General features: G+C 35.7%; 4 protein-coding genes across 7 annotated transcripts; 2 read left to right on the top strand and 2 right to left on the bottom strand.

Moving 5' to 3' along the window:
- Positions 1 to 14220: 14220 nt before the first annotated feature.
- On the top strand, positions 14221 to 50245 carry LOC108759589 (transcription factor hamlet). 3 transcript variants are annotated; one of them, XM_018505092.1, is made up of 3 exons: positions 14221 to 15375; positions 37553 to 39013; positions 50000 to 50245. In XM_018505092.1, exon 2 carries the CDS (start codon positions 37603 to 37605, stop codon positions 38986 to 38988), a length of 1386 nt encoding a protein of 461 aa, XP_018360594.1. In that variant the 5' UTR covers positions 14221 to 15375; positions 37553 to 37602; the 3' UTR covers positions 38989 to 39013; positions 50000 to 50245. The 3 variants fall into 3 exon arrangements, with proteins under 3 accessions (XP_018360594.1, XP_018360593.1, XP_018360595.1); XM_018505091.1 differs by lacking the exon at positions 50000 to 50245 and having other exon boundaries at positions 37553 to 39740; XM_018505093.1 differs by lacking the exons at positions 14221 to 15375; positions 50000 to 50245 and adding an exon at positions 21043 to 21250 and having other exon boundaries at positions 37553 to 39740.
- Positions 50246 to 52809: 2564 nt separating this feature from the next.
- On the bottom strand, positions 52810 to 56780 carry LOC108759588 (polypeptide N-acetylgalactosaminyltransferase 1). Its single transcript, XM_018505089.1, has 12 exons — positions 56704 to 56780; positions 56475 to 56613; positions 55567 to 55948; positions 55388 to 55497; positions 55148 to 55328; positions 54884 to 55053; positions 54625 to 54792; positions 54445 to 54544; positions 53921 to 54330; positions 53657 to 53799; positions 53227 to 53493; positions 52810 to 53145 (listed from the first exon to the last, which is right to left on the bottom strand). Exons 3-12 carry the CDS (start codon positions 55716 to 55718, stop codon positions 53014 to 53016), a joined length of 1833 nt encoding a protein of 610 aa, XP_018360591.1. The 5' UTR covers positions 55719 to 55948; positions 56475 to 56613; positions 56704 to 56780; the 3' UTR covers positions 52810 to 53013.
- A 175-nt stretch (positions 56781 to 56955) lies between these two features.
- Positions 56956 to 62649, top strand: Sec31 (COPII coat complex component secretory 31). 2 transcript variants are annotated; one of them, XM_018505087.1, is made up of 15 exons: positions 56956 to 57027; positions 57312 to 57514; positions 57584 to 57903; positions 58008 to 58111; positions 58195 to 58440; positions 58508 to 58786; positions 58878 to 59249; positions 59329 to 59443; positions 59523 to 59828; positions 59915 to 61044; positions 61182 to 61271; positions 61713 to 61781; positions 61904 to 62140; positions 62262 to 62333; positions 62394 to 62649. In XM_018505087.1, the coding sequence occupies exons 2-15, from the start codon at positions 57312 to 57314 to the stop codon at positions 62580 to 62582; spliced, it is 3732 nt and encodes a 1243-aa protein (XP_018360589.1). In that variant the 5' UTR covers positions 56956 to 57027; the 3' UTR covers positions 62583 to 62649. The 2 variants fall into 2 exon arrangements, with proteins under 2 accessions (XP_018360589.1, XP_018360590.1); XM_018505088.1 differs by lacking the exon at positions 61182 to 61271.
- Positions 62650 to 63361: 712 nt separating this feature from the next.
- On the bottom strand, positions 63362 to 66497 carry IntS10 (integrator complex subunit 10). Its single transcript, XM_018505076.1, has 8 exons — positions 66273 to 66497; positions 65993 to 66060; positions 65616 to 65859; positions 65041 to 65545; positions 64658 to 64971; positions 64374 to 64538; positions 64060 to 64318; positions 63362 to 63983 (listed from the first exon to the last, which is right to left on the bottom strand). Exons 1-8 carry the CDS (start codon positions 66423 to 66425, stop codon positions 63799 to 63801), a joined length of 1893 nt encoding a protein of 630 aa, XP_018360578.1. The 5' UTR covers positions 66426 to 66497; the 3' UTR covers positions 63362 to 63798.
- Positions 66498 to 72089: the final 5592 nt, after the last annotated feature.

The raw sequence follows: 72089 nt of genomic DNA, 5'->3' as shown, positions 1-72089 counted from the left end.
ACGTCTGTAAGCCCCACTCTGACGAGCCGAGCGGCGCGCTCCGCTCCCGTGCTGCTCACGCTGCGCCCGTTGAAAGACTTGCGTGAAATGCACGCGTGCACGCCCGTCCGTGAGCGTGCACGCTACACACGCGTACGCGTGATTAGCGCCGTCGGCGTCGTCGGCTGGCTGTCCGTGGAAACGCGGCGCGAATAGGCGATGGGACTCGCGAAGAGCGGAGTAAAAGTGGAGCGCTCGCTATTTTTCTCTCTCTTTTTTTTTGTTTCCTCTCGGTTAAAATTCTCTCGCATCGTTATACGGCAAGTATCTAGAAATTTAACTAGATACAGATCTGAAAATAATTTTGTTGGTATCATCAAAATAATTATGTAGAACGCCCAAGCTGATTGTTAGAAGTCACAACTTTTTACAGCATTGTTCATCTTGAGAGTTTCCTGTATAATTATTTTAATGATCCGACAAAATTATTTTCAGATCCGTATCTACCCAAATTTTTAGATATTTCAGCAAAATCGTTCTTTCCGTGATTATTAAATATTCTGATAATGTGTTAAAAATTTTTAATAGAAAAGTAGCGCATTTTGGTATGAATTAATAAGACAAGATTTGTTACGTCTTTTAGCGTACGTTGAAGATTTCATTGCTGTATCGCGTTTCATTGTAAAAACCAACAATCGTAAAGAAAATTGCTTAGAATATTCTGAAGACTCTCTGTAACTTTCTTTTTCTATTCTTAATTTTTTCCCAAAGAGTTTACGCAGGAAAGGGAAGTGCCGTGCTGTTTTACGGTATCATTGGATTGATTCTTCGAAACGGAAAGATGATCAACGGTGGATAGAAAATTGCCACTGGCTTTCGTCAAAGACAGCCGAACAGAGCGCCGGAGAGTGAATGAAACGAGTGAAAGTGAATAAGTCGAAGCGGAGATTGTGATTATATACGTGGGTAATGCCGATACACGATAGACGCGCTTCATTGATGAAGTGACGGGATGAGATATGAGGCAATATCGACATCGAAAGCATCGCGTGCAATTTCATAAAGATTGATTCAGCTCGCAAAAAGAATCATTAACGAACTTTGACGATGCTATCAGTTAATTAAATTTCTATATATTATATTGAAATTTCTATTCTAACTGTGGAACTAATTAATATAATATAGGAAAATTATTCTACCTGTAATAACAATTGAAAAAAATTGCGCAAAGTTGTAAATATACATATTTTCAATATATTACAAAATTAATGTAACTATACTGTATGTCAATATAATCAATTAGTAGAGCAAAGTAAATTCGTGAGAATCCTGAATTTTTTAATGAATTTTTCGCTTAATAAATGTACTACTTATATTTTGCAAATATTCCACGTCGATTATTTCTGAATTATAATAGATATCTTAATATTTTGTAGAATTTCCTAATAAAAATAAAATGATTGTAAATTCGTGAAAATCTGATTATATCTGTAATAATAATTACAAAAAATTACGCAAAGTTGTGTATATACATACATATTTCCAATATATTACAAGATGCAATTATATAATATTTATGTAAATTATATTATACGAAATAATGATTACAAACTTGTGAAAATCTTATTTAGATAGACGCATCTGCTTATCGAGTTAAGGTCTGTCGAAATATTTCTACGTAAATCGACTGAGACGATGACTTCCCTCGCAGGTGCGATAATGGGTCATCACTTTCGCACTGGCACACTTGGATTCCCCCGTAGGTTTACTATCCCTGTATAGAATTTTGTGCGCATCTTCTGCACCGTGAGATCACTCGCTGTTTTCACGGCTCGCTCGTCGCGAAGATATTTTACAGCAAGCGTTCATTCGCCTCCCTATTGGAAATCACTCACTAACGCTACTCTCTAAATCTGAATCAGTGGATAAATCACTGAATCGGGTAATCATTGAACACTGGGAATCAAGGAAATTCAATTGAAGAAGAAAAGAAGTTTGAGCGCATTATATAATTAGAATACCAATATTTACACATTGGTTTCAATCTTGCAATACCATATATTTGTACATTAAATTTATGCATTAAAACAAGATTAATTAGATCAAATAATAAAGCTAGGATATAGATTCCACGTTTGATTCACCGTTATTATCAGTGGCATAATTAGGACTGTGATGTCAGTGATTATCTACTGATTTAGATTAAGAGAGTAACGTTATCTTACTAATGTTAATGTAGCGCAAATATACTTAATAATTACTGCGTTATGACTTCAAGCAAACATCGTCTGATGACGTTTTTCTATTTTGTCTTCTATTCCGAGTCTTGCAAGTTATCTTCTGCAATTTGTATGCAAATTTGCAACGGTCTCGACGTAAAAATGAGACTGTTGATATGTACATGATTGATAATCGCCGGTTGCAATGTTACACAACAAAGAGAAAAGAAAAATAAATTTGAGTAGGTTTTATCTTTAGTAAGTTTTTTAAACTCGATTTTTAACTGGTAAAAAAACACTTGTTGCATCTAACACTGATATTATTATTATAATTATAAAAATATGCACGATTTGCGATTCGTTCGGCGTATCGACGCGCGTTAACGGCGTGTTACGCGCCATAACGTTAGAAAGATCCGAACAAAACGGCGATCATTCATTCGAAGTGCGTGAGACATATTTTATGGGAACGTCGTTTCGATTTTACTCACGTGCCTTAATGAAGCTATTTACAGTCATAATTTCAATTTGATTTAGTTGCGAATCGGGGGCGAGGCTAATTATGCGACTCGCGTACGTCCGTCGTGCATTAAAACGGCGATAAAACCCTTTCCTTACGCCCACAGCGTTGCGCGGTGAAACGGGAGAAGGAGATGCAGAACTATGAGAACGTAAAACCGTATCTCACGTGTCTCCCACCTCCCACAATCGCATCGCGGGCCCCGCATCCATCCGTCGGTGCATTTACCGCCCATTGAGAAACACCATAGACGGTGCTGCGCCTTCCCGCCACCCCTCTACACCCCTCGTTTCAATCACCCGCGGGTATCTCGTTGCGGTTAGACGACCGCGAATTCTCGAAATTCGCGCAACCATTCGCAACTAGCACGTATTCAGCTGTATATTTAGTAACGTGATCATCGCCCTTCCCAAAAATTCCTGCAAGCGCGCACCTTCTTCGTAGAATTAATCTCTGCCTTGACTTTGCACATCACGCTTTCCCTCCCGCGCTACATATTCCCAGAGTTTGTCGGCAGCCTTTTATGATTTCCTTATATAGGGAAGCTGTATACTTTACTCATGCGAGGCTCGCGCGATGATTTACTGATTTACGGAAGTTCTCGTTTTACGCTATGTATATATCGAATCACGGCGTACAAGTATATTAAATAATGAAATTTAATCATTCCAAAAAGGAAATATTGTACTTTTAACTCTCTATTGGCCATGTAAAATTTCGCGTCTTCTGTCGTCAATTTCAGTACAGATTGTTATATTATTATTTTGTATTTTAAACTGTATATAAATCTGAAAAAAATCGTTGTACGTTTATGAAAGCTTTAGCAACGAATTTTTGCTATCATAGAAGTCAGATTGTACTTTACTATCTTTTATACATTTAAATTTATTACCAGAATTCACAGAATTCAACCAATTTAAATTTATCTACCAGAATTCACAAAACTCAAAAAAATTGACTTCAAAGTCCAACTTGGCCGACAAAAAGTTAAATGAAATAAAAACCTATTTTATATCATAGAATTAAACAGGTATTTTATCTGTTTAACAACGCATCCGTTTCATTGTGTCGAAAGTTGCAACAGCGGCAGGGATTCGTTTCTCAGGTGAAGACAACGAAGAAGACGCGCGCGAGAAACCCACCTCCCGGTGGGACGCATCCCGGTGTACCCCGTAAACAGTTCCGATGTTCTCTTGGTCCCCCCATAAATGGCGCGACCCAGCAGTTCGTATCAGAGTCAGGCATCTCGGGCACCGTGTATCTACCGATGTGTTCTTACACGTGTGGGAAGAATGTGGAATATCGCGAATGGAATGAAGCAACCCAGGACACACACCGGCGCTCACGTGCACACGCGCGCGAGCACTCGTATGTGTGCACTGCTGCGCTGCTGCGCTGCTGCACTAGGCGCGGATGCGCTCCGGCAGGCGTGTAAGTGCATAATCACCGGGAACAAAACGCCGCGAATTACCGCCTCTATCTTCGTAAATGGGGAGCCTCTATCTCCCTAAGCTCGCCTTTGCTCGCGCATTAACCCCTTGCACTCCCGAGCTCGCCGTAAATATTCTCGATTTTCGTAAACATTGCATTGCGTATGCGCGTAGAAAGACCAACAAACATTATATAATTAAAAAATTAAAATAGACTTCAGTTTGGATAATACACGGCAGTATAACGAAATTATGTGATCAAATATATATTTAAAATATTTTTGTTTATAAATATTTTTATATTTATAGATAAAATATTTTTACGTCTTTTGTGCAAAATGGTATAGATTCTAAAATAACGATAATACCAATACCCTCGTAATCTTTTTCAAATACTATTATATGCTTCAAATTTGTTTATTTTCGATCAATGGGTAATTATGTAATAATATTACCAATATCAATGTATATAGCATAAACATACGTTGACCGTATCGTAGGTGTGTTAGGAAAAATATGCTGAAATATGTGAAAATTATCAGATAATTACTCCGCTTTGCTTGGGAGTGTAACTTGCTAAAGCGTGGCAATTAGCCACGAGCATCACCGTAAACAATACACGTGCCCACGATCCGTTGGTGTTCACAATACATCAATGAGAAAAACAATGCATGATTTAGCAAATAATTACAGAGGTGATAATTATATTCGTGCATTTATATACGTCGTGAATAAACAATCTAATTGTACCTTATAGTGTTTCCATTATAAGGCTTTCTCTTTTTTATATTTGGATTATTCTTCATGTATTAACTACAACAATTATTACGTTTTAACACGTTTAAATAAAATAAAATTATTAGCTTTTATTTAATTATTCTTTGATAAATGATGGCACAGTCTCTTAGGGAACAAAAAAGAATTCTATTTAGTATTTTGACAAAGCAATCATAGATAATCGGTAGTAGTTATACAGAACACGCTTGTACATGGTACAAATTAGTCGATCGGAACGGCAAGTCGACATTAACATTACCAGAGTTTGACGTCATTCAAAATACCGAATCGCCTGCAAGTCAGATATCGCAATAATTACGGTCAATTTGTAATCATCGAGAAGGATCGAAACATGCTGAGCAAAGAGAGGAAGGGATAGTCTCCGATGAGGAGAGAAATCTGATCATTGGCCTAGTTGTGATTATAAAATGAAGAATGAGTTACATGAGATGGTAGATAATTCGGGAAAAAATGTCCCTTTCTGATAATATGATGCGCTCAATAGATAGGCTATTTTTATTATTTAAAATATTATATAGAATGGATTTTATTCCAAATATTTATAATAATAACAGTATAAATATTTTATAATAATAAACTAATATAAATTAAAATAATAAATATTTCAATTGTAATTTATTGGCATAAAACATTATCACTATTGTTTATTTAAGCAGTTATTTTAAAATTATACTCTTTGATATAGGAATCCGATTTGAAATCGATCGCGTCCCATAATTATTTTGTTAAATAATTCTTCTGTCAAATCAAAATAATTTTTTATTTTACGAGTTGCTAATATCAATTAATGCTCATATTATTTTATGATTTACACATGAGAGATGTTTAATATTAAATATTAATATAAAAATTCAACGTGATCTCTCATTCGTAAATACATTATGTATCAAATATCAATATCAACACAGTATCATTTTCTATTTGGACATCCAGAGAGAGCAGGAAATGAATCTATAGCTGACCTACTCGTAGTTACAAAAGGGAAGAGACCGGGAAGAAGAAAAAAAAATTATTTAACTGATCGCTATCGATCAGTAGATTAAACGTGCGTGAGATGGGTGAGTACACGAAAGTATCTAGCTGATTCCAATTGCGTCATTCTAGAAATTTCCAAGGATCTCCCCAAACTGACCATTACATGCCGGAGATACTGAATGATCTAAATGACAAATCATAATTCGCAAATACTTAGTAATTGTTTCTGATCGATAGCGATAACAACGGAAAAAAATTCAATTATAATGTTATAATGAAAAAATATTAATTTTCTCTCTCTCTCTCTCTCTCTATATATATATATATAAATTCTATATTATATATATATATATTAATTCTTTAATTATTTAAAAATCAAATATCCTTGATTATAACATATAGATTTATAACAATGTTTACACAGTTTGCAAACACTTAATAACCGTTCCAATAATCTGTAGCAATAATAACGAAAAAAAAATTTGTAATGTTGTAATGAAAGAATAGTTAGTCTTTAATTAAATACCGATCACAACATATAAATTTATAACAAAGTTTATCTTTTTCAATACAAACTAATTAAAATACAAAGATTAACTTGGCCAACATTGTAAAAGCATTGAGTGACACAATAATGTCACTCCGTAAAGGGAAGATTCCTTTGTATCTTCTAGAACGAAGACCTAGAAAGAAGACCTACCTCATTATGTAGGCTGAGACAATGCGTTTTATATGTAAATCAACAATGGAATTCCGTTCGATGTACTTCCTGCGTCAAAGAGTGGTAGTCGATGTTTTGTCGAGAGTGCAACGTTCAAAGTCGAAGCTCGTAACAAGTCCAAAAGTATCCTCGCACACCTGGCAATAAATGTCCATCAACGAAACAGTGAACATTCTTTAATGATTCACTAGTCGGGATCTCACTTACGCTCATTTGTTAGATTCGATAACCATGTTAGAGCGATATTAATGCGCGTTTCGAGATTATTAAATAGTTATCATGGTTATCTCATAAAAGAATCTCAATCAAGTTTTTATCACAGTGAACAGCAGAGAGGCTTGACAAAATTTCTAATAAATTATTTTTTAAAAACATAATAATAATTTTTATTGCTAATATCAAAATCAATAAGCTTTACAGTTACAAGAGACAAGAAGAAAATATCAAAATATATATAATTATCATCGTACACCACGTTTCGCATAAAAATATTTCATGCAATCAGAGGAATATTGTAGCTCGTAGTTTCCGCATTATTATCATTTCAATAAATGTATATTCACAAATGCGATAATTATCGTTATAAAAATCTACTTTCGGAAAAAAAAAAGAAAGAAACACGAGGTGTCGTCTTGAGAAAAATGGTAAGCACGCGGGAAACATTTTGCGGGTCATTCCCGTCCGGTTCCAAGATCCTTATCGAATCGGGAGGACATGCCTCGATTCATCATCCGGCCGCCAGAAGTACAATTCGTGGACGCGCGAATCACACAAAGAAGCGTGATTGCGTGCCGCGTAAAACGCGAAGAGGTGTAACGCGAAGCCGCCTGCGGATGCCCGCTGTATCGCTGACAGTTACGTAGGCATGCATTATGCATTTTCACTCTACGCGCGGTCGTACAGCGTGTGTATACAACGCGCTCCTCCCACTGAAAACGTGACGGTGTGGTGACCAATCCAGAGAGAACAGAAATTGCATCGCCCCTTCCGCGTCAATATCTTACTACGGTGCATAATAAATGCACTTGCTCGTCAAACGCATGGGGACGAATCCTCGTGCTCATCAGCTTAGAGATGCGCCATTTCGCGTGCCCTTATCGAGCGAATACGATTTTACACGACAAAATGGAATATTTTTTCATTAAAATTTTATGTAGAAAAATATTAAATTATTGTTACATTATCATATTTAAAATATAAAAACCAATCTAGGTCTCGGATGCAAATATCGAATAATACAAGAAGAAAGGAAGACAAAATATGCGATATGTTATGATATATATTCTTTGATGATTAATGCATATCAAGATTATTAAGCTCGTAAGTCTGTATAGATATTATTGTGAATATTTATATATACGTCACTTTGTATGAACGATAATAAGTTAATCTAGACCGCTTATAAATAACTAAGGAAAGAATCAATACGATCGAGGCTAGAACTTGGTGATTAATAATAATTTTATGTAAATTTTTATTACATTAATTATATATTAACTGAGCACCGCTTACGGTCGGACTTATAAATCATAATTATAAATTAAAGCTGCACAAAGAGAACGATTTAGCTAGGTACAAATCCGAAAGTAATTTTGTTGACCCTTCAAAATAATAATATAAGAAACTCAAGCACGATAAGAAAAGCTGCAAAAAATTTTGATATTTTAGTAACCAGCTTGAGCGTCTTTCATAATTATTTTGATAGATCAATAAAATTGTTTTTTCAGATCTGTATATTTAATTAAATTTTCAAATTCAGCAAAGCCGTTGTTTTCCGCGTGAAATAATAATATCACAATTAGATCTTCGATGTTATTAATATCTTAAAACACTGTAAAGAACTTTTACGATTGAATTTTTCACAAAGCTTTTCTCTTCCCTCGATATCCTTTTGTAATTTCCCTCGGAGCATTGGTAGAATTTAGATCGAAAATTGTGCAAGCAGTAGGATCTCACCAACAATGCACGGGCTAACCAGGTGAGATCTTTGTACTTAACTTATCTCGAACATCGTTAAAGTAAGATTTAAAGCGAGTCAGTTATAGTGTTGCGCCCACGGGAAACAAATTGGCACGAAAATTGCAACGAGCTGACGAGAATTCGAACAGGATTCGAGCATCGACAATAAAGATGAGTTTGCGGCCCGACGAGATGGTCCATGGTCGATGAAAGTCGAGAAGGTATTACGATATCTCTATTAGCACATCAAGATTTAAGTTGCTCGGTGCAATAAAGCCTTAAATCTACTGTATAAGAATTATGTCTGTTTCTATGACGCCCGAATTTTATTTCTAATTTTGATCGTGCCTACTGCACGCTACTTCCAGTAAAAAAATTATTAATTACTAAAACGCTTTAAAAATAACTATTTTAAAATACACATGAGAGAGTAATATTTTTTAGCAATTTTTCTAACGTATAATTTTTATAATACATATAATTACATAAAAAGTATGATTTTGTTGAAAAGTAGCTAAGAATTTAACTAGATATGAACCTAAAAATAATTTCACTTGGACTGTTAAAACTTTTTGCAGCATTGTCACCAACACTTAAGCCTTTTACATAATTATTTTGATGATCTAACAATATTATTTTATCATGGTTAGTTAGATTTCTGTACCTAGCTAAAGATTTTTACATATTTCAGCATAATCATTATTTCTATATAATAATATAATTTTTTATGCTTGGGCGATCGCATCTCGTGGCATTCGCTTTTTACAAATATCTTTGGAGATGAAACACTTTCAATTTAATAACGTTCTCCGGTTAACGAGATGTTGAATAGAAGCGATCCTCGCCCAGTGAATCCCGGACGATCCTCGGCTAATCTTCAAGAGAGGAGCGTTTAGGATGATTAACTTTCACCACGGCACGGCAGTGAGCTGAGTGAGCGAAGCTTCCGGTGCACGCACGCCATTGTCAACGACGTTCTTACTAGGACGACGTTATTCCGCATATACGTTTGTCGCGACATGCACGACACCATCAACGACATCGTGTCGTGCTGTCCTCGCCGATATTCCGCGTAGGCGTTTAATGATGAGTTCTGCAGCGGGCGCCGTGTGCACACACGTGCATGCACGCCATCGTCACCATCCAACCCCGGGAAGGTGTTGTATGAGAATAGAATGCTTCAGGGGGAGGGAGGAGGGGGGGAGAATCCGTCGCGACGCGGTCGCGAATTCCGACCCGCCTCCATAAGCCTCAAATATCACGATCGACGACCCTGAAGTGACACCAACACGGTGAACCTCAGTCGTTCATCCGGTTCTCTCGGAGACCTCGTTGAGCAACGAACCAGGCGCGAACGAACGTCGCAAATAAATTTCGAACGCAGAAAATCGATACAATACTCGCGACACAACAAAGGATTCTGATAAATGGTTAAATCGTTTATTTCTTTATTTATTTTTTTTTTTCTTTTTAAGAATGCGATGGAGGTTACATTGTGCGCGATTTTGTGACTATGCAGAATTGCAAGAAGATCCATTGTCGATGCAATTCGTTGTAACGACGGTCATTCGGAGTGTCATCGAGCATTGTAAGGTCGCACGAATGGGGCTGGGCTTTCAACGTCATCAAGTGACACGACGGCGGCCGCGTGCCAAGAGCTGAAGGCCAAAATTTGTGCAGGTTGCAACACGCCGTCGTCGCCGAGAGAATCGCCAACGAAATGGACGAAACGGTACGACGTTTAGCGGAGAAAAGCCGCGGCGAGGGATCAGAGAGCGTCTTTTTGTCCAGCGACACAAGAGGTCGCAAAAAAAAGTCATCAAACCGTGAAACCGGGGAAGGCTCTTCGAGAGCGGCTTCGCGTTTCTCCGCTTCTTCTTCTTCTCCTTCCTTTTTCTCTTCGTTCTTTTCAATCCACCGTCGCGTCGTAACGCCCTGACCAGGTAACTGTGTCAGGACCGTTGTGCCCGAGATCACTGACGGTTGCGCAACAAGGCGGAGCGTGGAGATCCACGAGGATCCGATGATCTAAGGTCTCGGGGCGTATACACCGGCCTCCTCGATTTAATCGCCGTGCTTAGTTTCCCGAGCGACCTAAAGCTAAGGAGCTAACTAGAGATTGACCCAGAAAGCCCCGACTTGGATTAAGTTCCCGCCAAGTACAGCCGTAGCGATAATGTTATACAGATGACCAGAATGAATCAGATTACAGATAATTTGCACTTTGTCCCAATTAAATAAAAATTGTATTATGAAATATCGAGAAAATATATATCGTTCTCTAAATTTTTGTTGTGTATTTATTTTATTTTTCTGGATATAACTTTTTTCTAAAATATTATGTTACTCAAAACATATAATTCACAGAAACCACGAGCGTTACAGTTGACAAAAATAAGAAATCAATCTTGTAAAATTAAGATCTAAAGAATCCAAAATTGTTAAAATTTATAGCCTTATACAGAACATGCTTATAATATTGACACGCATTTAGAATAGACTATGAGTGCAAAAAGTATTTGTATAAAAAAATTTTTCATAAAAAAAGTCTCATTTATAGAAAATAAACATTAATTAGCAATTTTATACAATGAATACATTCTGTTCTAACATAAACAAATGAGATTCGCATGTATTCCTGATTTTAGAAACTAAATTTCTCGACTGTACGAATATTTTTTAGCATCAAAACAATATAACTCTTAATTTTTATTTATTCTTCAGATGATATATTTTTTATAATTAACACACATCTTTTTGGTATATATAATTTTATGAAACATACAGTATATTTTATTCTTTATGAATAAATTGTTAATAATCCAGCGAAAAATGATGGTCAATTAAACGTAGAATCGACGTCAAATTAGTGTTGAAATCATCATGTCGATATCGATTCGACATCAATTTAACAACTCATTTCTCGCTGGATAATATTTACTTTTTAAAAGTTTTTAAAAAAAAATATTTTCTCTGTAGGAATACTTTTTGCACTCACTGTACGTAGTTCATATACTATAGAATTGTAGAAATAAAAGCACGTATATAAAAATATGTAATAAAAGCGGACTTATATTTTTAAAATATGTAATTGTTTCATTTTTTTTTTCCATAACTAAAAATTTCCTCTTTCCATTTCAAATGGAAAAATCTTACTTTGTATATATGACAAGTCTCATGATGAATCTAAATAGTATAAAAAATGTTATATGAAAAAAGTTTTTCCTCGAAGTATGACGGAACGAAGATGAATAACTTACCATGATTAATCAGATAATTAATACTTTCCGCATAACATCTTGATTTATTGCACTTTCAAGACAGAATCGCATGACATGATTACAAAAAAAAACCTCGAAAAGTTCCATAAAACAGAATGATACAGCGCTTACAAAACCTGATTTAAGCTGATCAAACTGTCAAGAAGTATCACGATCTTACAAATAATACAAATTATAATTATTTACCATACTACTTACAGCTCTATATTCGGACTATAAAGCCATTACGGTAGTTTTTCATATGCATGTTGTATTAATTTCTAAATATTTTTACTATCAACGCGGAGTTATTTCTAATTATAGTTTAATTAGCTTGAAGTAGTCATTATTTTTTATCTCTATATCTCACCAAAGACTTCCAGAGTTACGACACCGATCAAAGAGAGAGAGTCGAAGGCATTTGAGTCAAGCAGAGTACGGTAACAACGAGCTGAATCCGGTCCTAGGACAACCGGATCGTCATCGTGGAAAACCGGAGAGTACCGGAGCAAAGTAGCAGAGTCATGTGGTGGGGTTACTACACAGTTGCAGAGGCGAATTATCGTCGTCGGAAGGTGAAGAACGAAATGGGAGTATCGCGATGATGAGAAACGGTTTCAATCCTTGACGATGAACTCACACAGGAAATGGAAACATCGACACGCTCTCAATACAAATATAACAACACCAAAATCGAAACGTAACGAATTGAGTAGGACGTCATTTGATAACATGACGACAGAATAACTAAGTAGATAAGAGAGACGCGTAAATAAACCGAAGGTATATACGTATGGAAACTATACCGATACAATGCAGAGAAGGTCTCAGGCATATCGGGTGTCCTTTCAGCTGCAAACAGTACGATAAATTCGGAGCAGATTTCTATAGCCTTAGTCAAAAGTCAAAAACATAAAGCACCTTCACAAATTTACGGAAATATTCTATATTTAATAAAAACAAATTAAATAATAGTTTTATTGAAAAATATTTATTTTTTTATAACAATTTTAACATTTTAATAATTTTCTTTTGGATTTCATTACCGCTTTTTCCAAGAAAATACATTTTCCAATAAATTAAAAATGCTTTATACTTATTATGGTTAAGGTTGTACTTAACTTACTTTAACAGTATTTTATTGGCGGATCATCATGTTCATTGATATTTATTAAAGTTGCAATATCAGCTCGTAAATTAAAATCTAAATACGATCTTTTGACGTTACTCAAAATTCAAATAAATTAATTAACAAGTGAAATATTCAGCATATCGACAAAAACTGCTGATGGCTCCATTTTTTTTCACAAAATCGTCCATTTTTAATAACAAAGAAAATGTCAAACCTAAAAAAAGTTAACAAAGCAGTTGCTAAAAAAACAATTATCTGAAAATACATGGAAATTATTATTGAATACTAGTACGTACATTTGTACGTATTGTTTTTCTCTTCTAAATCGCTTGAATCTTATCGAGACGGACGTTGCAAGAGAAGGACGAAGAAGAAGAAAAAGGGAATCGAGGAAAGAACGAATATACTTGCGAGCGATAGAGCGGTAGGGTGTCGATACAGTTGCAAAGGTGAATTAGTTGCCTGGGAGGTTGCACCGCGAGTAACGATAGAGAAGAGATAGTGACTGTGTTCGATACTCCTCGTTCCATCCCTTCCTCCCTCTCCTCTCGCTCCTTCTCACTCTTTCCCATCCGTTCTCTCCCTCTCGCTTCCGCGAGAGCACGTTGGCTGGGAGGATTCCGGTGTGTCGGTGACTATCTGGTGGGAGTGGTACACCGACACCATCCACCTCCTCTCTTCGGGATCCAGATCGCAACGGGGAGTGGGAAAGACAAGTCAGAAGAGTGCCGGAGGAACCTAGCTAGGAGGAAACGTTGGCTAGAGGGAGAGACGTCCTTCGGCCGGCGAAGTAGGAAAAGGAACACAACGAGACCCGCGATGAAGATGGGGGGAAGAAGGGAGGAAAAAGGAGGAGGAGAGAAGGGGGGGAGGGCAGGTCGCGTGCCGGCGTGGTGCTACTCCGGAGCTGAAAGAGAGGAGAGCACTTACCTTACCGACGTCTCTCACGGTTAAACACGCGCAGGGGAGCTCCTTCGCGTATATTCCTCCGCGTGCGTCTCACATACACAGGGAACGGGGCTCTCCAATATACGTACATGTGCCCTCGCGTACAAACAGCGTGGTTTCCCCTCCCCCGTGTGCGGACATCGCCGCGGTGTGTTCTCCCGGTGTGTGGCTCACCTACCTACCTACCTACCTACCTACCTACTTACTAACCTACCCGCAGCCTACGGATTCAGTCTCCCCGCCCAATCGACGGTACCCACGACGGTACGTACCTGCGTGTTTGTGTGTGTGTGTGTGTGTGCGCGCGACGCTCTCGTACGCGGCATCGCCCGCCTCACACATCGGCACACGGTTTACTCACCACCGTACGGACCACTCCGCTCTCGTCGCGTCTCACGAATCTCCTCGGAGAGCGCTCACGGTTCTCGCTGATATTCCGCCTCGTCCGAAGGAAAGAGAGAGAGAGAGAGAGGAAGAGGGAGGGGAGGGAGATATCACACGCCTCGAGAGAGGACCTGGACAACGGAGCACGGGCACCAAACGATCGCCGGACGGTGGTGAGCAACGTGGTTGGCTCCTTCCGTCGCTCCTCCCGTGAGAGAAACCAACAGTGACCAACAGTCAGGACTCGACTGTCCTGTCGAACGCGACGCACACGCGCGTCTCGATATACATCCAGGGCTTCGAGATCGACAGTGTGATCCTACGGGAATCTGTTATCCAAGTTGGACCATCGCGCCACGTGGAATTATTAATAAGATCGCCCCCTTTGGCATCCGATTGGAACACGAAGATATAACGAACTCTAGTCAGGAAGAATAAGGTGGGAGGGTGAGAAAGAGAGAGAGAGAGGGAGAGAGAGAAAGAGAGAATTGTTTCTCTTCGAGGAAATCGGGAAACTGTCTGTTGTGGTGTGTGATATATTCAAAAAAAGGGACACGCGTTGTGTACAGCCAGAGCAGAAACGATCGGAACCGTTATCCGAGCACGTGGTCGCGATACCACGAGGTGCAGGATACGAAAAGTTTCCGGATTGGTGGTTTCTGGATGTACTGTCGAGAAGAACGACATTCGGTACGTGTCAACGGAATGTTCGCGCGGACGTTCTGGTATCCGGTTTCCTCGTAAGGGCCTCGACGTCTCTCGCGCACGTGGAAGGGCCCGGGAAAGAGGGAGAGTGATCACGAGTGTGAGGATAGTGTGTTGTTGTAAAACTAGTGCTTCCTCTGCAACTATTATTTTCACTCTATTTATTCTTCTACGGTGTGTCATTTGACTTTCTTCCTTTCTTTCTTCCTTTTTTCCCCCTTGCTCCTTTTATCTTTCTCGCTTGGATTGCCTTATGAGAAGAGCAAAGGAAAAGTGTCACGAAGTCAACGGAAGTGCAGGAACTGTTGTCACCCTCGGCTTCAAGGTCGTGGCATGACGTATAAGGTAAATTTACGATGATTTACTATACCGTCTCTCTTCCCTCTTATCATCACAGCGCGACGCTGAGACATCATGTATTAGACATCAGGTATACTTTGTGGTATTCCGAGCAGCGTTCTGAATATTTATAAGCGTCACATGACACTCATCGGTATTTTCCAGAGAAAAATAAGACCGTTTGAATTTACTTGGAGATTATTTCTAGTATTTTGAATACAGTAATCTAATCACGTCAGTGATCTTAGTAAAACAATTGAACATGAAATGATAAAATTTTGAAGGAGAAATTTTTTGAAAAAATATAAGAATTGTCAAATATAATGGTTTATAATACGCGCGAAATCCAAAGCATTTAATTAATCTATCAAATTAATTCGATGGATCTTATTTTATAAATTAAAAACACAATTTCGTATTCTTGCTAAAATCAAAAGGAACGATTTTGCTCAAGTATCTAAAAATTTAGCTAGATCCGAAAATAATTTTGTTAAATTATTACAATAATGACGTAGAAATCTCAAATACGGTGAACAATGCTGCAAAAATTATTGACGTTCTAGCAGCTAGTTTGAGAATCTTGCATAATTATTTGAGTGGTCCAACAAAATAATTATTTTCAGATTTTTATCTAGCTAATTCGTAGATTTACAGACCAGCAAAATAATCCTTTTTATGTCTTCTTCCCCAGGTAAGATTGTAAAATTGTCACGAAAGTAATTTATAATTGTTTTTAAAAGTTTATAAACGAAATTTTTATCAATAATAAGATTGGAAATAAGACCGTTTATGTTGGAAACATTACTTAAATACGAGAAGTGTCCATTACGGTCTAAATGTTAAGATGTTGAACTATTATATATATTCATTTAAATGAATTAATTTCAGAAATTATAATTGCGTGTGAAATTATAATTCGAAATTTTAATGTTTGTAATATTCGCATGCCAATATTGAAAAAGCTCCTTATTGGCCGAGATATTAACGCTCTCGATATTTTCTCGTTGGCGCGGCGCCGCGGCGGTGTATCCGACGTCGTCGACGAAATCTCGATTCGTACTCCTGGCGCCGGCGTCCCGCGCTCCCGGTAATTATAGAGTTCCTGTGAAATGCAGACCAGACGGTGTCGCGTGCGCAGCAATCTGCGAGCACTCGAGCAGGAACATTGAATAGTAATAGGCAGAGAAAGGGAGATTTTCATTTGAATGAAAACAATCGAATGCGCCCGAGTGTGATCGCGGAAGTTGTCCGATAATTCGTCGACAAGTGTGCACACTTTGCGAAAGCAAAATATGATAATAAAACTATAATTAACTAACAGAATATATAAAATTAACCAACAGAATACATAATACAATTGCTATTGCATTATTTTTAACGTGATTTATGATATCATATGATATTTGCGAATGCCTCGATATTTTTTTTACTAAGATTGTTAATAAATTCAATTAGTGCCATTGATTTTATTTTGGGTTATTATTTAGATGTATAGGTTTTTTGGGATATTATCTAGATATCTTTCTGGATTATTTTTACTGTTACTCACAACTACAATGCTTAATTAATAATCATGAATTTAGATAATAACTGACAGGACACGGAAACAGCGATTTTGCTCAAGAGAAGTATTTAAAAATTTAGTTAAATATAAATCTGAAAAAAAATTTTGTTGGATCGAAATAATTATATGGGGTGCTTAAAGTAATTACACTATAATGTCAAAACTGTTTTCAGCATTACTTGTCGTGCTTGAATTTTCTACGTAATTATTCCGATGGTCCAAAATTATTTTTAGATCTGTATTTAGCTAAATTTTTAGACACCTCAGTAAAATATTTTTTTTTTTCGTGTAGAATTCATATAAAATACTGCCGAGTATCACTGCACGAAACTAATGCAGATTGATACCAAGAAAATCTTACGTAACGCAATTAAAAGGGACGCAAAGTCACGCCTATAAATTCGCGCTCTCGTGGGTTTCAGCGCGAAAATGCGTTGGACGTCTAATTCGTTCGAGACCAGTTCTAAAGCTGCGCTTGCGATCTCGCGCAAGAGCAAATCGCCCACGCTCGTCTTTATATCACCGAACGGTTCGTTTTACCGCCCAAGAAAGCAGACGTTGCAAAAGCTATGTTCCTGCGTCATCCCTGCCGTTTCCTCGTTCATAAATTTACGTGCCTCCAGGCGCGCGCGCGAGAGGGATGGGAAACAAGTGAGATTGTCCGATATGCAAGGCACGAAAGACCCTGATAAATATGTTTACGTTGGAGTGGTCAAAATAACGCATATACAATTTACATAACGCAAAACGCAAAAGTGACGGATGTCGAATCATCACGCGACATTCGCATTAGTCACGAAATCTCATTTATATACAAACATATCTGATATATTTAGTTATTAAATACCAACAATTGCGTTAAAGTTCTTACAAATTATAATACTGTGCTGAATACTGTAAATAGGAAAAAGATACATTTATCGGTGAAAACCAAAATGAAATTTCGCAAAATCCGTTCAATTTTATTTCTCTCGTGTTAAATTATTCTCAGATTCTCAGAGAATAAAGACACGGGTCAGAATATTCGATTGAGTAGCACGAGAGATATGCCAGAGCGATACATTATTCATAGGGCTTGAGGTACGACAGCATACGCAGCAGACGCGCTACCGAGTGTAGTACAGTGACGTTAACAGTTAATTGATAACAGGTAAGTCGAGTGCGGGACGCCGCGCCGCGTCGGTGATTTTTGTTGCCGCCGAGCGTTGCCGATCTCGATATAGACTGACCGACACAACACCGTTAACAGTTATGTGAAACCAACGCGGCCGAGAGCGGCAGACCACTCTTGTCCCGTGGCCCATTATTTTCTTCCTCCTTACTCTATCGCTCATACTGTTGCCCGATCCATCTCTGCCTCGCTATCGGCAATTTGTTAGAATCGGCTTCGTACGTGCGCCGACGCACCCATGACTATCCGTATGCGATAAATCGCAAATTACGACGGGCGCGAACATCGCGCACATTGCACGAAAGTAATTGTAAATAATACGCGCCCGATCTCCTCCTTTCGCCTTGGGAATAACGATAATTTGTACGACTGCGCGGGCAGTAAGAAAATTTGAAGAGGTAAATCTACGCGAATAACGAGTAAGATCTACCGGACGTAGATCTTTCCTTCGCTACGAAATTGATTGACGGCTACTTATATGAGATCGATCGGAGGAAAACAAATTCAGATGTACAGTTATAAAGATCGTAATAATTCGTATTTACAGTCAGCACGTTGCATTTGAAATCAATCTAACCAATCAAACCACTAAAATCTCGTTCGATTTCAGCAATTTTATGTAATTACACATGAAAAAATTTATTTTGTCGAATCGAAAATTTTAGCTAGATACAAATTTGAAAATAATTTTGTTGGACCATTAAAATAATTTTATATTAGGACGCTTAATCTCATATGCTTGAGAAAAGTTCTCAGAAAATTATTTTGATGGTCCAAAAAAATTATTTTCAGATTTGTATTTAACTAAATTTTTAGAAATTTTAGCAAAATCGTTCTTTCATATAATGTATTATTTTATATATAAAAAAACGAGCCTAAAATATGTGATTAAATGTAAAGTCGAATAGAATCAGATATATCGAGTTGGATGCGGTTTAATACAAAGTCGTATATGATGACTCCGCCTACTCCGTTTTTCTTTTCAATCCCATCCTTGCAAAACCGAACGGAACATGGCAGTGTCAAGGGATATTACGCGAACAACATCGGGATCCTACCTCTTTTTTCTCTTTTTCGTTGCTCAACAATCCTGGCAAACGTATACAAGCGACATGCCGGTATTTGAATACGCCGGCTATTACGAGAATGGAGAGCACGACAATCATGAGAGACTCCCAGACGTTCGAACAATGTCCTCACCTCGATCCTGGACTGGCGCAAACGGCAATAAAACGGGCTCCGAACGACGTTACCGTCACCGAGTACCGGCCATTAAGTACCTCTACCGTAGTAATCTTATCGGTATCTTCCATAATCTGCAGCGATGCGTACACATTGTCTTTATATTAAATAATTTTCATGTATTGCAGAATAATATTTTCATGTGTAATTAAATTACGTTCTTTTAAAAATATTTATATAAAATAATATATAATCTTATCTTATTTTATGAATTAATTTATTCATTCCCGAATTCTAGAAGAGAATGTAATAAAAAATTTGTACTATTAATACTGTTAACAATTTTATCTCTATTTTGTTTTTCATCTTTCAATTTTATTCAATGTCCCCCCTTTTTTTTATTTTATTTCAATATATTTTATGAAGCTCTCTTTCTCGAGGTGAGGTTTCAATTAAAAATTCTGTTATTGTTTATATATTTTAATGATAAATGATTCTTTAATTCGATAAAATATAAATAAAAATATTTGAAATTTGAAGAGGGAGAGAGAGAGAGAGATTGCAATATTAGATTTTTATAAATATCAATAGCCAACCACACATAGGCGAAAAAATTACTGGAGTAATCGCAATTTTTTTACGACGTTAACGGACTCAATGATAATTCGTCAAAGAACGAGTTTACATAAAAAGCCATTTAGGGGAGAGGAAAATTGCAATAATTTCAATCGTCTTTTTGCCTATGGCCATAAATGTAAATTCGTTTTGTGACGAAGACGGGATCTCTTCGGTGGCATAAAGCTGATGCGTGGGCTCGCATGCCATGTCGAGTCTATTTATACATTCTCGCGCGTACAATGGACTTGCTGCCTTTAAATTAAATTCGAGCAGTACCGCAATGCCATTGTTAAATTTCATTGCCGTTTAGAAACTTTATCTCGTACTACAAACAATCCACGTGGACCGAGAAAACTCCGATTAAACAAAATTTACGATTCAGATTGAGTGACAGCGTGTAATGAGAAATTCCGTAATAAGTACGACAAGCTGTTTTATATGTAATAGATACCTGTATCTTATTAATAATATCTATCGTGTATTGACAAGTCCGAGAATTTTAATGTTATTTCATGATATGTCTATCCGTAAGAAAATATGTTAACTAGTTCATTAAAAAAATTATATGCGCGTAATCTCTAAAAATATCACATCGTGTCAAAATGTCTATAAAAGATCAATCATAAAGAACGTTTATGCTTTAACGATTTAAATCAATTACGTAACGATTTTTTAAACGCTCTTAAAGATTCAAAATGGAGCTCTTTCGAGTTTTTTGTATCCATCAGTGGTGATTTTGCGAATTACGAATCGTTTGTAACGAAAATAAAAATTCATAGACTGATTTGCGTAAAAGATGTACATACGCGAGAAATTCGTTGCAGGTGCGTGTTGCATCTCATCGAAAGATCGTTCAGCGATAGATGAAAACACGCTGATGCTTTTACATTCAGGCTGCAATCATTGAATATTATTACGAACGTGTGATTTTTTTTTACTCCGATCTTCATTTATATCTGAAAGAGCAAAGTGCATCGCATTTAAACAAACGGCATATTAATTAGCCAGTCCCGCGAAAAAAAATTGAAAATTATAAACCGAGTCGTGCCGGCGGTCTTCTTAACTCACAAAAGCACAAACGAAACGCGCGCCTTATTGCAATGAATTCCTCATCCAATTTTACGCGAGGTATATCGTAACGATATCACAAAAAGCGTACGTTCATTATTTAATTGTAGTGAACGGACACGACGTTAGCCTTGTGAAACTGCATCGACTGCATCTTCGAGTGGACAATACGGTGACCTTGCCGGTGTGGAAAGATAATTGTAGCGCCTCGAGATGGACGCTTAAATTTGAGGCCACAGCCTACATTCGTGATGTAAGAACGACGATAACATCATGCGGTGCGTAAAGTGGTAAACGGAGATGTAAAAAAGGGCCGAGCAGTACCTACGGGTTTTATTATTCAACGTGCATATGTATGCGCGCCACCATTTATCCCATACACGCCGACCCTCTTATTTTATTTTATCTCGCGATTCACCGCAGCCTCTGTCTTGCTATCTTGTTTAATCAAACATCTTAAACGTATCATATACAACTAAATAAACATTTAGTAATACCATCAAATGTAATGTCTAATTCAATCTTGCGCAATTAAATTGCGTAGAAATACAATTTGTGTCAAAAATAATTAATTAATGCTGGAATTAATTTAATGATTCAGTGATAATTTGTGCTATATCCGCCAATTATGACCAAATGTCATAAAAATGAATTAATTGTCAGTAGACGATGTGCTGCAATACGAGCAATAATTTGATATATATGCTAGTTTCGCTTTGAATAACCAATCAAAAATATTTGTACTTATAGATAATGCAATAAATTTTCCTATAAAAAATTGGTACACAGGACTTAAAGCAAAAATTACAATAAATATAAAAGATAGAATAATATACGATTATATAGATTAAATTAATCAAAGATATATCTATTATTTAAATAAAAGGTTTATATATAAATTTCTGCAGAAAAAAAAAATTAAAACAGATTGATGCTGAATTCAAAATTTGATTGAGTAATGGTGAGGAGAATCGATGGCATGTGGATCAGGTACATATGTTCCTGATTTGCTTAATCAGCCCTCCATCATCGCTGAAGGTTGCGCACACTTGTTACTTCTTGCTCGTCATTGCGAGACGAGCCGCCTTCTGCCTTCGCATTGTTACATGCGAATATAATCATGAATTGAAATCGAAACCAGCATCTTAAAGTAGTCAGTCATCTGACAAATTGAAGAGGGTATCGTCGTATGTGCTACAATTTCGGTTGCTTGCTCATTAGTGATCTTTTTATACAATCTTAAACACGAGCGATAAACTTTATGAGTTAAAGTACAAACCTGAGAACGCAGAAGAAAATTTGTAATCATCTTATCGCAAAAATGTATCTATCATCTTAAAATACTGTAACTCGTTTCATTTGCTTATCCATCAACGGACGTATAGGAATGATGTGGACGTTGCGAGATCGCCGATTTATCAGGCTAAAAACGAAAATGTTCTCACGATCGATGCGGTCTATTAACGATCTACGTGCTCATTAAAAGTGCAGAAAATCTTCGTGAACGTCACGGCACCCTTCGGAAAGGCTCGTATTATCCCACGCATCCTTTCACCAATTTTCGTTTCGTACATCATTAGGTGGCGACGACCTTGTGATATTCGAGTACCATTTCCAGTTCCAAAGCTGTAAGGGCATTTAGGCATTGATTAGACCGTTTCTAGGCGTGTCATGACTAGTATTTTGCGGAAGCTACTATAGAGACTTTTAGCAAATTCTTCGAAAAATCATGGGCGATTGCATTAATGTAATACCTCATAATAATACCTTTTGCATATGATACAAAGAACAATAAAAAGATCTATTTTAGATTTTGCAACGAAATTGTAATCAACATTTTTCTGCATTTAAGTTTTCGATTTAAAAAATTATAAATTTATATGAATTTAAATGAATACAAATATAAATAAAAATCAAATATATATTCAATAGCAATTTTATATATAGTATACCGAACATTTAATCCAGATATTCTTTCAAGTACAATACAGAACTTAACTGTTATTAAACATACAAATTCAAACATACAAAAACAAATGTTTCATTTAATAATTTTACTAATTTTTAAATCATTTCATACATCTCAGTTTCACTAACAATTTTATACTAAAACTTTAATTATAATTAAAAACAATTATACCATTATTCATTATCGCCTAAAATTATTTTTATATTCTTGTCAGCGCTTTTTACAATTTTTATCAAATTATTGTTTTTTACAAATATGAAAGAGAGACTTCTAATCATTTTTGCGATAAATTGAAGGTACTCTGTATACAAAAATATTTTATATACTTGAAATGTTATGTATTTTCTCTTCGCAAATATATCGCGAGAAAAGAAATGTGACGATAACTAAGAGGTCGCTGAAGCGCGAAAAGAAATGGGCCACGAGGCTGACAATGTCCAACAGCGTAAGACTCTCGAACTCTTGTGAGACAGAAGGAGAGAGAAGGAAGAGAAGAAAGAGGAGAGATGGTCTTGACTAACAAACGATGATTTCGTCGTACAGCGTGAATATTTCATGAGCAAACGGTCGGAGATGCCGCGTAGAAGTTGGGCGGTACGACCGACGAGATCGGCGGATCTGCAGACGATCGAGCGTGGAGAGAAGATGAGATAGATGCGTTACGTCGAAGGAGACGATAAAGGGGAACGGGACGATCGCGGAAGAGGACGGAAGGCATGATCAGGGAAAGAGAGATGGAAGTGGAAGGGAGTTTAAAGAAAGGGACCAACGGCTGGGCAATAACCGGCCCCGGAGGAAAATTCATGAAAATCTATTCCTGATTTCGTGGCCGATCGCTGTATATATTTATGCGCAATATGAAAGAGCTCGTGTAATACTGTTGGCGATTTGAAGCGATCGAGGAGATTCCTCTGCTTTCCTTGTACGCCCAGCAAAAAATGCGACTGATGTCCGTTTCGGCGTGACGATTTAACTTTGCGATTTGAAAATGCGATAATTATCCTGGAAAATTAGAAATATTGTTAGAAACTGAGAATAATTTATTGTTCGATTTTGTAAATAAATATCGCAATATTAAATATACAAAATAAATTATCGCATTTTTTAGCAATTTATTTAAATAAGAACATATACTATATATATATATAATGCCTTTCCAAATAGAGAGAACGTATTAACGAACCCTGTATATAAACCATCAGAAGAGTTTATGTTAATCGAGAAAATCTTTTCTCATTAGTAATCATTATGGAAAGTGATTGGCAAGCCGAAGCGTAATATTAAATTAAATGTTTAATTACGCGCTTCCTGATTTGCCATCGTTCAATACGAGAACTAATAATGTGCTAATCGATTAATTAGGAATGCACTTTCTAGAGCGTCCAATTAAATTACGTTCATTCGGTCTCCATGTGCCATCACTCACGGGCGTTCCCCATTTATTTTCTGCACTGTCGCGCTTCTCGTTTTCTCATTTGCGGTCGATTTCACTCCTTTTAAATCACAATTGCTCGTTAAAGATGAAACTTTATTTTCTCAATCGCGAACCGGATCGATCGTTCGTGAAATGCTTAAAACAAAATTCGAATCTTGCGCAAGCTAATATCACGTTACCGTAATAACAGTGTAACACTTCATCACGCGAATTATATGTTATCGATAATTATTATCATTATTTTAGTATATTTTAGCATACCAAAGAGCATAAGAAGGTCAACATTATTATTTTTATAGTGATATTGAAAAAATTTCATATTTTTTTTTAATACAATAATTTAATTTTATTAGATAGTTGTTTTACAATAAATTGAAAGTTTAGAGTAATTTATTTTCGAAATCTTCAACTATATAAACTTGTTGAGATAAATATTAGCAATTCGAATGCAACATTTTTTTTTCGAACAAATAAAAAATTTATAATAGAAATATTTCAAAATAAATCTTCCGTTTCAATGTTAACAATTTATTTATAAATTACAACTGTTAAAAATTATTTAAATAAACATCTTAATATTTTAAAAAAGAGAGAGTAACTTTATGAAGTAATTTATTATAGCTGGATATAAAAACAAACATTAAAGATGTAATAAAGATCTAAATCAAATTAACCGTAAATTACTATTGTTCCTATTATTTTGGTAATGAAACTTCGATGCTGCTGAAACTGTTAATAGCACCAATCAGCAAATGCTCAGCAAGAGTCGTGGAACAAAACAGCGAACGACTTTGTAGTCACCGCGTTCGCTTTCCATCGGCACTAACGGCCAGTTTCGCAAACTCGGATATCCGCCAGCGGGTAGAAACCATTTTCAGCGTGGCTAACAGAACTGAGAAAATTGTGCCTGATGATGATCGTATTTAATGGCGGAACCAATTGTTTGATATCTCTGTTACGCCAGAATCCCCTTCATTGTCCTGTCTTCCCCCACGGTTCTTCCTTTTTACCTCTTCATTCTAATCCGTGATTTCCTGACGAAAGGCCAAATACAGTGGAAAGATGCTGCGGAATTCATGAGAAAGGCTCGTATACCGTTTGCGACGAATCTTGATGTTGCACCTGGCTCTTATATGTAGCCGCAGGTTGTACTAATACTTTCACAGTCACGATTTTTATCGTGCCTAACTTTTTATCAAATGTGAAACTATGTTATAAGCAAACCTAAGCAGATATCTATTGCCTCTGGATATTTACATATCCATCTTTATGGTACTATAAGAATTTATGCAAGAAGGAGTAAAATATTTATATACTCGGAAATATATTTTATGAAATAATTGCACTTACTATAATTAATGGAATTCTATATATGGATAACGTAGTAACAGCTTAAAATTTCTCACTTTTCTTTTTTTTTTTTTTTGTATCGCGATTTATAAAGGCAATTAACTGTCACTCCATCCATCGCAAAAAAATTGCCCGAAGTTATTATAAGTAATCTAAATTTAATCAATATTACTGGAAAAAAATGCATTAAAAGAATTAACTTTCAATCATGGAGCCCTGTAAATTCCATCGATTACTGAATCGACAAGTGAAATCTCAATAAAGTCAAAATGAGATATAACGAAACGAGAGTAATAAATTAAACGAGGGCAAAAGCGAGGCGCGTGCACGAGTTATTAAAATCTCGAGGAGACAGTTGAAAATCGCAATATACGATGCACTGAGTTATTAGTTCTGTTCGCCATCACAAATATTTTCTTCATTCGCAATATACAAGCACTTATCAAATTTTAATCTCAAAACCGGTCTATGTAAAAAATAAAAAAATAATGTAATTCTTTTGAAATCTGTGGTCGCGTAAAAATAATTTTGCAAAAATGCATGATATTGAAAGAATGATTAACACATAGTGATGATCCTTTTTATATAATCAGCTTCACTTATATGAGTTACACGGAATTCGACGGGGTTGTCCGTTACGGTGAGAGCGCGGATCGAGATTCCAGCGGCTCGCTTTACACTTTAGTTTCATAAGGAAACGTCCGAAGCGAGTTGCTATTTAACTAAATCACAGTGCTCGCATAGAGAAAACTATCGAGCATATCGCATGCCACGCCAAGATATGTTCGTGCATCTAAACGGTCGGAGTGATCTAAAATTCCGCGAAAATACGTCAAAAAAAAAAAAAGAAAAAAGGAACTCCCTTGGCGAAGAGTCGCTCTTCGCGCGATCGCGCAATCCCCGCGATTACGATTAAAATCGTTGGCAAATCCGAAATGCCGATCAATCTTCCTCCACTCTCGATATCCCCGCGAATCGTTATCGGCCAATTGTCGGGCTCGCCGGGCCGGAAAAGCAAGTAAAAAAACTACGAGGTGGAAGTTAGTTTCGCTTGGTCAGATCCGAACACTGTCTCGTTACTCAATTCCGAAACGACCGATCTTGATGTAACCGTTGTGACGGAACTGTATACTGATTACGTAACAGTTTCTCGACAGTTTTTGCGGGATGATAATAAATTGCTTCTCGCCAGCACCTTTCGATGCCCCTCTAATTCTTCGTAAACGTGAACGTCTTAACCACGTTCCTCGAAAATAGCGAGAAAGAATAGATATTTCTAACGTTTTTATTACGACAATAATAATCATTGATCCTTTTTTACGATTTCGAGTCTATTATACAGTCACGGGCTATAAAAATGACCGTTCGAGTGAATCTTAATCCCTCCGTTTCAGCTAAAAAAGCCAAGAAAGATAGCCCTATTAGCCGATAAGATCGTTGATGCGCTTTATACAAGCGCGCTTCCGAGTAAATGAGACAACGGATCCCGAAGATTAATGATCGCGATTGGTTGCGAAGTCTCCGCGAGACGTGATGAATCATGAAATTCGAAATGTTTCTCTACAATAATCGTCTTATTACTTGGCTGCCATTTGACTCCTCAATTAAGGAAGATTGTTTTCATGTTAATCGATTCGAAAAGGTGGATTTTAATTTCCCGTTGAGATAACACATCGGAGTAGAAAAAAAGAGGACATTTGCGTGTTGCATGAAAATTATTAGGAGAAATACTGTGAAATGCCTCGCATAAAAGTAGACGCTGTTACTTCCAAACGTGTCTGATCCGAGCCTGCCGGTTTCCACTTCCAAGAAGCTGCCGCGCGATTAGAACCGATTTACACGGATTGACTGCGATCGTCTCGCGCTGTCTCTCAACTGTCGGTTTATGCGTAACGTCGCTAGTGAATTAAAGAGCCATTAATTCACTTTTGTAGAAAAAAAAAGACTCCTCCGACACGGAGTGTACATAATTCATCCTAACACGTTGGAACATCCACAAATCTCAGCCGAGACAGAGACACGTAAAAAAAGGCACACAAGATAGATTTTAACTGCCTATTAAAGGGCTCTCTATTAACCGTAGCGAAGAATATGTTTGATGAGGATGTCGTAAATTATCAATCACCAGTGAATTAATGTGTTTGTTAATGCGACAAAGGTGCATTTATATTTTATAATTCATTAGCTCAATCAATTTCCAGCTGTATTGAAGGGAGAAAATTATTATATTAAAAATATTAATGTATTTTATAAATGACAACTATATGTTTGTAGAAAGATATACAATTTGTTGAATTCATCGATCTTCAGAGAGTTTATAAAGTAGAATCATAATAAACGTGCGGCGAATTAATGAAAGTGCTTCATTCATTTTCGAACAAGCAGCTATATATTCAAAAGTATAAAAACCTTTTATATAATCGCATTATCAGGCAAATCGTATAAAGAGATATGTTTTCGACCTAACTGTAGTTTCCAAGTGATCCATGAAAGAACCCAAAGAGATAGAACGTCAGTCCATATATGTCTTATATATACCTATGTTTTCTAAATGTATAACGTTTTATAACCGCTCAGGAAACGTTTATAAAACCAACATGCGGTACTTGGGAATGATGCGGAAGATCGATTGCACGTAAAAAGTCGATCTGCGGCGCGAGTAACGCGAGATCTTCCGAGGGGGAAACAAATCGTTGCCGAAGGAGGAGCGTATTTATGGGCGGACATAACGATGTATGATATCGGACGACAATGCTGACGTTTGCACGCGTTATTGGGAGGACTCCGGCTACGATAATGTCTGTAAAGGCATGAGAGTCAAACGGGGAAACGCGCGCGTGGGCGCCGCACATGTCAGCTCCCGGCGTACAACCCAAGAACACATTCAGTCTTTTACGTCGCGGTACCGAGCGCGGAATCATAAATAATAATTGTCGGATTATCGGCGGATGCACACGCGTACCTCTCGTATGTAACTTGTCGGCGAATTAATTTCTCGCGGCGCGGCACGGCGCTGCGCCGCGCTGCGCAACACTGCGCCTCGTATAGCGCGCGAGATCCGTGAATAATGAATAACGCCGACGACCGCCAGCCGAACCGAGAAAGCGACGTTTAAAAGTTTTAAACGCTACGCATTCGATGCGTGGAGTCTTTGAAAGCACACCGCAAAACCTTTCACCACGCGTTCCCCTTCGCGGATTATTTACCACCTGTTACTCACTGGGTGTGCGTTAATCAGACCGCGAATCCAAAACGAAGACAACGGAAGCAATGGCCTTCCCTTTGAGAGTATTTAAATTGATCTCTGTGGAAAATTGATCTCTGATTTGTATAATCATTTGTATAAGTTGTTTATGTTATCGTCACAGTCTACTGTATTTTAATAATATGTATCGCTCTTCGAAAGTTATTTAAAAAATGTTTTCGAGTTATTGTTATGAATGAATTAAATAAACTCTTAATCATTAAATTAACTTAGCTCTCGACTGGCAATGTTGGACTTTGAAGGTACGGTCGATTTTTTTATTGTAAATTCTGGTAGGTAAATTTGTAAATAAAAAATACAATCCAACTTCTGTTAAAGTAAAAATTTGTTGTTAAAGTTTTTCACAAACTGTATGTAAATTCTTTTTCAAATAAATTTTTAGATAAAAATTTGTTTATACAATATAAAAATGGAATGATACAAAAATCTACACTAAAGTTTGAAAATCTATATTGCAGGCAAAGATGAAAATTTTCTGTTAAATAGTTTTTTTTCTTTTCTGGGAAACTTGATTTTGTGAGTTTTTATCTTTTAATGTAAAAGAGAAATATATTCCTTCTATATTTTTTTTGAAAAGTCGAGATTATTTCATGCTTAAAAACATATACAAAATATCTTTAAATATTGAAAATTTATTAATTTTATTTACATTGAAGATTTATTATAAATAATAAGTTAATTTCTTAAACTTTTAGTATCGCAATGAATGATAGATTTATTAGACATTAGCGTTAGACATTTTCTAAGAATCAAAATTAATGTTCTTGTGATTATCGCTGGGAAATATTCTCAATTTGTTCCCGGCTTTAATAGCGGTAAAATGGTCCGCGATTTGCATGCGTATCTCCTTTGTATCCTTTGTTTACATCCTTTCACCGTGAGACGCGAAACGGCGCGGCGCGGCGCGGCGCGCACGCGTTCCGATGAATCATAGCGGCTAATGAGCCCGATAAACTTCGCGTAGTAACGATTTTTCTTTACGATGAAGAAGACGTTCTGCGCGTTACGTGATCGCGCCACGTCATATCTCCGGTCTTTATAATACTGCCAGAGGGGCAATGCTCGTCGTCGCTAACACGGTAATGAGATAAACGCGGGACGAAGCGGAGAGAAATTATTTACTTGTACTTCGCTCTCTTTCAGCGTAATGAATACATTTCTTTGAAGCCGAGCGGTCAGTTTTTCGCATTACGCGCGTCGTTACACGCTGGTATTTCCCAAGCTTCTAAAGAGCCGATACGCATTTCCAGTAATATAGTAATAAGGTAATTGGACAAGACTCTTGGTAACATGAACGCCAGCGGCGAGAACGCACTTGCACCCTTCTATAAATCACTTCTCGTGAGGAGAGAAATACGCGATTAAAGTGTATTACTTTCTGGAGAGAGTTTTATGAAATAAGCTATTAATTGATGATATAAATAAAATTTGTGACATTTTTATTTTATATATACAAAAAAAATTATTTGATTGTATTTTAATTCAACTACTCGCAATTAAAAATACATATTTTTGATATTGTCATTATTAATCCTTACCGTACTAATATGAGTAACTAGTGACCGAGCGATTCCTGTTCGTGCAAGTTTCTTGGAGTCTTTCGGTAATTATAAATTATACTACATTTTATTATTTTCCAAAATAAAGAGTCAATATTTATTCTAGAAAGTTAAAAGTATGTTGGTGAATTTTTAGAGATTTTTTTTATTATTTTGAAGAGGTGAAAAAACGAAGAGATTTGAAGTGATCCTTGATGGTATGGATGAGGCACCAAATTGTAGATGGTATGGTAAGGGTTAAATATCCATTTCTATCGGTATTATCTTGTATTACATACAACTTCTTTAGAGAACTTTATAAAAATTTGATGAACATATCCCATTAATTTAATCAATTTAATTAAATTAAATCAATTAGAGGCATTTTAATTTAAGATATTAAAAGCAACATCTGCTTAAATATTTTAGAAGATTTAAATAAAAACATATAATATAACAGAAAAGAATTCTTTAAGCCTTCAAAAAAAGTTTGTCCCGACATTTATGCAACTTTCTACGAAAATCTCCATCCGCACTCGTTTGCAAGGACAATATTAAAATAATCGTGCCTTCCTCTGGTGGCAGAGAAATCATAAAAATATTCAAGCGGCCCCTCCCTTTACAAGATTAATTTGATCGTGACTGTTTCCTTGCACACAGCGAGTAATATTTTCGCGTCGCGCAATGTATCAATTTAGCTACGTATGTCGCACTTTATCTCCGACAAGGCTGTGCTTAAAGCGGCCCGCGTCGTAATTAAATGCCAGCACTTCTTAACCGGCTTATCGGTAGGAACGATCGCGGACCCCATACGCGGATCCCACGCGCGAAGAGCGAGGAAGGATACGCGAATCGATACTTTTATTTTTTTCCTCTTCTTTAATTCCGCCCGTGCCAACCTTAGAGCGTAGACGGAAGAGACTGCAGAGAGAAATTGTGTCGGCGAAAAAAAAAAAAAAACGGCCGATTGAAATCTTGCGCGCGATCCGACAACACGACCGAGCGACTTATCTCGTTAGGGTAACGAGTGACGAATTCGTTGAACGGACTGTAAATTTCAAAGTGAGTACGAGTATATGCGCGTGAATTTATCGCGCACTTGTGCGAAATATGAATCTTTCTCCAAGACATCTTAAAAAGCATGAAAGGCACGCTTGTTTGTAAATTGCAAGCGGAATTTATTTACTACTCTGAGAAATATTATTTGAGGGTTATTTGAATTTTACATATGAAAGGGACAATCATAACCTAATTTCTTGAGTTAAATAATATTTTATTATTTTTTATTAATTTTTTGGTTATTATCTCCATATATGCCAAATTGTAACTCAATTCATTCCTGTAATCAAATATAGTTTCAACGTTTATATTAACTTATGTATTTAGTAAATAATAAATTTAAATTTAATTTAATAGATTTCTCAAGTTAAAGTTGTTTAACTTTATTTGTTTTAATTAAATTAACGACGTATCGAGTTGGAACAATAGCGATCTATATAGAAATGATAGAAAAAAACTCAAATTAACATTCTGAATTTAACAGCGTAGTACAAAAATTATTTAGAATACCTGCAAATTATAAACAATCTAATAATGCCATGAATGAAGCGCAGAAATTGTGTTTGCAAGTAAAAAAAGAAAAAGTAGCGAAAAATCGCAATGGTGAAATTAAGATCACATAATATTTCTGAAAATGTTAAAGGGGAGCGATTCAATGAAGATTTCACTGCCGCGAAGTGCATTAAGATCCGCTTATTACGCACGCAAAGAAAATTGGCGCTTCCTTCTTTTGGTCCCGCTCTCTTCTTTCTTTGCGACCGAAGAAAGAGGAATTACGTCACGCGAGAAAAAACGGCCGATTAAAATCGTCTCCGTGCTCGACAAGCGACCAGGGACGTGTCTCGTTTGGATAACAAGTAGTGGATAAATATGCGTTACATGACCGGCATTTATAGCGTCACACACGGGAATTAATTAAAGTGAAAATAATCGTCGCGATTCGCAAAGGGACGATTATATACTGATGCTGTGGGATGTAACTACTTTTGTTCAATAAAAATAAGGATAACTTGTGAATATCTCTCTCACCAATAAGGGCATGTTGAACATCGCGTTTGTATATATGCATGCATTCATAAATTCTTATGTGGACATATAATTAGTAAATAAGAGAGATTTTTATATTTATAGAATTATTAAAATTTGATATTTATATATAATTTATCTCAAATTATTTATATTCGAATCTCCTCGTAAAATTATTCTAAGAAAGAACTCTATCGTATCGCATATAATATAGTTTACATTTGCATCGAGACGTATTCGATAGAAATTTGCGCAATACCAAGATACATGCGGCCCTGGAAGAGTACTTATCGCACACGTAGGTGAATGTCGGCAGAGAAATCATACCGGCAAGGACGACGTAGCGAGAGAAAGAGCAGGACAGGGTGAGCGGACTGAGCGCGAAAGAGATACAAACCACGCCCGGGCTCATCCCGACTTTCTAGAAACCGAAAACTGGATCGCGACTGCCAACATGTCGGGAGATCTCGTGAACGTCAGTCCTGGTTGATTCACGTAACAGACATCAGTCCTCGCCGCTCGCGCGCGCTCCTCTTTCTTTTGCTCTTCTTATTTCTCCTCCCGTTCCGCGTAACCGGCTACCATTTCCCGTGGACATTACTCACTCTCGGCCGCTCGGAGAAACTCCGTTCGACGCGGAGAAAAAAATCTGAGATTTTTGTTGAAGCGAATTTAATCAAGATCGGGGAGCACGCTGAATCATAGAAATATATCTGTCGATATTCTATTTCTGAATTATTTCGTTGCACGTTATTTTTCAGCAAAAATCAAATTTGATTTTTGAAATCTTTGAACTTATATCAAATAACTGTAAAATAGAATTTTTTAAATAAATAATTAACAAACTTTGAATTCTCAGTTTCGTGAAGTTAGCATGACATGTATTTCCGATAAAAAATGCGAAACTTCTTTTTATTTTTATATAAAACTGTAAAATTATGAAAAGTGCTACTGTGTAAACATCTTTTTTATATTAATAATACAAATACGATATCGTGCTAACTTTGTAGGTGCTGACATTAAAGTATCCGTGAAGTTAGCACGACATTTTATTAATATAAAGAAACTATTATAACTCTACAGTTCAGGTACCACTTTTCATGGTTCTACAATTCTGTGTAAAAATAAAAAGGAGTTTCGCATTTTTTATGTTACAAAAGTTGTGTAAAATGGAAAAAATGTGCTAACTTTGATGCTCTAAAATTATTTTTAGATATATTAATACAATATCGTGCTAACTTCACCAATACTGAATTCTCGAGATAATGACGGTATTCAGCAAAAAAAGCAGTTTTGTAACTATTGCATAATTTTTTAACGATTGGTTTATATGGTTGAACTCAATGAGAAACTAAGATCAGGCCAATCATATTAAAAAATGTTACATCAGTTGCAAAATTGTTTCTTCTACTGAACGCAACTATTGTAGAACATAATAGCAATTATTAGCGATTGAAGAGAATTAAAGCACTGCATCTGAAATCTGAAAGCAATCTCGACTCGATTCCTTCGTTTAATCTTGTTGCCGAAAAGTTCAAATGAAGCAACTCGGTCCAAAATCCAACATCTCGCCAGGTTATTATCTCCACAAATTCGACAGGGCGTCGCCCGAGGATGCGTCTGCGCTCAAGTCGCGCTCAAGTTTCTCCTTGCGGAGTATTATTACAGGGAACAAGGGAAAGTACATGTAAATCGGACTTAATCGACCGCATCTCTCGCCGGACAACACACATTACTATCACTTTCCGCGCGCGAAAAGCTAGGCGGCGACGACATCGGTAGAAAAATCGACCGTCGCGATTGGCGCCGTGTTGCACATCTTACGCGTTTACTTTCGACTTCGAAAACCCAGGTCGCGAGGAATTCTTCTTGACGTTCATAATTAACGCTTTTCACTGTTATCGTCGGACGAGCGAGATTTTTGCGCTCGTCCGCGCCTTTTACGCCTCGTGTCGCCGTTCTTTTTCCGCCTCACCCTCCCGGCCGCACTGACAGCACAACGAGCAGATTTCTCTTTCGCCGAAGTGGACAACCGAAGAGCAGATTAGAGTTTCTGGTTTGTAACTGGATCAGTTCGAGCGCGACGAGCGCAACGTACATTGAACGATCGCGATCTTCGAGATATACAGATGTATTTACGGCTCGATGGAAGCCATTAAATCATTGCATTAATTGCTTATATCTACGATATAAGAGATTTTCCATATCATGTTTGCATATTAAGAGCTCATAAGTAAACGCAATTAATAAATATCTCATTATAAAACACTCTCTCTTTCTCTTTTTCTTTCCATTCGTTCTCCTTTTTCTTTTTTCTTGTAATAATATAGTTACTTCTTTATGTAACTTTTATTTTGAAAGATTTTAACTTTTAGTTTTTACGGAATAATTCATAAATAATTGCTAAAATAGCTCTATTTATAGTAATATACGGTGATTTTCTATTCCTTATATAACTCTATTATTTATATATTTTAAATACATAAGAAGATAATATATATATATATATATGTATTTATATATATAATAATATTGCAACAGTTATATTTCTACTTCTTATATTAATTATATTAATAATTCATATTTGGATTTATTTTATTTTATTAGATTTCGTGACATTTCCATTACATTAATTATTATAATTTATATTGGGTGCTTCACTTTATATATTTTATATTTATTTATTAATTTACTGTCGAAAAAATTAATAAATACACATAGTCGCGTGAAATATAATTGCGATATATAATAGAACCTTTCGTGTTTCTACGTTTAGCTCGGTAGCACGTGGCGATTGAAGATAAAATATACTCGCCTTCTCACCACGCGCGGATAGAGACATCAATGCTCGCAAGAACGTGCGGAAAGCGGTGATCCCGACATAGCTGCGTCACTTTCAATCGACGAATCGACTTATCACGGAGCGATCTCTCTGCAGAATATAACAAACAAAAAAACTTATTTTTCTTTCTTTATAAACTAAAAATACTCCACGAACGACAGCAAGCGTATCGATAATTATTATAATTAGCAAGTAATCATAACAGTATGATAAAACAGAAAGAAAAAATATAAGTATAATCGTTGCACGATTTATGAAATTACACGTTGAATTATTTCCATCGTGTTTACGTTTTAAATTTAATCTGTATTCCAGCGATATAAATGTAGTATACCGTATTAATATTCAACTTATTATACATTCGAAACTTCTGTATTTCTTGTTTATCTTATCTACGTACATTTATTGTATTATTTCCTTTTTATGTGCTTATCTCATGTCTCACTTGTTCACCAAGACGTGAACTAATCGATAACCTGTGTATATTTAATCGACAAGTTGTACAAACACGATATCCCTTTCGGATTGTTACAGATATCGGTATACTTTATTACATCGCGGAAGAACTTACGGTATCCATTCGCTGACGAGCGAAACGGAAAAAATCCAAGCAAAATTAACTGCGCGTATGATCACGATCCATTAATAAAATTCTGTCAATTAGCGGGCGCTACGGAGTCCGAAGCACGTGCCAGAGTGAAACAGTACAGCGTTTAGAAACAAGGCATAAAATTGGAGGGAGAGAGAGAGTGAGAGAGAGAGAGAGAGAGAGAGAGAGAGAGAGAGAGAGAAAGGCCCGACTGAATGATCCATAATATGAGATTGTAAAAATTTGATAGACACATCTTACGTATCTGGCAGGTGTTCCTACTTCATCTACACATTTTTTTTCTATCCCCGACGTCTGACGTAAAATGGTAAAAATGCGAGCAGATCGATTTGCCCAGGAGATCGATTTCTTCGGCTTCTAAAATCTTCGCCATAGCCTTAGGCCGAAGACACATTTATCATAACACGATTGATGCCTTGATTTATCGAATCCCGTTGCGTTCCCTCTCTTTGCCTTTCTATCTTTTTTCACTCTCTCTTTCTCTCCCTATCTCTCCCTGCCTCTTTCGCGCTACGATTGGCAACGATTCACAATTATGTCGATCGAGAAAGGAGAGAGATAGAGTGAGAGAGAAAGAGAAGGAGATCCTTTCACTAATGTTTCCAAATAGCGTCGTTTTCTAGCGACCTTATAACGCTTCTCTATTCTTCTTAGCTTGCTAATCTGGTTCTAGAAAGAAAGTTTGGCACGATGGGGGTTTTTGATTTATGAAGCGCAAACGGTGAGGCTCGCTTCGTCAACTGGTCGATGTTACGCGATACGTATCTTTAATAATCGGTTATGTCTATCTAGAGAGATGCTATAGATTAGTACATTCAATTACTTTTGATTGACGTTTTGAATGTCGTAAGATGTGACCTTAAAATTGGTCTACGCCGCATATCCACATTGCTCAACAACACATTTTTCATTTTTATTATTGTCTTATCAACTTCAAATTTTACTATTTCTTATGAAATTAGTATCTATACTCGTATTTTATCATATAATATTTTATATATTTATATATAAAATATAGGTGGAAATAAAAGAAAAGAACTTATCCTCGCTAAGATTTTTTATTAATTAATCACAGTATGATCTATCTGGTACACACATAACTTGGATACGCACGCGAAAAGTAATTATCTTTTCGAATCTGTCTTCAGTTTATTTGCTAGTAAAACAAAATACTTCTACTTCAAATTCTTATTTAATCATCTATTAACATATCGGAAGCTGTTGTTTTATTATACGAAAAACAAATACTAATATTGATACGAACCGCTTAAAGCTCGAACAGTACGAAATAAAATCTTCCGTTATATTTGATTTTTGTTTCGCTTTGTTTACCAAAAATATGTTAAACATATAAGTTTTATGGTTTCTAAAGTATATTATATTTTATGAAATTACTTTCCCATTTATACAAAAAATATTTTTTTAATTTGAAAAAAGATATAATTTTTTCCAAATAATGAAGCATGTGATGTATTCCATGTTTCAGATTACCCCAAACGGAGAGCAGGAGCAAGGCCGAGTGATAGAGGCAGTGTGATGAGCGGATACTTCGGTAGCATCACCCTGCCCCCGACGTTGCTGCACGACCCGAAGTATCCTCCAGCCATGCGGGAGAAGGATTCGAGTCCGAGAAAGATGCCGGGCCATATAAGCCCAAAGCAAGCCAGCATTTATCCCCTGAGCGTCCGCGTGCCGGACGTTGAGGAGCTGCCATACGATCTCAGTCACGGTCACGGCCGCGGTCTGTCGAGCCCGACGAATCAGCAACAGCAACAGCCGCACATGAGTCCCGCGGCCAGACCGCCCCAGCCGCATCACCAGGATGAGCTCGACTGCGAACCGCTCGATCTCCGTGTCGATCATAAGAAGGAGCGGCTCAGGGATGAGAACCAGAATGAGATCGAGGTTTTGAATCAGAACAGTCTGGGTGGCGGTTTACCTTATCACACGGTGCTCTTCCCTCAACATCACGCGATGCACCCGCTGGTTCTGGAGGCGATGTACAGGTCACATCATCACAGCTCGCCGGTGCCCGATCTGCCAAAGATCCAAGTTAGAGCACTCCCCACAATGGTACCTCTGCCGCCTAATAGATTCTCATCGACTTCATCATCCACATCCTCTTCGTCTTCGTCGCAACCGACCGCGAGAGCCGTCAGTCCGGTCATTGGTCAACAATCCCAGCATCAACAGAATCATCCCTCGCAACAGCAGCAACAGCAGCAGCAGCAGCAGCAGCAACAGCAGCAGCAGCAGCAACAGCCGCAACAACAAAGCTCAAGTCTGCCACCTTATTCGATCAGCGTACAAGCCGGTCTCAAGCCCAAGGACAGATATTCCTGCAAATTCTGCGGCAAGGTCTTTCCTAGATCGGCGAACCTGACGAGACACCTGAGGACGCACACCGGCGAGCAGCCGTACAAATGCAAGTACTGCGAGAGGAGCTTCAGCATCTCCAGTAACCTTCAGCGTCACGTCAGAAATATCCACAACAAAGAGAAACCATTCAAGTGCCCGCTCTGCGAGAGATGCTTCGGCCAACAAACCAATCTGGATCGTCATCTAAAGAAGCACGACGCGGATGGACCGACGATACTGGATGAGGTCAGATCGAGGTATCACGGTCAATTGCCACGGGCCGACGATTCCTACTTCGAGGAAATCCGCAGCTTTATGGGAAAGATCACCTCGCAAAGACAGGGTATACCATATTTCCCTAGTCTGCTTGGTCACTCAACCGATGACTTCAGAAATGATAAACAGCAACTACAGCTGGAGGAAAAACGAGGCGACTCGTCGTATTTCAGTGACCGGGACAATCTCAGTTCAAGGTCGAGCAGTACGGCCAGCAGGCCGGAGAGCGTCCAGGAAGAACAAAGGGAAGTCAATTCGCCGCCACTCTCTCCCGGCAATAACACCTGAATCCTATGGCGCAATCATCAGTATGGTAATCCAGTTAAGAATGATTTCCGTCGGTTCGTCAGAGCATAGTGGAGTCAACATGAGAAAATCGGATATTCTTAGCAGTCGGAATCGATTAAGAAAACCTTGAAAAAATTAAACTTCCAAATGATTCCACAACAATATCGCTGCGAGGAACTATTTTATTTACGGTGATCCTAGATTAGTTTGTAACTACATTACGAGAGAAACCATTCTTCGTAAAAATTCCTGTAAGCCGAAACGCAAAGCTAAACCGACGAGATCTGTGAAGAAAAAAAAGTGATCTATATTCATAAAGATAAATCCTAAAGATGAAACCTTTGCTCAAGATGGCGAGCAACAGTCGAATCAGTTTTTTATTCTAGGTTTTAATAATTACGGATTTTGAAACAAATTTGCAGAACGTTACAGTTGAAGAATTAACACGTAGATTCAATTCGCTATGAGAAAAGTTGAAAATTAAAACGTGGTGCCTTGAAGAAACATGTGCCTAATATACTAAGACGTATCGTCCTTTGATCCTGAAGAATAGATCCAATTGGATCGATATGAAAAGCCTTAATAATAAAGTTAGATACACAATTAACTTACACTAAATATCGTACAATACTAGAATCTTAGACTTTAACGCGTGCTTGAGTGAGTCGGAAAGTCATAGAGAAATAAACGGAATTGACCGTAATTTATAGATCGATTTATGAAAATGAAAGAAAAATGCAGAAAATATCTAATGTGGACTTTCACTTTATAAGAGAAGATATGAACGTATCTCTCATGTTTTGATCTGTAAAAAATTTGATGTTTTTATTTTGTATTTAATTGTTACTACATTCAATTTTATTGAAATATACATTTTGATGTAATATGAAATATGTAATGAATTATTATACGCGTTAAATTTTTATGTTTTTTCAATAAGATGAAAGTTGTACTTGACATTACAAATTTATACTTTATACATTAACATCTCTTTCATAGATTTTTGTTTTACTTCAAATATATCCCAGTATTTGTATCTTCTCTTTTATATTTCTCACATACTCGCTCAATATTAATTATAAAGAGCCTTTTATCGATTCTACTCTCTTCATAGGCTGAACTATCAACAGAATGGCATATATGAGACATAATTTATTTATGCTTGAAGGCTGTCGCAATCTTCTTATTTACTTATCGAGAATTTTAATAAATGAATTTAACTGCCATCTCTCATCACCTAAGTTTAAATCGCTATAATACAAAGTTTTTTATTAATATTGGATAAAAATATTAATTACATCAACTGACCAATATTATTCGCAAATGTTAAGAAAATCCTATGAAAAAACGACATTGTTCTTAAATTATATTAAGCCGCGCTGCAAATTACGATGGTATAATGCATGACTAATTTGCAAAGAAGAAAGGATAGCACGGAAAAAAGTGCCGGCACTGTAATTAAGGCCGTTGCAATCCTTTCAATCGTCCCTACACTTTTCCACCTTTCACGACGCATTCCATTCGCGCGACGGGTTCAGCTCGAAGTTACAGAAATCCGATTTCGAGAGCAATACAAAGTATCATCCGAAGAAATTGTACGCCAAAAACAAGAAATTGTGGACCACTCGATCATAGAATAAATGTCATGAATAAATTTTTTCAAATACCAATAAATACATAATGATAAGTATTAAAAATTGTAATGGCAACAAAAAATTCGCAATAAGCTGACGTACAAAAAAATTTTTTTAATAACATAATAATATTTATCGTTAATATAAAATCAACAAATCGCGTAGTTACAAGAAACGTGAAAAAAGTGATATATCCATACTATAAAATGTCCGATTTAATATTGATTTTTTGCGTAGCATCACCGTATGCAATGTCAAGCTTAAATCATGAGAAATCATCGCGTTGTGTGTCGCAAGATTCGCGAATATCAAACGGATCAAAGGGATTTACGATTGGAAGTTGACGAAAAAAAAATTGTTGGAAGGAAACATTCAGAAGAACGCCGGGACAATTCGCTTCGGCAGAAAACGCCGCCGATGGGTTCGATTTTACGACCTAGAAAGTGAATTTCAGCGCTCGGGCGACTCGGGCGCCTTCGAGCGTAATCCGCGAATCGCGAAATTGTCAGACTCAATGATCCGCTGAGGAAGCTGGATAATAAAATAGTGTTTAGAGAAATCGATGGGCGGATCTCCGTGCGCCGGTCTTGCCGCTGATCGGCGGCGTGTTGGGAAATCGGAAGAGAGCTCGGAAAGTTCGTCGCACTCCGCGTACCTCGGATCATTAAGTTTTCAATCGTGGAAGTCGGTGACGTGTCGCGAAGATATACCGGGTATTATCGCCACGAAATGAAATGCAAGTACCTAGATCACGTTTCCCAATCTTCTTTCAACATTGAGATACATACTAATGCACAAACCACTGGAACATCCGTAAACGTGTATAATTGTCGTCGTTTAATTGAATGAGAATATAATTAAAGTTTGTTTCAAGAATTAACCAAAGCGACAATTACATTTACTTTCCAATCGAAATTCTATGAAGCGTCTGAAGGCAGATGATGAAGTGTTGCTACTCTGAAGAAGCGGAAGAGAACTAAAAGACTCTATATTTCTTCATCTCTGAAACTAATTCGCAGCGGGAAAAGAAATCGATAGCCGCGCAGTCATTTAATATGTAATTATCACACCGGTGGAGAGACGCAATCATTACAGCGATGCGAATCCCATTCGGATCTAAATCACGAACTTAACGAACTTCACGATACTCACATACGCACGGTTTGAGATTGTAATCTGTCTACTATATCATGCAGTTTTTAAAACGTTTAATCCTGTCGCTCGGGAATTAAATAAGAACACAAGTGAGAATTTATTGATATTAATTTCCGTGCGCGCGCGCGCGCGCGTTTTCCTTATTACGCTTTAAATGCCTAAACTGTAGAAGAAATTAACGGGAAAATATATACCGCCATATAATATCTGATCGCATTAACGTAGATTGCTGCTGACACATCTCGTTAGGCGGCTTTTTTCGCGGCTGGCAAATGACAGCGGGATGTAGCCAGGCGTTTCTGCTCCGCTCGTAATACTTTGCTCGACCGTAATGCTTTGTTTGCGACTAACGTGTCGGGAAACGATATCCGCCGATATGCAGCGTGTTCGCGGGACCGAGCAAAAACTCACGGTAGAGCGAACGGGTATCATTCCGGCCGGCGAACGGTGCGAAATCTCCCGAGGTTCTCATCGAACCGCGGAAACGTCTACGGTGAAGAAAGGACCCGCGATCTGAAACTGACGCGCCGCGGAATCTCTATACGGCGTGGAAAAGCCGCGTGCTTCCTGCCGGCGATGATCGGCAAGAAGAGGCGAGTAAACGTGCCTGGTAAATCCCACCGCGGGCAATCCCACACGATGATGATATATCCCCTCGTTTCCTGCGGACGGTCGCTGAAGACCGTACCTTGGGTGAAACGATGTAATCGTCTTCCGCTCCTCGAGTCAGGTGCAAATTTATCGGCACTTTCTAGCGAGCGCCGGGATCGCAGGTGCAGGTGCTCTTTCAGGAGGATCCCTTGATCTTTGGGATTAACCCAATCAATTCCTAGTAGCAAGAGCGTAACGCGAGGAGGTTAAAGGCATAATGGAAGCTAAAGCGTAAAGGGAACTGTATGACTGTCTATGCGTGTGCGCAAGATAGATTTATGTACGAGACCGCTTCGTGTGAGGGCAGATCTTAAGGACCTCTCACGTGTCCAGTATCTTCCACGTAGGCTACGTAGAGAAAATATACGAGATCTTGTGCGCGTGAATGCCTTGCGTGTGTATTATCATCATGTGTGCGCAAAGATCTTCGTATGGACGATTGTGGAAGATTGAATGTGCAACCTCCGCTAAATCATATTACTAAATTAGTAGACTCGTGGCTTACACGTTGGATGGATATATATTCTGTCTTAAAGTCATCATTGCGTGGCGCACCTTTATTAAAATTGCTTATTGCTATTCTGTTATATCTTTAGAAATTTTTCTAACAAAAAAAAGGCTGTTTCACTTTATTGAAACTAACTTTCTTTCTTTTCTTTTTTTCTCCTTTTACATAAAAATCTAAAATAAAAAAGGATATGTAGAATATCTTATTAATGTTTTATTAGTTACGGATTGCTTTCGTCGTTGGAATAATCCCATACGACACGCGATACAACTATTACAAGTGCGCGATCGGTTTTCTCGAGTTCTATGGAACGCAATTGAAAATCCTGCGACGGGTCTTAAAAACGGATTAATCACTTCCCGGCTCCTCGGGTGCGAGTTTACTGCGCTTTCTAGATCGTGCCGACACCATCGAAGCGGAAAACAAACAGCACGTCAGTTTCGTGACTGAAAGTGTTATCTCGAGCGACTCCGATTAATTGACTTATGTCTATGTAGCTGCGATATCGATATAATACATCATTTTTTTGTTTTGTGCAAGCTGTTTCATCGATTGCATTTGTCCCAAAAATCAGTTGTTTACGAAGGTAAAAGACCCACGATGGCGCGGAAATCGATGCAAATGCATATAAATCAGATTTCGATTTCAAATTTACACTGGAAAAAAAGTCTAGTTGCCTTAATTGGAATTCTGTTGAAAATTGGCAAATCAGAATCTTCTGATTGAATCTATTGTACCACCACCTAACTGTAGTTGAGATAACCAAAATTCTGATTGATATAATCAGAATTTTCTAGATCGTGTTCATTTTAACCAGAAATTTTTCTCAGTATATACTATATAATTATACTTCTAATCATACAGAAAGGATCTGAGCGATAATGAAAATAAGATCGAGATGACATCTATAAATAGAATTCATTTTAGGAAAAATCATAATGAAGTCATTCGATACACGATTTTGTGTTGAGTTCTTGATATAAAATAATTTCAACCTGACGTGTCATATCGATCTTATTACGATTGAATGTTCTACCTGGATTATTAGTTATTATCGCAAACTCCGCCCGCGACTACGGTGGCAATCTCAACGGCGAATGAGTCGTCACGTAGAGTTCGCTCGCCGTGAAGCGATTTAATCGTTGCTTCCGGTAGGATATTGGGTGCAAATTTATTGGCGCTTTCTAAGCATGGCGTGGGGGTAGGACGCGTAAATCCGACCTTGATTAACCCGATCAGTGATTCGTAACATTGTAATGAGAGTCCAGGGATGACGTGAGCTACAGAGTAGCTCAAGGTGCTCCCGCGGTGCATCTCGCATCTGTTGGATGCGTTTTTTCCATGCTCTTCCCACTTCATCGCGCGAGCTCAGCGAAAAACGACCCGCACTTTCTAAGACGCGCGGATGCAAACGCGCAGAAAGATCCCGGCGTGCGATAGGGCCGACAATGACTCGTAAACTGCAACATTTTAACGGTGCGCTTCCCCGAAGCGATCCACTTTTGCGGCTCGTAGGGAAGGACATAATAAATATCTACCGGATTATTATTCGAATTGCCGTGGCGGAAAGTGCCGCCGTCCTCCCCGACGATGCTGCGGCGCTGACGAGAATTTAATATCGCCGGATTAAAATTATTGCGCTTTCTACATATATAAATGATGGTGTCTACAGAGATGCTTTTAAGATAGGAGGAATCTTGAATCTGGTCTCATTAGACGGTACAAGAAGGAAAATTTGCATTGATTGAGACATCAAAAGATTAGATTTTGGAGCAATTTAAATTTTAAATTTTAGTTAGATTTTGCAGAAAATTTCTTTTGCTAAGAAAATAAGTACATTAAAATAAAAGAAAATATACTAAGAAGAGCTACGAGCCAAAACAAACAAATTTTAGTGTACATATGATACAGTTGACATTAAATAACATAAAAATAAAAACAAGATAAAAATATGTCTGCATAAAACGTTTCGACCACCTTCGGGTCATTCTCAAAGTTATAAACTAAAATGTATATAAAAGCGGTTGACTAAAATAGGTTAACAGTTGATTAAACGTTATACGCGAAAAAAATTCGTCAATTATTTATGAACACCTGCTAATAAGTTTTCTAATCTAATTTCTTCTTCGTCTAACTTAAAATACAATTAAATGTTATTTAACTTAAAGGCTTCAATAATCGATATTTTCCATTATTCTATTTTCTCTATTCTATATTTTTATATTTATTCTTCTTATATACTTCTATACATATATTTTTATATTTTTTCTTTTTTCTTTATTTATTCTATATTTTTTATTTTCTATTTTTTTTTCGACACCTGTCTCTGTGTGTGTCAGATTAAAAATTTTTCAATCTGTCCTCCGATGTGTATTTGTTCATAAATGTACTGAAAAAGGAACTTTTCTATATTTATTAATGATAAGTTGAACGTAATTTCTCTCGCAGTATTTATTATCTTCACTCTTTCCCTGGCAATAACCAATATTAAATACAACAACATCCGATATTTTAATGCTCCCTCAAATTTCTACTTCGATATTCCAATATTTTCTTGTTTTGATCACGCCGGCGAATTCCTCATTTTACTCTTATTATTGACGTTTCGTAACACGGCCTTGCGAACGCTCGGTGACTAAGCTCGCACAATGCAGATCTCGGGTGAAGCCCTGGCGCGCACGGGCCCTGTTTCTCTCCTTCACACGCGTACCGATCGCAACCGATGGCCTCGGACCTCTCTTGCGTTACACTTTTGCCACGCCCCGATCGAACGGGTAAGCTCATCGCGAAAGTGAAACGCAATAAAGGAGCCACGCCGAGCGAGAGTCTCACAGTCCTCGCGAAGGCGGAAGAGAGAAAGAAAAGGGGGCTTGACGGGAGAGAGAAAGAGAGACAGAGTGATGGGGAAAAAGAGAGATGTGAGATCCTATCGATCAGAACTTCGAGACCTGGAAATCGGTTTTCTCGCAGCATCCCGCAGTTATCGACGCGCAAACAGATATTCTTATAATCTCCAGCTTCTTTTAAATAACTATATCTGACAAATATATAATAATTTTGTGTAAATATAAATTATCTAAATAAATTTGAATATCTACGCTTAATTAATTAAATTTAATAAAATGAGAGAGAAAGAGCTTAGAGCAATATATAGCTAGGTGTTAGTGTTATATTTTAAAATATTAAAATTACAAAACGTTTAAAAAAAAAAGTGTTTTGTAATTTTAATGTTTTAAAATATAGCAACTAACAACTAGCTATTGCTCTAAGTTCTTTCTTTCATTTTATAAATTATCTATAAATCGTGCATCCTACACAACGATCATTCATATTTCATAGAAAAAAAATTTGTGATAAGAAGGTGCTTGTGAAACTTCTTAGAAGTCTTTCAATGATTAAGCCACTCAAGAGTTAGTATACGCTTATTTTTTAATTGCGGTACAACAACTTATACGTATCCCGGATATGACTACTGCAGAAAGAACGGTTTTGTTGAAATATCTAAAAATGTAGCTAGATACAAATTTAAAAATAATTTTGACGGAAAAATAATTAAGCTTACCGGTTGCTAGAATGTCCAAGCTTTTTACGTTACTCATCGTGTTTGGGCTTTGAGTGATGAGAATTATTGTGATGGTCCAACGAAATTACTTTCAGATCTGTATATGTCTAAATTTTTAGATACTTCAACGAAATCAGGTAATTCTTTTCATCTAATTTTAGATGTATCCTCGAAACAAATCTTTTTTTAATATCAAGCTCCAGAAAATATTTTACGTTCAAATGTTTCGTCAAAAACAACACGACTGCGTGAAGCTGAACACGGGAGATGCGTACCATTTTCGTAATTTAACCAGAGGACTTCTCGAGCGACTCTCGAGAGCTCTCATCTCCCGCACCGTCTTCGTCGCCGCGTCTACTCGATTAAATTGCGTCAGGTTCTCGCGGTGCAAGACACGCCTCGCACTTCTCGATCTCATCTCGGGGCTTCTCGTTCCAGTTCGCGTGTGTGATTTCACCGGTCACTTACGTCCACTTGCGACACTCCCGGTCATCCGATCTCCGCCGAATTGCGACAGCCGGCAAAGCAAAGATAAAGGAAAAAAAAAAGGAGAGGAAGAAAGAGAATAGCAAAGGAGAGTAGAGGAGAGCGCTTGATCGCTGTTAGGAAACTGTAACGTTTGTTCGAGCGTGCGTGAGCTGCGGTGCTCCTCAGCACGCGAGCCTTATGTTACCTTCGTCAGTTCGCGAATCATAAATTCCGACGACTATACGTATAAGTGCGTATCGTAACAACGACATTAATGATAAGGATATGTAGAATGTACGGCACTGTGCCTATGCAAACGTTTTTCACATAAGAGAGCGATATATACATACCTAGAATTCGTATTCGAGGCTCAATCTTAGTTAGACAAAGCCGTTAAGAGTAATGCTGCGATGAGCAATGTGCAATAAGTGTCGAACCTTTCGAGTATTCCCGAAATCTTTTTTGTACAAGATTACATCTTTGTGCCACGATCGCGTTTCATATCGTTGATATTACTCTCAAAAATATGAATGTGGATTTAAAATCATGTGGTTTCTACAGCTTACTGTTGAATGCAAACACCAATATGCTGTGAATTTAATATCGTAGATGTGGGTTTAATAAAATCAAGTAGAACATATAAATTATTATGACATCAAAATAACTTCAAAAATAGTTCCGTGACTAAAATCCAAAATGACTATATAAGTGTAAAAGTCATTTTTCAATCATTTACGATTTATTTTAATATTTTGACGTTATTTTGCTGTTCTTGGGTGCTATTAGTACCTTGGGTTTAACTTTTAGAGGACGAGAGTTTATTTTTAAAGTCTTACAAACTTTTTCTTAAATAAAGTTTCTTATAATTCGTTATTTCGCTGAATTTCTTACTTCAAAATATGACATTGTTTCGGAGCACTATAATGGCTTTTTCGTCCTGTAAAGTCAAAACCCGCTATGTTAAATTCACATCATGTTGGTATTTATGTCAACACCAATACAATTATATTCAACATCCATGTTGTGCTATAAATCTACATTTATATTTTTAAAAAAGTGTACACTTCCAGTATGCCACAATTTCATGAAGAATCACTTCGATAACACGTCTAAATGTTATCTCGACAGTAAATGCTATTCAAGAAACGACTTTAAGCGGACATTTACGAATAAAAGAGAAAATTTCGCGATACGTGGACTAAAAACAATCTAATCACGCAGCTGTGCGTATGCCATCACGACGACGCAACATCTTATTTCAATTAATTTAAGTCCGGCTTAGATTTTTATTATTTTAGTTACGAAAGAGAGAGAGATTTAAATCTAGCCTGTAGCCATCTTTGGGCTCTACCACGATCTCGATCGTTGCAATTCGTCGAATTCTAATATAATTGTCAATCTGATTCACACGAGTGTTCGTACCACCATCCTGTAATTATATATAGTCAACCGCGCGCGATATATATTAAGACAAACTGTATAAATACTATCTTTAATTTTTATATGAGGTATATAGATACAAAAAATATATATATATATACACAGATTTGTGTGTGGTGTGTGTATGCGTGTGTGTGCGTGTGTGTGTGTGTGTGTGTGTGTGTGTGTGTGTGAGAGAGAGTGAATATAGATAATATATACATACAAATATAAATCGTACCACCACGATTGTGATTTGACCGAGGTTACCGAGTTATACGTACTTTTATTATTAGCCACGGAAATGGCGCCGTGTGCCGAGGAAGCTATAAAGCGCTCGTTACCTTTAGAAATAGTATTTAAGGACACACATATACATACACGACACGTACACAAGTTTTCAAGCTCAGTTCAATCCCACAGATTCTTCTTATATCTATAGTCAAATATTGAAGAACATGGAAAACGCGCAAAGTGCCTTCAACCGGACGAGCGATCGTAGTATTGTTTTATTGTTGCAACGAAGAAGATACGTTCCCTTTTAATAAACTGTTTAAACGTTGCGTGAAAGATGAACGACGTCTTCGTTTAGATTTCAATAATTTGTTCCTAAAAATAATTGAAAATTTCTCACTTTATTGAAGAAAATTTATTTTTAATTTCAAAATTCTTTGTATACAATAACTTCATAAACATCACTTATTCTCTCATTTTAATTAACGTCTTAAGAATTTAACGTAATGCCCTTGTATATCAGAAAGAAATTATTACTCGAATAAAAATTGTAATAATTAAAAATTTCTTCGCAAATTATGTAACTCGCGCTTGCTTGGATTGCTAATTAAAATTGCTTTCCGATATAATCCATTGAACTGTTTAATCCTTGGCATGGCATGAGGATGCGGTTGGCTCATCGAACGGGATGATCGAGTAAAGATGACGTTTGTGAACGATCCTATAATTGTTCGTCACTCCTATTTTCCATATGACATTTATAGTTACGTAGTCACGCCTTTGTGTGTACAGCACAATGATGACTGTATATATGTCAATATGTAATATTTGATGCAAAAAAATATATATATAATGATTCAATATATATATATATAAGGAAGACTTATTTGTGTATTAATTGGATTTACTCTCCACCAAATCCTTTCGAAGCTTTCAACAAGAACATACTAGATTCTTTATTCTTCACTATTAACAAAAAGAATAACTGATATCTTCTATATTTATTTTTATATTATATTTATATATATAAGTAAGATTATTTTCTATTTTTGAAAAAAAAATCAAAATTTTATTTATTTATTTTCTACATTTTCGAAAACTTATTAAAAAATATTTATTTATTCTAAAAATTAATAATTAATGATTCTTTTCTCATAAATTCAATTTTTTTAACGACATTTACTCTTGAAACTTTTGTTAATTGCCAGATATCATTAATATATCACAGTCGTTGCGTAAACGACATAAGCTAGAACAATTTGAACAAGCTGAAGCCTGGCTTTTAATTTATAATATTGTTTTAATTCATATTTAAATCGGGTGGTATTTTCTTTCACGCGTCCAAATGCTTTTTAAAATCATCTGTTCTTTTTTTTACAGCTGTACGTCAAGAGGGTCAATGGCGGGTTCAACCGAAAACAAGCCCGTTTTCAGGAAATTAAGTTCTTTTTTTCCCTACATTAAGAAGAAGAACCGCAATTTAAGGTGGGAAACGAGGACTTGACCAGGGTCATAGGTGTATGAGAACCGGAACACTTGCATTACCAGTGAACAAGTTGGCGACGTGACTTGATGATAAATTTCGAAAATTATGAGACACACCCTAAACTATATATCCGTTTTATTTCTATGCTATGATTTTCACAACTAAAATTAAACTAACGGCATTACCAGGTGCGCCATGTAGAATATCTAGAGTTAATTATATCGTAGCCGCCTTCATTAAGCATATTGATGATTAACTATTTCCCGTTCCTTATATAAAATTACGGTCCTGCTTATACTAAAAGTGACTAAAATACAAGCGCATGTTTAAATAAGTGATCTTATTAAATAAACAATATGCGAACAAATAAATAACATTAGACATTTGATGTTTATTAAATAACGTTAGCCATAATATCACTTTTCAAATTAAATAATTGTATATTATATTTTATATTAATTTTTATATTACTTTTACATAAAATAAATTCTTGCACAAAATTTTTTTTAAATTAAAGAATAAATTTAATTAGAACTTTGTGCAAAATGCGTGGTGTCTCGTGCTGTTTCGATTACATTTGTCGACGGGAAAAAAATTGTTCGTTTCGGAGACAACGTGAATTCATAAATAAGTCATCTCAACCAAACTTGGCCTGGAGGTGATCAGATCCAAAGGCACGGGCGGAATAGTGCGCTTCGGGCTAAGTGCCTTCTCTGCAGCCTCACCGAGGACATGACTTTGACCCAGATATCGGTAAACTGTGCCAAGTAGCCCGCGGATGCAACTCGTTTGTATCGTCTGGCTCGAAATCACACCGAAACGATATGACAGAGATCGATCTCTTATCATGCATCGTGATATAATAACTTTCCAATCAATTCGCCAATTAACCTTGAGACTTCAGATTTCGATAAATAATTTATTCAAAATTGTTAAATAATGTTGCGTTTGTCATTATTGTGCCAATTATATAATATTTATATATACACACACACACACAAACGTTTTTATCATAATTACAATTATAGAATATAGCAAAGCAATGTAGTAAAGTAATAATAATATGTAGTTAAACAACTTTCATTGTTGTTTTATAAACAGGTATATTAGTATTTAAAAAATTGTAACACAATTTATATAATTTTAGAATTTTAATAATACTAGAAAAAATATTTTATATAATAATTATTTGCATTTATGATATACACTCCTAAATAACAAGTCACACAAGCAAAATAACGTCAAAATAACGTTAAAATGAATCTTAAATGAAAAGTGACTTTTAATGACATTTTGGTCATTTGACGTCATTTGACTTATATTTTTTTGCTTGGAAATTTTATGATAAAAAATAATATAAACATGTAAGATATTTCTTAAGCTATTATATATTAAAATGCATACATTTTAAGCCTTGTTCATATGATACGGATTAAATGATCACACACAAAATAATCACCAAAAGAATGCAGAAATAATAATACATTATGAAATAAATATTGTCGAGGAGAGAAACTTTATATACTATATATGATGTTAACCTTCTATAAACGTATTTGACTACTGTAGTTGATCAGGATGGATTGGAAGGAATTTAGATCCTTGAAACATTATACTTTTAATTAGAAACGTTAATGTACTGCGATGGCGATTGCAGTTAAATTGAACGTTTAAAATAAAAAAGGCGAATACGTCAGAAGTGTAGATAAATTTAATATCGAACTCATAATTATCAAATTTGACAAGTTGAATATTTTTTTAAAACTGTATTTATTCGCGTTTCTTTTATACAGAATAAATATTTGACGTATGAGTTTTTTCGGTAGCCGTATCATGCTTTTAAATTATTCTTGCATTGTTGATAATTTTTTCAAAAATCTATAAATAAGATTTATACCTTTATAAATTTAAATAATACTAGAAGAAATATTTTATATAATAACTATTTCATAAAACACAAAGGAGCTTGTAAATGACATTCATCGTTAATATTACAACGAAACGACGTCAAACTAAAGCATTTTCGATTTAGCCTTGACGACGATGACAATAAAGATGACTCGTCGGCAGGACCTTAACTAGCAATGAATCACTAACAATACGCATCTTCTTCGGAATTGCAACAGCGGAGGATTACCTATTTAAGACAATGCCAAATCGGTCTAAAGAACGTGTCCCCGCGATCCACGTGCATTTATTTAAGATACTTCCAAACTAGTTATCCAGCTTAGCGTTTATAAACCGTTACTTTGAAGGATAACGTTAATAGGAAATTATATAGCAAAACGATGCTCACGTATAATTATGGCATCGACGCATTCTTATTCTCGAAGCGGACCATTCATGTTCAGATTATTAACTGTGATCAAGCACAGTCATCTCATCCATTAGATGGTGAAACGAGATCTATTTACCAGATGAAAAGCACAACGTAAAAAATTGTATTATGTTTTTGTGCTTATTTTTTAAATATACTACCTATCATAAAATATTAAATGCAATTTTATAGAAATAAATTAGAAAGGAAGAAAAACGAAATTAAAAGAAATAATAAAGAAATTAAGTTGCAAATATTAAAAAAAACAAGAATGTTCAAGAAATTTTAATGATGTAGAATTGGAAGTCATGGAGAAAAAGTATAATATATAATAGATGCAATAAACAGTATAAATTATTTTTTTTATTGTATATTTCAAATCTTGTTGTAGAGCAAAGATATACATCTTATTTGAATTCGTCAGTATAAAAGTAAAAAAAAATATTAATTTTTCATTAAAATGACACTCATGACAATTACCGTGACAGTTAAATATCAGTACAAATATTAATTAGTTACTGATAGACAGCTCATTAAGGCACTGCTTTTTCGTTTTTTTTCTTTGTTAATAACATATTGACATCATGATTATCACTTCCAAGGAACTGGTTCCAAGATCCATTGTTGATCGAGATTCTTAGTACAAGCCGCTATTATAAGCGTGTCATCGTCCGTTGTTGCTTGAAGACACATCTCGGAAGGCACGTGCAAAATTACTTTCGTCTAGAAATAATCATTGGTATTGTAAAAATTGTTAAAAGAAACGTATCATAGTTAATATTCTATCAGTCAGAAATACGGTACTTGTTCATCATATTTCCATTTTTGTCTTTCACGACCGCTACATGCCATTATTTTTACTTTTGGCGTCTTTTGTTGCATATCTCGTTCCGGTGCGTCCAAACATACACTTTCATCAGTCATTATCACTCCATTTTTGGTCATCACGAACATCTGGCTGAGCATCGGCCGCGGTATACATGAATGTAAGACTGCGTTCCCTGAAGGTTGTCCATAAGAACCTTTCGCAGCCGGTCGTATAATGCATTTCTTTGTCCCAACATGCACTATCTGGTATGAATAATCGACTAATCACAATTTAGAAAGCTATTTAAAAATTAAATATTTTATATATATATATAATAGTTAATACATATATATATATATGTATATATGTAAATATATAATACATGTATCAGTATCGCATTATACAATAGAATAGAATCAACGATACCCTGCCGAAGAATCGGTCATCTGTAGGAAAGAAATGCTCCGGCCACACATTCTCCAAGTACCACTCGAAACTCTTACACTGCAGTTTCTCGCGTAAAGCTAGTCTCGAACGAACTTGCTGTTTATATCTTAGTCTAGCTGCCTCTAATGAAATTTGAGATATAAGAATCCGCTCATCCATGAAATTTAAGATCTAACTAAATAGATAAAATATAAATTCGTAATATATGATGATAAAATGTATCACTATTAATAGTAATCTCACCAGGATTGAACTTGAAATAGAACTCCGCCCATTGATCCATCCATACTAAAGCGACTCTAGCAAGATTGCCATATAATATATCTCCGACGCCGCCTGGAAAAGTATAAGGGGAAGACTTTCGAAAAAGATGCCCGACATGAGAACATGGAGCAATCTCGATGCTGCCTCCACATTGCCAAGCTCGAAATGATAGTTCCAAATTTTCACCACCCCAAATTCGCATTTGGTCATCATAGCTTCCCAACTTGAAGAAATAATCTCTGTTCATTGAGAACAGCCCACCTGCCATTGCAGGTGTTCGAAATGGTTCAACAATGTTATCGCGTCTTTCCTTTAACAGACGACCGTTTAAAGTTAGCCAACGAAAATGTAAATCCCAGTTAAACGCACCCCAATGAAGTTCAAACGATCTACAAAATTAATAATTTTCAAAATATTATCTAGAAAAAATAAAACCTTAACCATAAAAAATTAAGGCTGTTTATCAAGATCACACTGATATAAATGCAAGAATAAATAATTACCTTGTATAACTGAATGTATTATCGTTTATTATATCAATTACTGGAGCGACTATTCTTGTTGCATTTTTACCAACTACTTCAAGTAGTGGTTCCAACCATCCTGCAAATATTACAATATCGATATTGTATATAACAAAGACTGTTTCAATTGTTATTATAAAACAATAATAGTTTACCTACCAATTGTACATTCGCAGTGAGCATCGAGAAAAGTGAGAACTTCACCTTTAGCATCATTCGCACCCAACAATCTCGCTTTTATCAATCCTATTCGTTCATTAGATCTTAAAACTCTTGTAGGAACGCTCAAATTCTTCACATAATCATCCAAAGAATTTTTCAGGAATTCTAGCAATAAATGACAAGGTAACAGAAGATTAATTTATTACAAATAATAATAAAGTTGATATTGTGGATTTATAATTAATTGAATATTCACCTCTTTCACTGTTATCATCCACAAGAATAATCTCTTCTAATAGTTCTTTCGGAGATCTATTGATGACGCTATGTACTGTTCGCAATAGTGTACTCCAAGCTTCATTATGAAAAACTATGATAATTGACGTTTTCGGCAAATTACCTAAGTTTGCGTATCGCGAAATACACCTGTAAAATTTTTTAAATAAAATTGTTTAAAAGACATTTTACAATTAAATAGTATTAAAAATTTATTTGACTTATTAGACAATAACACTCTTACTTTTTTTTTCGAACATCTGGTAGAGATCGATTTAGCGGTATTTTATCGCTAGCCATTAAATTAAATCGGTTAATTTGATATAACTGTTGCATTTTATAAAAATCTTTTGGATGTATTACTACAGGTTCTCCATTTTTGCCTTCAAATGGCAGTGGATTAAACAAATTTTGATTAATAACATCTAAAAAAAAATGTAATATTTTTACTTACAAAATTTTTCTAATGTATTGCATTTATTACCTTTCGTGATGTTTGGAATTTTCAAGGAATCCACAGAGTCTCCAATATAATGACCAACCACTACATGAATTCCTCGTTGATCAATGTAATCTTTCTGGTTTCCATGTGATCTGTAACAGAAGCATGCTGAATCAACATTTTTAAATCCATTTAAATAACAAGTAATTGCTAATTTATACCGAATAAAGTTATTTTCCAAATTGACACTTTTCTCTTTCCTCCTATACCAAAGCAGAAATTGGCATACGAATATAATGATCAAGAAAACGATTAACGTCGTGCGACGTTGTCGTAATCGTCTTATCAATCTAGGCCACATTCTGCTGCTCATTAATCCATAATATCAATCTTGTTCACTTGCTCATATTCTGAACATGTATCGGCAGAGGATCAATTCATGTATAACTGATCAGTTTTGAGAAGTTCTACTTCATTTTATTTTACCAAGCTGCCTGAAATTATCACGCAGATTTGATCTCTGTTATCACGAGTTCTTCGTGATCGATAGGTCAGGTCATTGCGACAAAAAAAGGAAGATTCCAAGAACTTCTAAAGTGGACTCTGGAAGAAAAATTGTTTATTATTTTGATTTCGAAAGACTGCTTTTATGAACTTATAATTTAGTACATTTCTCTTTCAGCATGCCTTTTTATATCAATACTTAAATTTATTTGTATAGTAGATTTTAATTTGTATTGTATTAGCATTGTACGAATTAATATACTTTTTTTATTATATTAATATAATAAAAACCTTATTATATTAATATAAAAAGTAAGTTTTTTATATCAATAACATTATCTTACAATTGCATAAGATAATAATGTCGCAAAGGACATAATCTAAATATTTATGGAACAAAATATAAAAAAATATAGTGTTATAAAAAACATTAAGAATAGATAAATATAACTATATATCTAAATAATAATTGTTCTTGAATCAAAGCTATTCTGCAACATCTAAACTAAATGCAAAAGCAAATAATTTAAAAATTTATAACAAATTTTAAGCACGATAATCAATCACGATATCGTATAAAATATCAATTGTTTCGAATTCTTGAGTCAAACAAGTTGTAACTCACTTTTAAGTAAAAGTAAACGTTGAACCTTCGTGAGATAATCAACAATTTATCACGACGCGTAGAAACCGGTGATGCAATGTCTCATGCAATTCCATAAATGCAGCTTCGAAACGAGAGAGCGAATGGAGTACGATTTATACTGGAAACGATAGACAAGCAAACTTAAATGGATTTTCTGTCAATCGACATCGTGAAAAGCGAATGTGTAATATTACTTTACTAATATTACCTTGTCTTGAATCAACGTTCCAACTCCCTTCAGTAACGAAGGCGAACGCTCTGACGCTGAGCGATTCGCCATTCGCTGTTTTGTAGCACAATTTACTTTTACAGTAATTGCAGCAGCCGACGCGCGGAAACACAGTCGAGGATATGCCGTTGACGTTGTAATGCGCTGACGACACCAAGGGAGGGCGGCACCGCCGACGGTTCGCGTGCAGCACGCCACGTTGGAAGACTTGACGGGTCGTCGGACGTCGCATTTCGCCGGATCCCCGTCTACCTCTTTTGTCCAAGAATTTCCCTGTTTACGGCCGCCCAGACACGAATCAAGGTGAAAGAACGCTTTATTCAATCAAAACGTTGATCGTCGGTCGTCCCGACGATCGCGTCTCGCTCGAATGACGGGACGCAATTGGTCCCAGACGCAGTGGCAGCAATGTCGATTGCATTTTTTGACACTATTATCCCATTGCGTTTACGAGCAGTTGACTGCTCTCATTCGGGTATTCATACCTTGGTGCCATTGTGTTACTCACGAAAGGATTTCTTTTCTAATTCATTAACGCAAAATGTATGGGATGTTAAAAGCAAGTTTTTCTCTCCTATCATATACAGATGAAAGTCAAGGAGCTACTGAAGACAGTGAATGTAGCATGGTCTCCACCAACTCAACATCCCATCATGCTGGCTGCTGGAACAGCGGCACAGCAGTTGGACGCCAGTTTCAGTACTTCTGCCAGTTTAGATCTGTATTCGTTGAATTTACAGCAGCCTGGATATGAAATGGAGCTCCAGGCTAGTGTCCCTAGTGATCATAGGTCAGTTATTTATATAAAATTAAATGTAATCTACCAGAGTTGACTAATCAAGTGACATTGTCAATCTAGATTTCACAAAATTATCTGGGGCTCCTATGGAAATAATCCAGCAGGCATAATTGTTGGTGGTTGTGAGGATGGAACCATAAAAATCTATTCTGCTGCAAAGTTATTGGCTAGAGACAGTAACTGCCTAATAAACAGTCCTCGTAGGCACACTGGTCCTGTCAGAGCAATGGATTTTAATCCCTTTCAAGAAGAAAATCAACTGGCTACAGGTGCTACAGAAAGCGAGATCTATATTTGGGATATTAATACAAATACGCCGACAACCCTTTCTAGAAGCCAGCAGTCAGAAGATGTTCAACATATTGCCTGGAACAAACAAGGTATTTATATCAAGTTATGCTCAAAGTAGTTGCATGACAAAATTAATTATTTATACAAATCTGGATTTATCAATAGCCAATACGATTCTCGTTTTATCTTGCAGTACATTTAAAAGACATTCTTGTTTCCACATTTTCACAATACTGTATTATATGGAATGTGAAAGAAAAAAAACCATTATTCAAACTGGCGGATACAAATTCAAGGGTATAATCTTTTCTTGACACTGATACAATACACAATCTTCTTGTTTAGAAAAGATCTCACAATTATGTTCTAATTATGTATAGGTACGCTGGAAAGTTGCTCAGTGGCATCCAGATATTGGAACACAATTATGCTTGGCATCTGAAGATGATCAAACACCTATCATTGAATTATGGGACGTAAGAGTTCCAACGTCGCCTTTAAAAACTCTACAAGGTCATCAGCGTGGTGTTCTTTCAATCGCATGGAATCCACAGGATGCTGATTTACTCCTGAGTTGTGCCAAGGATAACAGAATATTGTGTTGGAACCCCAATTCAAATGCATTGGTAATGTTTTGAATATACATTACAATAAATTAGTGGAATTTTAAGTATTATCATTTTTTAATGACAGAATGGTGAGGTGATATGTGAATTAGCCCAAACAGCTCAATGGAACTTTGATGTGTCTTGGTGCCCAAGGAATCCAGGTTTAATTGTTGGCAGTAGCTTTGATGGGCATGCTGTTGTTTATTCTTTATTAGGTGGACAACAGCAAGAAACATCTAACAAAATAGGGGATTCATTCCCAGGAATAGATCCTTTCACCCAATCTACAATACAGACAGGAACAACAGCAGTATTAACAAAAGCTCCAAAATGGTTAAAAAGGCCGTTTGGAGCATCATTTGGAGTAAGTTTTTAATTCTGCTTTATACCGTATAATTTATTATATTAAACAAAGAATAAAGTATAATTATTTAATATAAAAATATGATTTTCAGTTTGGTGGTAAATTAGTGATTTTCGAGAATCAGCCTGCTGATCCGAACCTAGTAAACAAAAAAGCGAATAGGAAAGTTATTATATCACAAGTAATTGTACAACCTAATCTTATTCAACGTTCTAACAAATTAAAAACAACACTGGAAACTGAGCAATTCAACGAGTTTTGTAAAGAAAAGATGGATAAGTCTCCAGATGAACATACCAAAAAAGTCTGGAAATGTGTAGGTGCTTACTTTGATGAAAATGTGACAAAAAGTATATTGGAGATATTGGGCTACAATACTGAGACAATGAATAATAAGCTGAATCAGTTTGTGCCTCAAGATGATATAAACAACATTATAGAAGGTGTCTCTAATCTCAATAATGTAAGATTTTAACTGATATTTACATCGTACTTTTTCTAGACATTGTTTTAACTTTATATATATTTTTTATTCGATTTAGGTAATAAATGGAAATGTTATGGTCGGTAGTACTGTATTTGATACTATAGCACAAGAGCAAAACAAAAAAGTATCGTCAAATGCAGATAGTAATTATATCATAAATACTTCAGATGGTAATTAACACATATTAATAATATTATTACTGTAGTAAAACAAATTTATAAAAGATTTACATTTGCATTGTATTTTTAGATGAAGATGGTCTTATCACTCAAGCCATCCTCTTAGGAAATATTGAAGCCGCTGTATCTTTATGTTTTGCTAGTAAAAGGTACGCCGACGCTATAATTCTTTCGATGGCCGCTGGTCCCGAACTACTAGCACGTACCCAATATAGGTACTTTTTAGAGCACTCTAGTGCATTAAATTCTCTCATCAATTCATTAGTTAGTGAAAATTGGACAGAGGTTGTTAAGAACAGTGATATAAAATGTTGGAAGGAAGCATTAGTTGGTATATTTACACATTCCACTACACAGGAACGATCCATCTTGTGCGGTAAGTATTACAGAAATATTACAGAAATAATTTATTATAATCGCTTACTGTTCTCATATATTCACAATATGAATTGTGTATAACAGATATGCTTGGCGATCGCTTGATGTCATGCGAAAATCCCATTCTTAAAAAACAAGCACAAATTTGTTACATTTGCTCCGGTAATTTGAATAAACTGATTGAAGTGTCCGATGGTGATATTCAAGAAATGGTAGAATTAGTAGTAATAATGCAGAAAGCTTTGGAACTTCAAGGTATCAGGGAAGTTCAGCTAGAAGACAAAATTGCTACAGTGCTGTCTCAATACGCTGAGATGCTGGCAGCAGAAGGCGATCTAGAGGCTGCCTTAAATTATCTTGGAAATAGTCAAGATCAAAGAGTTTCAATGCTGAGAGATCGTTTATGCAAAGCTTTAAATTACATGCAAGAACAGAGGCATGTTACAAAACCTGCAACTCAGAATTACTATTATGAACAGACACGAAGAGTGTCACAAGGCCCATGTAATCCACTGCAGCAACCATTACAGCAAACAACACCGGTACAAAACTGGAACACAAATCCACTGAAACAATCTTACGGAGTTCCTACAAATCAGTTTAACACACAGCCATCTCAGTTATATGGAATGCCTCCTCCTCCTCCTCCTCAATCTCAAGTGCAATCTACAATTTACGATCAATATTCTACATCACACCCGTACAATCAAATCCCACTGCAGCCTCCTATAGCGCAACCTCTTCCTCCGCCTCCACCAACATCTGGTTCTAATTTGAGTGGCTCGAGACCGTCCAGTGTCGGACCACAATCGAGAACAAAATATCTGATAGATCCATCTGTAAAATCCACTCCGTCATATGGTCAGAATACTTTCCCGTCACCAAATCCATTATATAATTCTCAGCAAATCTCACCTGTCCCTGGCTATCCTCAGCAAAATTCATATCAACCTCAGATTCCTGTACCGAGTAACGTTTATCCCAACCAACCGCCAAATTTTATGAATAATCCTAAAGAACCAGAACCATATAAGCCGCCTCAACCAAGCATAATGTCGCCATTGCAAAATGCGCCACAAACTCAAATGTACGATCCTATTAGATCCCAACCTACTTCACAAATGCAGACATATGGGAACGAAAATACGTATCAATTACCGCCGCAACCGTCTGGATGGAACGATCCACCTATTGCAAAAAGTTCCAGAACACAGGTAAATTATCTCGAGTTTATTCAATTCCATTGCTCAGTTCCGATTAGTCGTCCCTATTCACGTTATTTCCTTGTCTTTCGTTTGGCTAAATCTCTTACCTTTAGATACTGATATATGTATATATTAAAATCATATAGCCAGTACTGGCACTATACAACGAAATGTCTGCGGAACATTCTGGTACTAAGAAGTGGAAGGCAAAACATTCAAAGGGTGTAGACGTTAAGGTAGTCGGCTTCACATGTCGAGAATGCTATATCTATAATGTTTCATATTATCGTAGAACATATTGTTATTGTTAGTGTTACCTACTTCCATACTTTTAATAGAATTAATCTGATTATAATGTAATCTTTTTATATTTGTGTGATATGAACTAATAAGCGTGTTATATATAAAAAAAGTTCAAACTGCTTTGCATTTTGAAACTGATTTCATGCAGATTATTGTTATTTATATCTTATGCGTCATAAATTTTATAAGTGTAAAAAATTTTTTCATAATTTAATTGTGTTATAATCACTTTAAGTATTGAGGTGAATTAGTGGAGCTTTGTTGTCTGAAAGCTTTCATGGTGTTATAGACGCGTTATCAATCACCACTGTAAAGTGGCTGAAAAGTCTATATTAAGAATGCATCGTTAAGAATAAATTATTTATATTTTTCAGCTGAAGACGGATTATCAATCACAAAATCCAATAATGCATCCATTGCAAACTAATCAACCAGAACCAAGTGTAAGCCCTACATATAATTTTTAATCGTATTGAACATTTTATGGTCGATTTTCACTTAATATTTTGTACATGTATTTATATGCCCGCATTTATATGTATTTATATTTTGTCAACTTTTTTAGCCATTACCTCAGGACAATTTCTATCAAGAACCTCCTACAGTTTATAATCCACAATTCAGGCAAGGTGTGTCGAATCCGGTACCACTTAACAAACCAATTGAACCATTACAATCTGTAATGCCAGCACAGATTGCGGAACCTGAGAAACCTAAAGCACCTATACCCGAGCAACATATACATTTAAAAACGATATTGGATGAATTAAAGAATCAATGCTATGAAAATGCAAAGAATCCGGTAAATACTCATTTTTTAACATATATGTAACAATACCTATATATTACTATATGTTTACATTTTTTAAAGCCATACATGTTCAAGTTAATATAAAATATTTGTATTTGCATTATTTTTCTAGCAAATCAAAAGGAAGATAGAAGATGTGTCAAAAAAATTGGAAGTGCTATACGATTGCCTTAGAGAAAATAAGGTGAGTCAGTTGTAATATTATTGCACATTATGTATATGTAATACAAATTCTTTTTTTCAGTTATCTCAAAATACATTGCAAGGTTTACATCAAATATCACAGATGATTCAAAATGGCAATTATACAGGCGGACTAGACTTACATATACAATTAGTATCAGGACCAGATTTTAGTCAAATAGCTTCCTTTATGCCTGGGATAAAAGTACTACTTCTAAGTGCCCTTCAATTGAGCGTTTACATTAGATAGAATGCCCAAAAATCTAAATTGTTCATATATATTCATTATGAATTTTTATAATTGCAAACAGCCTTAATGAGAGGATTATTTGTTATATTAACTTTGTATAACATCGATAGTAAATAATCAATAATGTAGCATATTATATATATCTATAATCAATTTACTTATTATTTGCTAATCAAATTTTACATATTCTGTCTCGAAAATTATATTTTATCAGTTCTCAGGGTAATTTTACATTATTTTGTTGATTATTAATCCTATTAAAGATATATATATATATATATTATATATATATAAGGAAATGAAATATTTACACACACTCACAGACAGCGAAAACGTCCATATAAGAAATCTACAGGCAAAATGTTAAAAAAAAACTTCGTTTTAATCATTTGTATATATAATTATAACATTAAAATCTTATATGAGAAAATTAAACATGTTTTTCATAAATCTTAAAACATTGATTTCCGCTTTGTGTTTACTATATACTTAATATGTAAAATAGGATTTTGCAAGAAATAAAAGTTATATGTTCTTTAATTGTATATTATATTTCTAATTTGTGTATGTTATATTTTATAAAATCTTTATAAAAATAATTTATAAACTGTCACATAATTATTCTTGTTAAATCAAAACAATCAAAATTGTGTTATAGATGTTTGGAAACTTGTTTATTATAAAAAAAATGTGTACAAGTTATGACTATAAAAATGTATGATGAAATTTCAAATTGATTAAATGAATAAATTTATTTTAAGTCTCACTTGTAGTCATAATTTGTTTGGAATAAAAGCCGGCCATACATGTTCAAATAAACTTATCAAGTATATATGCGCAAGCCACTTGTACAAGTTCATTGGAGCGTGTGTGTAACAAAACTACAGTTATTTTGCACAAGTGACTGGAGCAAATATGAAAATTCACTCGATACTTGCGCAAAACTGACTTACGAAGTAAATCGGAATGTGTCTAGCGACGTTGCACGTTTGGTTGTAACTAAAGACTGAAATCTAATCAGAATGTCTGTTCACACATTGCTTGCACTTTTTGTACTCAGCATCTCCGCTTCCTTCAACATTCGAATGTACATTTAGCCCATTTTTAATGCAAAAATGCTCGATAATGATATTATGTGATCTATGTATACTATGTCTAGTTTGCACAAGCATGCTCGTTCAAATTTATTGGAGCGTTTGTATGACAAAACTGCTTGTTATCGCAAATCAGTACACTGTGGCCGGCCTAAGCTATGCAGAATGACGTTTTGTTCATTAATAATAAATTTCTCTAACAGTTCATCTAAATATACAGTACCGTCCCGTGCGGCTTGTTGACGCATGGCTTGCTTAAATTCCTCACGTACTCCTTTATCAGCACCACGAGTAGTGACACGGCGATCTAGAATGATTCTTATATAATTTTTTTATTTCTACAACATATAATGGTACACTATATTAAAGAATGTTATATATACTTTGTATAATCGCCATTCCTGTTGTTATGTCTAATGATACTCCTCCGCCATGATCAGACCATAAATACGTTAATTCTTCTAAGATATCTATACATATTATGTATGATTGGAATAATGGATAAATAAAACTTCCACGATTGAGAATTCGTTCTGTTATTGTAGTTAAAAGATTAGCTTCTTGCGGCCAATCTATCTGTATAAGGACCAATGCATGTCCAATAGACAAGTCTCCAATATTTCCAGGTGAAGAAAAATTTTCCTAAAGTCAAATCAATCATATATTTCAATGTAAAAGGATTAAAAAAAATTATTACCTTTATAGCTAAAAGAAGCAATTTACAACAATATTGTAAAATAGGAAAACGAGCAAGAGTCAAATAATGTAAGTGTCTGGTGCTTGGAACTGTCAGAGTGTGAGATATTTTGCCTGCTGTAGTAGGTAACGAGTTTGTTACTACAACAATATATTCCAACATAGCCTAGAAGAAAAATTATAATAGTTTTAGTGAAAAAAATATACACTATATAATTAAGCTTAAGATCTGACTTATAAGAAGCTATATAATTAAGATTTAATGAAAATATAATCATAGCACACCTGGTAATCTTTCAAAAAGAAACTTGTACAGGCCAAACGAATATTAGTAGATAAAGTATTCCCTTCTAATAATCTAGCCCTTACTTCATGATGTAAACCTTTATATATTGCTAAATCTGTTAAGAATAGATTCAGCCAATTATCTAACCGCAATTGTTGATTCAATTTAGTTATTTCTCTTTGAAGATAGTCACTACTATGTAATAAATCCCACAACTTTACTGCCAATGCTAAGCCACTGCCATTGTAATCGCTGTCACTAGTTATTACTACGCCAGCATTGTCATCTCGCTTTCGCTTTTTCAATTTAGATTCTGGTTCAGAGAGTTTAAGGTATAAGTACAAAAATGAATTGTCCAATAATCATGAATATAACATCTCACCTGCAGAATATACTTCTTCTCCAAAAGCCTCTACAAGACAATACACTGTTTCTTCGTTGTTAATGAGAGCGTTATGCTCGTTCAATATTCTCAATAATACTACAATTGTGCACATTAGTAATTGCCTGACAATAGGCTCGTCGCACAGACCAGTGCTGTGTACAATTGCATACTGCTGTAGCCTATCACTGTATGTTTCACGATTCCAAGGCATAGCGAATAAACTGCTCAATTCCCACCCTAATTTCTTACCTATCAGTTCCATAATTTGGAAAAGTCTATCCCATGGATTTTGAATTTGCGTATCTTGTGGCTGCTGTATGTATGCTAAGTAAAATTCTACAGCCTTGCATAACAATCGTAAGCTAAGACGAGGATTTAATTCCACTACAGTATCACCAAGCAGTGGTAATGTTTCGCATGCCAATAATCTTCTAAAACCATTCACAGCTCGGCCTGGATGACTGTGTTTCTCCGCAGTTAATAAAGTTTCCACCAAACGTGGCTAAAGCAATAATGCAAATAAACATCTTATAAAAATTAAGTATCTTTTGTTCATATTTTGAGATACATACTCCATAAGTTGCTATGGTTTGAGGAAACTTGCGTAGTAATAATAGCAATAATTTACAATGTTCCATTGTATCTTCGCTATGATCTGCTGTCATTACAAGCAACCTATGTTGTAAATCCTGTGGGATGTGTTGGAACATTTGGCACAAAAATTCAGCTTCGCTATCACACTGTTCTAAGCGAAGACACGTTGTCATTGTTTCTATCTCTTTCCATATATCGCGATCATCCGGAAAATTTTGAAATCTGTGCTTACATTTAAGAAAAGATTAAAAGAAGGTAAAAATGTAAAGTACTTATATAAATAATATATCAATTATTATATTAAATATAAATTTATATAAAGTACACATATATTTCAATAGTGATTGGTTCTCACATCTCGCTAAAGCATTTTGCTGCCTCTTTTACATTCTTTGACAGTTTCTCGATACGATATGCCTCAAACTGAAAAGTGGAAAAGTAGAAAAGATTGAACATCACTAGCCTATATGATTTTATAAACTTTAATTCAAAACTAATAACTCCAAATTATGGACGATACTTCTTGGAATAAATTAATTACTTCACTCGCATAAAAACAAGTAAAGAAGAAATATATAAAGTAAATATACAAAATAAAGAAAAGTGTATATATATAATAACAACTCAGAACTAACCTGAACTTTTGCACTATGCGGAAATAAAGATCTGGCGGTGATCAACCAGGATTTAGCGGCATAAATATCGCCCGGCAATGCTTTCTTAGCTCTCATTATTAAATAATCTTCTTTGGATAACTGATTATCCGTACCGGACGGTTTTTCCAACATAATGTAATATTATATATAGTAACTTCGACGTGCACATAAATATATAATTCGTATAGTCGCAAATGACACAACCACACCGTTCAGTGTATTATATAGTTTGTTTTTTTATTCCTGCACTACACTGCACTGCTAGAACTTTCTTTCTCGCTTTTATTAAATATAAAAAATATACCTATCTCACTTTAAGTTCTAAAAGTGTACACTAGTTCAGACATAAAACAAACCCCGCATTTCAGTATGTGTGTGTGTGTGTGTACGTTTCCCCGTAATATTTATAAATGCATATTAAACTATGATAGCAGTAGAATTTAAATGATTTATCAGAGATAAAACTCAGTTTTATCAACATAATTATATTTAGACATCTGTGTTTATCAGCAATTACTTATTGATTACGAACACCAAATAATACCTGCTGTTGTTAATTCGTAATTCCTTTAAAAATTCAGAGAGAAATCTGAAAGAGGTCATCCCGACGTTTTTCGACGTTCTATTTCGAAGAACTATCGAAATAGAGCCTCGTTATTTTCGATTTGGAAACAATATCTATATTGGTGATAAAATCACGATGTTAAAAATATATGTGATGCGAATCCATATTAAATTAACGTTGAAATGAATGTACGATGTTGAAATGATGCTAATCCGTTCATTGCGGGTTTTAATTCGTTTTTGTGAATCGTGAACTCGTACCTATAAATGTTCCAGATTCGAAAAAGAATTTTTTTTAATTTAGTAATATGTCGTATTGTAGTTCCTGAGAGACACGAGCCTTTTAACCTACATAATACATAATAGAGAATCTATCTGAAGTAGATTTCAAGTATTGGAAAATATAGGGTGAGTGAAAGATTTACAAAAACCCATAAACATAAGAATACAAAATTAAAGACAATCTCAAGTATGTATTATTAATTTAAGGGTGGAAAGATATAAATAAGTCTAATGAAACATCTGAATGATAGTACGAATACATACATTACATAAGATGCATGTTAATGAAGTAGCCATCAGTTACCGCGTGGAAAGGACAAAGAGATTATCTATGCCGCAAATGGCAAATCATGGTAATCCAAAATTTACTGCCAGTATTAAAAATCTATAATGCACATAACGAGAAGTATAGATTTTTGCATTTATACTAGCAGTAAACTTTAGAATGGCCTATCCTCACATCACCACTTTTCTGCAAATCCCATATCGATACAAACACACACCCCAAGGTGCGAAACTCGAAAACAAATTTTTTTTAATGTGCAGCGTTTATATACTATATCCGAAAGCTAGCCCCATCCAATGAGCGCTCGAATACTTCGAGCCAACGAGGCATGCGCTCATTGGCTGGCGCGCGAGTGGTGGGGATCGCGGTCTTACCGTTTTATATAAATAGCGTGTTAAGGCGCAATTTTACGCCTTTGCGATTTTTGCGTCGATTGGTATGGTGGTACATCGTGTCGCGTTGCGCGGGAGAATGCAACCCTTACCCAGTGAGAAATTGCGATGAAATCGATATCGAATCGATGTCGATTTGACGCTTTCGACGTTGAATCGACATCTATTCGATTATCATTTTTCACTGGATTAGTTTAGTTTTCGCACTCTTCGCCATCAGATCAGCTTCGCCATCTTCGGACATGACCTTTCCTACATCTCCACTGATCTCGATCCAAAACCGAAGTATCCTGATCACTTCAAAGAATCTTTATTGGAAAATAGAACGATTGAGAAACGACTCGACAGGATCGTTGGATTCACCAACGAGGTATTCAATAATTAATGAATATTATTAAATTGTTACTGTTTACATACGCGACGTTGAAATATTGTAAGAACCGAACGCTTTTAAGAATTTTGAAGCTCTCTCAAGTGATTTTAAAATATTTTATGTATCTACTGCGATAAAATCGCGGTGTTGAAAATAAAATGTGCCAGTTCGCCTAAATCTCGGTATCGAAAATGTACGTACACGAGCAGGTGTTAATTCGTACTATATCCACAATTGTGGATTTTAATTAATTTTTGTGTATGTATCATGAACTCACACCTATGCACATCCATTTACAATATCACGGATTTAGCACGGATTTACACATCTATTGATACCTATACCACGATTTTTTCCACGTATTTATTTAATACGTAGCTTAATACATATGTAGTATGGGTTATATGTAGTTAGATGTACTAACGCTAATGTACGAATGATTTTGAAAAACGCCTGGATAGTCTCTCTCATATTTCTCTGAAAAATTATATATATTTACACGTTTATACATATAGTGTCTTATTAATAAATTATTTATGAGAACAATTGAAGATTAATTATACTATCAAAATTAATTATTAATTTTTGTAACTAATAGCAAGTTTACATATGTTTATTATACGTACGTAAATTTAAAGTTTCTATGTGCAATAACACTACCTCAGTAGGTACATGTTCTCATGATGGTTTCCATAGCTGGAAAAGTAGTATTCTAGGATATCGCCATTGCATAATATAGGGTATGATTAATGGTTAACATTGTTAACGTATAATACTACACTTGCTTTGAAATATTCTTTGACTAGTCAATTTTTTCTTCTGATTGATTAATCAAATGTTTTTATTTTGACTGCATCCCCTTTGTCATGAAATTATTATTATTAATTTTTTTTAAAGAAAAATGCTAGACTAATAAACATGATTGTTTATTAGTCTATCTGTAAGAATATTTAAAACTCATTATAAATATCAACTATTATAATTTATAATATTGTAAATTTATAATAATTTTAAATGATACAATAATTAATAAGTAATAAAATATAAATATATAAAAGTAATGAATAATAATAACAAATAATTAAAAATATATTAAAATTACAACATGATATATAAAGATACAAATTTTTACTAAAATTAAATGTAAGATTGTTTTAGTGGAAGAGATAATAATAATATCGTGCGTACACGAGGGAGTGACTTAAAGAGTTAAAAACGGAACATTCTTTTAATTGTACGTAAAATATATAACTCAATACATCTCTCGGTCTTCTACTTTCGATTATCGCGCGGTAAAACATCATTAATTGCGAGGTGATCAGCGTCAATCTGACAGCTCGAGGGCCAACGATTTTTCTCGAGATTTTCCGGTCGGGACGGGGCACGACCGGCAACAAAGACGTAATTTTGCAAATCCCTTGAGCGATATGGAACGTCCGCGCTCGCGCGCTTGCGTATGACTCCAAGTAGTTCCATTTATAAAGATATAACAGTGGCCAAATCCGCTTACTTCGCGATTCCGCTATGAGCTGCTATGAGCTACCCATGGTGGGCGAAAAGCTCCCTTAAGTGGTTATGGCGCTTTGGCTTTGTATCCAACGGCTTTCCGACGGCTCGGCTTAAGAACCAGAAATAAAGCTCCATTGGCCGCGGCCCGGGTTACGGGTACTCGATTTATGCAGAATGGAGCCGCGATCGAACTCGTGCTGGGAGACTGCAAGGATCGCGGTGATCCATCATCGATCGGCCATCGAGCCCCCTTGATGACGATGTTTCGCTACGCTCTCTAAAATTTTTAGAACAGAATGGCCTTTCATATGGAGCATCAAACTTCTCGCGTGACCCATTACTCTACGCTCGGGGAAGAAAATAGTTTTGGCAATTGTAATGTGATAATTCTGAAATTTAAGAACTCCTGCAACTAGTTTTGTAAAGTCAGAAGAAAATGAAATTAATATTGAGAACTATCAAGATATAATCTCGGTAATAAATCTAATAACTTGAAATGACTTTTTAGATTCGTAGCTGCAATATAAAATTGTTAGAGGAATTATATTGATGTACTTGGACGTAAAGCATTATTTTCTTAGATATTTACATGTAAACTATTAAATAAAATAACTATAATATATGTATAGTTAAACACACTTAATACAATATGATAGCTTATGTATGACGACATTAAATCAACCAATTTCTTTAATTGAATTGTTTACTTTCAAGTAAATAGCGTTCAAATTAACATGTGCACTTAGTAAATAATAACTATTAAATAATAAAATGTATTAAATTTGATCCAATTAAATCGGTTTACTTACATTATTTTAGTTAAATTAACGACATATTGAGTAAAGGCCGTGATGCGCGTGCGCGTGCGCTCTATAGAAATGATTAAAAATAATTCAAATTTGGTATAATTTGACATTATAATTTAAATATATATTCTTTTGATATCAACGTTGCCTTAGAATGACATTTTATACATACATATACAATTATACTTTATATTATTACAATTTTCTTAAAACATATATCTCTACTATTAATGATTAACATGTTAATATTAATTATATGTTAATACTATGATAATTGTAACGTTAGCATTTTTCTTTAATTTTCTAAAACTTTTGTTTTGCAATACTTTTTTTTCAATAAGTGTAGCATCATTGAAGTTATGTGAAAATAATAAATTAAACCAAAAACCTTTAACAAGATAGTGAATCTTATCAAATATTCTTTCCAAGAATTAACAAATTTTTTCGGAAAAGAACTATTAAATAGTTCTTTCAATTAAAATTCAATTAAAATTAGGGAAGGTACAAATAAAAAAGAATACGATAAATCCTTTTTTTTTTATTTCTTATACGATTTTTTGTATTGTGGAAAACAGACTTTCGAACACACCTGCGCTAGTTATTTCGAGTCTACGCAGGGGTGACGCACGCGTTTCGCCAACAACTAAATTTCGCGGGTACGAGACGATTGGGGGTGTACAGCCGGTGACTGCGTTAGTTATATCCTCTGTCTCGGACAGTCTTCCCCCGTTGTCCTCGGTAGTTCACAATGGCATTAAAATTACCGAGAAAATTCAATTCCCTGCTGGATACGTATCCCACGCTCGTGTAGCTATATAGCCTACGCTCGCGCGCTCGGCCATGCGCGAAGAAAAGCGAAAAATCATGGCGGACGGATGGCAATGTCAATCCGGAACGTCGAACGCGTTTAGGTAGGATAAAAGGTTTATTCTTTTATTACTGCATTAGAACGTTCCTTCTTACTTTCGCTAAAGAAGTTGAACAATTTAACTCAATAAATGTATTAATTTGACTTAAAAAATTATTATTTACTAACCATAAGTGCATTATACATTTATGAGATACAAATAAGTGCGTGTGGTTAATTAAAACTAAAAATCAAATCCCTTCTTGGAATATAAGCTGAAGTAATATAATTATTATTATTTTAGTTTACATGCTGAGAAGAGACTTGATTTAAAGTTTTAAAATTTTTTTTACTAAATGCGTACATTAATTTGAACACTGTTTACTTTGAAACTGCAATTCGATCACAGAAATGGATTGATTTAGTGTTTCTTTTTGTGTTTTATATTAAAATAATACATTTTAATACTGTTGGAAGATAAAGATAATAAAATGTTATTAATTTAAGAAATTGGTTTAAACTTCTTTAATATTTAACAGTGTAAGCAGTTAAGATAATTGCGCAATTAATAATGCGATAATGCGAAGATTGAGAAACACTCGTTCTCTGTCATGTTGTCAGTAAATGGAGGGAGACATAAATTTGACAGAGAGAGGGGGGGAGAGAGAAATGAAGGCAAAATGAAAATTTACTTTGTAAATTAGAATAGGTCGGAGTATTTGGGTTCGCGACGAGTC

Source organism: Trachymyrmex cornetzi, unplaced genomic scaffold (genome assembly GCF_001594075.2).
Source record: "Trachymyrmex cornetzi isolate Tcor2-1 unplaced genomic scaffold, Tcor1.1 scaffold195, whole genome shotgun sequence".
NCBI lineage: Eukaryota > Metazoa > Arthropoda > Insecta > Hymenoptera > Formicidae > Trachymyrmex > Trachymyrmex cornetzi.
The sequence above is the reverse complement of the archived record's forward strand: the minus strand, read 5'-3'. Positions and strand labels throughout refer to the sequence as shown.

What these genes read in the sequence shown, in the direction of transcription:
- LOC108759589 (XM_018505092.1), top strand. Translation starts at nt 37,603, where the DNA reads ATGAGCGGATACTTCGGTAGCATCACCCTGCCCCCGACGTTGCTGCAC.
- LOC108759588 (XM_018505089.1), bottom strand. Translation starts at nt 55,718, where the DNA reads ATGAGCAGCAGAATGTGGCCTAGATTGATAAGACGATTACGACAACGT. An exon ending in CCAGATGTTCGAAAAAAAAA is followed by an intron (nt 55,054 to 55,147) that starts GTAAGAGTGTTA and finishes AAAATTTTACAG; the next exon opens with GTGTATTTCGCGATACGCAA. An exon ending in CTATTTCAAGTTCAATCCTG is followed by an intron (nt 53,800 to 53,920) that starts GTGAGATTACTA and finishes AAATTTCATTAG; the next exon opens with AGGCAGCTAGACTAAGATAT.
- IntS10 (XM_018505076.1), bottom strand. Translation starts at nt 66,425, where the DNA reads ATGTTGGAAAAACCGTCCGGTACGGATAATCAGTTATCCAAAGAAGAT. An exon ending in AAACCATAGCAACTTATGGA is followed by an intron (nt 65,546 to 65,615) that starts GTATGTATCTCA and finishes TTATTGCTTTAG; the next exon opens with CCACGTTTGGTGGAAACTTT. An exon ending in AGAAGAAGTATATTCTGCAG is followed by an intron (nt 64,972 to 65,040) that starts GTGAGATGTTAT and finishes TCTCTGAACCAG; the next exon opens with AATCTAAATTGAAAAAGCGA.
- Sec31 (XM_018505087.1), top strand. Translation starts at nt 57,312, where the DNA reads ATGAAAGTCAAGGAGCTACTGAAGACAGTGAATGTAGCATGGTCTCCA. An exon ending in TGGCGGATACAAATTCAAGG is followed by an intron (nt 58,112 to 58,194) that starts GTATAATCTTTT and finishes AATTATGTATAG; the next exon opens with GTACGCTGGAAAGTTGCTCA. An exon ending in CGTTTGGAGCATCATTTGGA is followed by an intron (nt 58,787 to 58,877) that starts GTAAGTTTTTAA and finishes TATGATTTTCAG; the next exon opens with TTTGGTGGTAAATTAGTGAT.